Source organism: Nicotiana tomentosiformis, chromosome 2, assembly GCF_000390325.3.
Source record: "Nicotiana tomentosiformis chromosome 2, ASM39032v3, whole genome shotgun sequence".
Classification (NCBI taxonomy): domain Eukaryota; kingdom Viridiplantae; phylum Streptophyta; class Magnoliopsida; order Solanales; family Solanaceae; genus Nicotiana; species Nicotiana tomentosiformis.
Genome location: NC_090813.1, coordinates 60,028,317 through 60,100,405, shown reverse-complemented (window position 1 = coordinate 60,100,405; position 72,089 = coordinate 60,028,317). Strand labels below are relative to the sequence as shown.

The 72,089-nt window shown below is 40.6% G+C and overlaps 5 protein-coding genes across 5 annotated transcripts; 1 reads left to right on the top strand and 4 right to left on the bottom strand.

The window, feature by feature from the left end:
* Positions 1-8,922: 8,922 nt before the first annotated feature.
* LOC138904889 (uncharacterized) lies at positions 8,923-9,342 on the bottom strand. The gene has a single exon (XM_070193387.1). The coding sequence runs from the start codon at positions 9,340-9,342 to the stop codon at positions 8,923-8,925; it is 420 nt and encodes a 139-aa protein (XP_070049488.1).
* A 16,549-nt stretch (positions 9,343-25,891) lies between these two features.
* Positions 25,892-26,572, bottom strand: LOC104110180 (uncharacterized). Its single transcript, XM_009619625.4, has one exon. It carries the CDS (start codon positions 26,476-26,478, stop codon positions 26,035-26,037), a length of 444 nt encoding a protein of 147 aa, XP_009617920.1. The 5' UTR covers positions 26,479-26,572; the 3' UTR covers positions 25,892-26,034.
* Positions 26,573-49,956: 23,384 nt separating this feature from the next.
* LOC104110181 (uncharacterized) lies at positions 49,957-51,267 on the bottom strand. The gene has a single exon (XM_009619626.1). It carries the CDS (start codon positions 51,265-51,267, stop codon positions 49,957-49,959), a length of 1,311 nt encoding a protein of 436 aa, XP_009617921.1.
* A 3,454-nt stretch (positions 51,268-54,721) lies between these two features.
* On the top strand, positions 54,722-56,020 carry LOC104110179 (uncharacterized). The gene has a single exon (XM_018775614.3). It carries the CDS (start codon positions 54,722-54,724, stop codon positions 55,871-55,873), a length of 1,152 nt encoding a protein of 383 aa, XP_018631130.1. The 3' UTR covers positions 55,874-56,020.
* Positions 56,021-56,454: 434 nt separating this feature from the next.
* On the bottom strand, positions 56,455-59,310 carry LOC104110178 (wall-associated receptor kinase 2-like). The gene is made up of 3 exons (XM_009619621.4): positions 58,157-59,310; positions 57,910-58,038; positions 56,455-57,751 (listed from the first exon to the last, which is right to left on the bottom strand). The coding sequence occupies exons 1-3, from the start codon at positions 59,154-59,156 to the stop codon at positions 56,550-56,552; spliced, it is 2,331 nt and encodes a 776-aa protein (XP_009617916.1). The 5' UTR covers positions 59,157-59,310; the 3' UTR covers positions 56,455-56,549.
* Positions 59,311-72,089: the final 12,779 nt, after the last annotated feature.

The following is a 72,089-nucleotide window of genomic DNA, read 5'->3' as shown; positions in this document are numbered from 1 at the left end:
TATGGATAGGTTGTCTCTATGTAATCCTGTTCTGGATTGTCACGCTAAGACCGTGACGTTGGCGATGCTGGGGTTGCCAAGGATTGAGTGGAGAGGTTCTCTAGACTATGTTCCCAGCAGGGTGATTTCATATTTAAAGGCCTATCGGATGGTTGGGAATGGTTGTTTATCTTATTTGGCCATTGTGAGGGATGTTGGTGCTGATAGTCCTACTATTGATTCTGTTCCGGTGGCTCGAGATTTTCCGGATGTGTTTTCTGTATACCTATCGGGCATGCTGCCTGATAGGGATATTAACTTTGGTATTAACTTGGTGCCAGGCACTCCACCCATTTCTATTCCATCGTATTGTATGGCACCAACTGAGTTGAAGGAATTGAATGAGAAACTTCAGGAACTTCTTGATAAGAGGTTTATTAGACCCAGTGTGTCGCCTTGGGGTGTACCAGTCCTGTTTGTGAAGAAGAAGGATGGTACTATGCGGATGTTCATTGATTACAGGCAGTTAAACAAAGTTACAATCAAGAACAAGTATCCTTTGCCGCTCATTGATGATCTATTTGACCAGCTTCAGGGAGTGAGGGTGTTCTCTAAGATTAAATTGAGGTCTGGGTATCACCAGTTGAAGATTTGGGACTCGGATATTCTAAAGACAACATTTACGACCCGTTATGGTCATTATGAGTTCCTTGTGATGTCTTTTGGGCTGACCAATTCCCCAACGACATTCATGCATCTGATGAACTGTGTATTTCATCCTTATCTTGACTCGTTTGTCATAGTATTCATTAATGACATCCTGGTGTACTCTCGTAGACAGGAGGAGCATGCCCAGCAATTGAGGATTGTGTTGCAGCAGTTGAGAGAAGAGAAACTTTATGCCAAGTTCTCCAAATGTAAGTTTTGGCTTAGTTCAATAGCGTTCTTGGGGAATGTAGTGTCCAGTGAGGGGATTTAGGTGGATCTGAAGAAGATAGAGGCGGTTCAGAGTTGTCCCAGACCATCCTCAGCTACGGAGATTTAGATCTTTCTCGGCTTGGACGATTATTATCGTCGCTTCATGGAGGGTTTATCATCTATTGCATCGCCTTTGACCAAATTGACCCAAAAGAGTGCCATTTTCAGGTGGACGGATGAGTGTGAATACAGCTTTCAGAAGTTCAAGATTTTATTGACCACAACTCCAATTCTATTTTTTCCTTCAGCTTCAGGCTCTTACACTGTGTATTGTGATGCTTCTCGGATCGGTATTGGATATGTCTTGATTTAGGAGGGTAGAGTGATTGATTATGCTTCATGTCAGTTGAAGCCTCATGAGAAGAACTACCCTGTTCATGATCTGGAGATAACTGCCATCGTTCATGCATTGAAAATTTGGAGGCATTATCTCTACGGTGTGTCTTGTGAGGTGTTTACACATCATCGGAGTCTCCAGCACTTGTTCAAACGAAACGATCAAAATTTGAGGCAGCGGAGATGGTTGGAGCTGTTAAAGGACTATGATGTCACTATTATGTATCATCCCGGCAAGGCCAATGTGGTGGTCGTTGCCTTGTGTAGAAAGGCAGTGAGTATGGGTAGCCTTGCATTCATTCCTGTTGGTGAGAGACCTCTTGTAGTTGATGTTCAAGCCTTGGCCAACCAGTTCGTGAGATTAGATGTTGCGGAGCCCAGTCGGGTTCTAGCTTGTGTGGTTTCTCAATCTTCCTTATATAATGGCATCAGAGAGCGCCAGTATGATGATCCACATTTGCTTGTCCTTTTTGGACACGGATCGGCACGGTGATGCCAGAGATGTTACTATTGGGGATGATGGGGTATTGAGGATGCATGGTCAGATTTGTGTGCCTAATGTGGATGGGCTACGTGAGTTGATTCTTGAGGAGGCCCACAGTTTGCGGTATTCCATTCATCCAAGTGTCGCGAAGATGTACCAGGACTTAAGGCAACATTATTGGTGGAGAAGAATGAAGAAGGATATAGTGGGGTTTGTAGCTCGGTTCCTCAACTGTCATCATGTAAAATATGAGCATCAGAGGCTGGGCGGATTGCTTTAGAGGCTATAGATTCCGGAGTGGAAATGGGAGCAAATCACCATGGATTTTGTAGTTGGGCTCCAACGGACTTCGAGCAAGTTCGATGTTATTTGGGTGATTGTGGATCGACTGACCAAGTCCGCGCACTTCATTCCAGTTGGGAATACTTATTCTTCGGAGCGGTTGGCTGAGATTTACATCCGAGAGATTATTCTCTTTCCCGGTGTGCCAGTGTCCATCATTTCAGATCGAGGCACACAATTTACATTGTAGTTTTGGAGAGCCATGTAGCGAGAGTTGGGTACCCAAGTTGAGTTGAGTACAACATTTCACCCTCATATGGACAGACACCCAGAGCGCACTATTCAGATATTGGAGGACATGCTACGCGCTTGGGTCATTGATTTTGGGGGTTCTTATGATCAGTTTCTGCTGCTCGCGGAGTTTGCCTACAACAACAACTACCAATCGAGCATTCAGATGGCACCGTATGAGGCTCTGTATGGGAGATGGTGTAGATCTCTGGTGGGTTGGTTTGAGTCGGGTGAGGCTAGGCGATTGGGTACTTACTTGGTTCAGGATGCTTTGGACAAGGTTAAATTGATTCAGGAGCGGCTTCGCACGGCGTAGTCTAGACAAAAGAGTTATGCCGATAGGAAGGTCCGTGATGTTGCTTACTTTCATGACCCAAAATCTCACCCGTCGTTATGGCGCCTATCTCAATACTAGGCAAGTCGGCAATCTCAATAAACTACATATCTTTTAAATTTGAAAACACAATAATTAAATTCAACGGAATAAATCTCACAAGTACAAATATAAACACTCCCAAAACCCGGTGTCACCGAGTACATGACCACCTAATATGAATACAAGCCTGGAAAACACGGTCTATAATAGTTTGAGACCAAATACAGTAAACAAGGAGATAGGGAAAGAGAGACAAGGTCTGCGAAATATGGCAGCTACCTCTGAATCTCCGGAAAGTCAACTGTGCGAAAAAAACATCACCCACTATGTCCGGGAACACCTGGATCAGCAACTAACAATACAAAATAAAGAACTGAAAGTAGTGACAAGCTTCACGGCTAAGTCCAAATACAGTAATTTCCAACATAAAAGGGTAGGCATACTCTCAAGTTCAACATTCAAAATTCCACAGTTATTTCATATCAACTTCGACTGAAACAAAAGATAATGTCTTTTAGAAATTTCCAAAATAGTGATATATGACAACTAAAATGCAGAAATAATGAAATTGATGCATCCTCTCAGAGTAACAGTCACTCAGTCCTCCCATTCACTCCAACCTCACAGTCACTCATTCCTCACAATCACTCAGCACTCGGCACCCGCACTCGCACTTAGTAGGTACCTGCGCTCACTCGGGGTGTGTACAGACTCCGGAGGGATCCCTCACTACAACAAGCCAATCATGGCATAATCAAAGAAAAATGTTGCGGCGTGCAGCTCAATTCCATAAATATCCTCATAATTAGGCTCTCGGCCTCACTCAGTCATCAACCTCTCCAGTCTCTCGGGAACTCAAAAATATGATAAGCAAACCAACAGCAATAATATGATGCATCAATAGTGAATAAGAGAGACTGAGATGTAATATACAAGTAAAAATTGTGACTGAGTATGAAACAACGATTTAGCAGATAATTCAACATATACATGACCTTTGTGGGTCCCAACAGTTTAAACATATGATTTAAACTTGATTTATAGATGAATTTCTCTAATACGTGAAAAAATGTACGGATATCAACAGATTATTCAACTACACAGTTCCATGGAATTGACCAAGTCATAATTCCTACGGTGTATGCCAACACGCCCGTCACCTAGCATGTGCGTCACCTCAAAACCAATCATATAACACATAATCCGGGGTTTCATACCCTCAGGACAAAATTTAGAACTGTTACTTACCTCAAACTGTGAAACTTTTTATTCTGCTATGCCTTTGCCTCGTGAATTGGCCTCCAAACGCCTCTAATCTAGCCACAAATAATCTGATTTAGTCAATAAAATTTATTGGAATTGATTCCATATGAAAATATAATTTTTCCATAAAAGTCCGAAATGTAACTCAAAAATCGCCCGTGGGGCCCACATTTCGGAATTCGACAGAAGTTACAAAATCCGAAAGCCCATTCAACCACGGGTCCAACCATAGAAATTTTACCAAATTTCGACATCAACTCGGCCCTCAAATCTTCAAATTAAACCAAGAGGGTTTTCTAAATTTTCCAATTTAATTCACCGATTAAATGTTAAAAGTAACCATGGATTTGTGTGATTTGACCAATACTAAGTTAATAACACTTACCCCATTGTTTTTCTTAAAAATCTCCCGAATATTGCCTCTTCCCGTGCTCCAATTCGTCAAAAATGGAGTCCCATTTTCTAGATCTTAAACATTTTGTCTAAGCATTTCTTCTTCGCGAACGCGACAGCTCCCTCGCGTTCTTGAAGCACTTTTTTGTGCTGCCCGGATTTCCTCTTTCGCGAACACAAGTCTGGTCTCACGAACATGAAGACCGATTTCCCGCAGGCCAGCTTTCCCTTTCACGAACGCGAGGCCTCGGCCGTGAACGCATAGCCTTGCCCCTCGACCCTTCGCGAACGCGTGCCCCCGGTCGCGAACACGAAGCTTTGCCCCTCGATCCTTCACAAATGCGTGCCCCCCCGGTCGCGAACATGAAGAACAAAATGGGCCAGTCCAAATTTCCTCTTCGCGAATGCGAGACTCCCCTTGCGAACGCGATGAAGGAAACCAGATACAGGTATCAGAAAAATTCCAGCAGCTGTTTAAGTCCAAATTTTGATCTATTAACCATCCGAAACTCACCCGAGGCCCCCGGGACCTCAACCAAATACACCAACAAGTCCTAAAACATCATACAAACTTATTCGAAACCTCAAATCACAACAAATAATGCTAAAATCAAAAATCACACCCCAATTCAAGCTTAACGAAAACTAACGAATTCCAACTTCTACATTTGATGCCGAAACCTATCAATTCAATTCCGATTGACCTCAAATTTTTCACACAAGTCATAAACGACATAATAGAGCTATGAAAATTTTTAGAACTAGATTCCGACTCCGATATCAAATAGTCAACTCCCCGGTCAAACTTTCAAACTTAAATTTTTATTTTAGCCATTTCAAGCCTAATTTAACTACGGATTTCCAAATAATTTTCCGGACATGGTCCTAAGTCCAAAATTACCATACGGAGCTAATGGAATCATCAAAACTCTATTATGGGGTCATTTATACATAAGTCGACATCCGATCACTATTTTAACTTAAGCTTTAAACCTTGGAACTAAGTATTCTAAATCATTTAAAAACCTCACCGGACCCGAACCAATCACCCCGGCAAGTCACATACAAACTATAAAGCATAAATTGAGCAGTAAATGGGGGAACGAGGTTGTAATAATCAAAACGATCGGCCGGGTCATTACATTCTCCCCTTCTTAAACAAACGTTCGTCCTCAAACGGGTTTAGAATTATACCTGGAGTCTCAAATAGGTGTGGATATTTGATCCGTATCTCCCGCTCAGTCTCTCAAGTAGCTTCTCTGACTAGCTGTCCTCTCCACTGCACTTTCACTGAATCTATGTTCTTTGATCTCCACTTTCAAACATGCCGTTCTAAAATGGCCACCAGCTCCACATCAAAAGTCAAATTACCATCTAATTGCACTGTGCTGAAATCCAAAACATGAGACGGATCCCCGACATACTTCTGGAGCATCGATACCTGAAATACTGATGAACACCCGATAGACTAGGCGAAAATGCAAGTTCATAAGATACATCTTCAATCTTCTTAAGTATTTCAAAAGGCCCAATATACCAAGGGCTTAACTTTCCCTTCTTCCTGAACCTCAAAACACTTTTCGTGGGTGAAATCTTGAGCAGAACCTTCTCCCCAACCATGTAAGAAATATCATAGACCTTCCTGTCGGCATAACTCTTCGGTCTAGACTGCGCCGTGTGAAGCCTCTCCTAAATCAATTTAACCTTCTCCAAAGCATCCTCAACTAAGTGAGTACCCAATAGCCTAGTCTTACCCGACTCAAACCAAACCACCGGAGACCGAAACTGTCTCCCATATAAAGCCTCATATGGAGCCATCTGAATGCTCGATTGGTAGCTGTTATTGTGAGCTTCCTGGAGAATCAACTCATGCAAACCATCTACATTAGGCACACATAGCTTGCCATACATCTGTAATACACAGTCATCCCCAATAGTGACTCCCTTGGCACCACCGTGCTGAACCGTGTCCTTAAGGACAAGTAGATGGGGGTCATCATACTAACGTTCTCTGATACGATCATAAAGAGAAGAGTGAGAAACCACACAAGACAAAACTCGACTCGGCTAGGAAATATCCAATCTGACAAACTGGATGGCCAAGGCCTGAACATCCAAGGCTAAAGGCCTCTCTGCTTCCGGTAAGTATGCTAAGCTGCCCAAACTCTCCGCCTTATGACTCAAGGCATCGGCCACCATATTGGCCTTTCCGGGATGATAGAGAATTATGATGTCATAATACTTAAGCAACTCCAACCACCTATGCTGCCGCAAATTAAGATCCGTCTATTTTAAAAAATGTTGTAGACTCTGGTGATCGGTATAAACCTCACAATGGACACCATACAAATAATGCCGCCAAATCTTCAAGTCATGAACAATAGCTGCCAACTAAAGGTCGTGGACCGGATAATTCTTCTCATGTACCTTCAACTGTATAGATGCATAGGCAATCACCCTACTGTCTTGCATCAGCACTGCGCCGAGACCAATATGCGACGCGTCACAATACACAGTATAAGACCCTGAACCTATAGGCAACACCAATACTGGAGTTGTAGTCAAAGTTATCTTGAGCTTCTGAAAGCTCTCTTCATACTCATCCAACCACTTGAACGGAGCACCTTTATGGGTCAATTTAGTCAAAGACGATGTAATAGACGAGAAACCTTCCACAAAGCGACGATAATAACCGGCCAAGCTGAGAAAACTCTGAATCTCAGTAGATGAAGATGGTCTGGGCCAACTCTGAACTGCCTCTATTTTATTCGAATCTACCTTAATTCCTTCACTAGAAACTATATGTCCCAAGAATGAAACCGAACTAAGCCAGAACTCACACTTAGAGAATTTGGCATAAAGTCTCTCCTCTCTAAACCTCTGTAATATAATACCCAAGTATTGTGCATGCTCCTTCTGGCTACGTGAGTACACCAGGATATCATCAATAAATACTACGACAAATGAATCAAGGTATGGATGGAATGCACTATTCATCAAGTGCATAAATATTGTTGAGGCGTTGGTCAGCCCAAAAGACATCACAAGATATTCATAGTGGCTATAACGAGTTCTGAATGCCGTCTTTAGAATATCCGAATCCTGAATTTTCAACTGGTGATACCCAGATCTCAAATCAATTTTGGAGAATACCCTCGCTCCTTGAAGCTCGTCCAATTAATCATCAATACGCGGCAAAGGATACTTATTCTTGATTGTAACTTTGTTCAGTTTCCCGTAATCGATGCACATCCTCATTGTGCCATCTTTCTTTTTGACAAACAGGTCCGGTGCACCCCAAGGCGACACACTAGGCCTAATAAACCCCTTTTCAAGAAGTTCCTGAAGTTGCTCTTTTAATTCTTTCAATTTAGCCGGTGCCATACGATACGGAGAAATAGAAATAGGCTGAGTGCATGACACCAAGTCAATACTGAAATCGATATCCCTGTCGGGTGGCATACCTGGTAGGTCTGTAGGAAATACATCCAGAAAGTCTCACATTACATGTACTGAATCAATAGTAGGGGTATCTGCATGAACATTTCTCACAAAGGCCAAATATGACAAACACCCCTTCCCCACCATACGTTGGGCCTTCAAATAAGAAATTACCCTACTGGGAACATAATCTAGAGAACCTCTCCATTCGACCTTTGGCAACCCCGGCATTGCTAACATCACGGTTTTTGCGTGACAGTCCAGAATAGAATACATGGAGACAAGCATTCCATACCCAGAATTATATCGAAATCAACCATATTGAGCAATAAAAGATCAATTCTAGTCTCCAGCTCCCCAATAGTTACCACACACGGTCCATAGTAATAATATCGCCCACCGGAGTAAATACACAGACAGGTGAAACTAAGGACTCACAGGGCATATCCAGATAATGAGAAAAATACGATGATATAGATGAATAAGTGGAACCAGGGTCAAATAATATAGAAGCCTCCTTATGGCACACTAAAACAAAACTTATGATCACTACATCTGAAGCAACAACATCTGGCCTGGCAGGAAAAGCATAGAATCGGGTCTGACCTCCACCTGATCGGCCTCCTCCTCTTGGCCGACCCCTAGCTGACTGAGCCCCACCCCGAGCTAACTGGACGGCTGGCAAAGTAATTGGTGCTGAAGTCGTAATCTGACTCATCTGATGCACTGGACCTCCCTAGAGACGAGGACACTGTCTCCACATATGCCCAAATTCCCTACACTCAAAGCAGCTCCCCTGTACTGGTGGTGGTGTGGACTGAATCGGGCCCCGAGAACCAGAATAACTGCCAGAAGCACCCGGTGCAAATGAACCCTGAACTGAAGGGGGATGGGATGAACTCTGGGCTGGATGGGGGCATTGATAGATGACTAACCCTGATGAGAACTATGTAAACCATGGCCGGATGATGCACCACGGTGAACTGGACGACCCGTCTGAGCGTGTCTGTAAGGACGACCCTTCCCGCGGTAAACCTGACCCCCTGAAGGAACACCGATGAAATCACCTGATCCATGAGGCCTCCCTCTCTCCACGCTCCTAGCTACGTACTATCTCTATCTGCCGAGCAATGTCAACTACCTCATCAAAAGTAGCACAAGATACCCTCCCCCGAGTCATAAGTAACCGCAATTGATATGTGAGGCCATCACTGAATCTCCTAATCTTTTCCCTATCAGTGGGAACCAACCAAACTGCGTGATAAGCCAACTCAGAAAATCTCATCCCATACTGTTTCACAGACATGCCATCCTGATGTAACTGCTCAAACTGTCTGCGCAGCTCCTCTCTGCAAGACTGCGGCAAATATTTCTCTAAAACAAGAATGGATAATTCCCGCCATGTAAGTGGTGCTGCACCGATCGGCCTACGTCTCTCATAAGCCTCCCACCATCTGAAGGTAGCCCCAAAAAATTGAAAAGTGGTGAACGAGACACCACTGGTCTCCAGAATACCCATTGTTCGAAGTATCCGCTGGCACTTATCCAGAAAACCTTGAGCATCCTATGATTCATCACCGCTAAATGATGGAGGTCGAAGCCTCCCAAATCTCTCAAGTATCCTCTGCTCATCATTTGCCATAACGGGGACTACCAGGGCCTAAGAAGCTGCAACTGGTTGGGCTGGTAGTGCCCTCAGTATCTAAAGTCCATGCACTACTTGATCTGGAGTACGGGCAATAGGGGTATGAGGATCTCCCCCGGCCCGAGAAGTGGCAGGTGTGGCCTGAGCTGAAACCACCTGAACAAGGCCAGTGCAAATTGTCAATATCTGTGCTAGTGCCTCCTGAAGGCCTAGAATCACAATAGGTGAAGTTGGTGCCTGAGATGGTCCTGTCGGCTCAGCTATATCTGGAATCTGCTCCTCAGCTGGAGCAATTGGTGGCGTGACAGGTGCTGCTCTAACTGTTGTACTAGAAACACCTCGACCTCTACCTCGACCCCGCCTCTACCACGGCCCCGGCCTCTCGCGGCCCTAACTGGTGGCATTGGTGGTTGATCGTCCGATCCGGTAGTACGTCTTCTCGCCATCTCTGAGTGAATAGAATAATAGAATTTTAGTTTCCGGAATCAACAAATTCGCATGACAGAGAGCAAAAAGGATAAATTTTCCTAAGGGTTCGGCAGTCTCTCGACTATAAGTACAGACGTCTCCGTACTGATCCGCACGACTCTACTAAACCTGTTCATGACTCGTAAGACCTATGTAACCTAGGCTCTGATACCAACTTATCACGACCCAAAATCTCACCCATCGTGATGACTCTTATCTCAATACTAGGCAAGCCGACAATCTCAATAAACCACATATCTTTTAAATTTGAAAACACAATAATTAAATTCAGCGGAAGAAATCTCACAAGTACAAATATAAACACTCCCAAAACCCGGTGTCACTGAGTACATGATCATCTAATATGATTACAAGACTGGAAAACACGGTCTATAATAGTCTGAGACCAAATACAGTAAACAATGAGATAGGGAAAGAGAGACAAGGTCTGCGAAATACGGCAGCTACCTCTGAGTCTTCGGAAAATCAACTGTACGAAAATAAATCAACACCCACTATGCCCGGGAACACTTGGATCTGCACACGAAGTGCAGGGTATAGTATGAGTACAACCAACTCAACAAGTAACAATACTAAATAAAGAACTGAAAGTAGTGACGAGCTTCATAGGTAAGTCCAAATACAGTCATTTTCAACATAAAATGGTAGGCATACTCTCAAATTCAACATTTAAAATTCAACAGTAATTTTATATCAACTTTGACTGAAATAGAAGATAATGTCTTTTAGAAATTTTCCAAAACAGTGATATATGACAACTGAAATGCATAAATAATTAAATCAATGTATCCTCTCAGAGTAACAGTCACTCAGCCCTCCCATTCACTCCAACCTCAAACTCACTCATTCCTCACAGTCACTCATTCGTCACAATCACTCATTCCTCACAGTCACTCATACCCCACAGTCACCCATTCCTCACAATCACTCAGCACTCGGTACTCGCACTCGCACTTAGTAGGTACCTGCGCTCACTGGGGGTGTGTACTGATTCTGTAGGGTCTCCTTCAGCCCAAGTGCTATAACAAGCCAATCATGGCATAATCAATGAAACATGTTGCAGCGTGCAGCTCGATCCCATAAATATCCTCACAATTAGGCCCTCGGCCTCACTCAGACATCAACCTCTCCAGTTTCTCGGGCTCTCAGAAATCATGATAAGCATCCCAACAGCAATAATATGATGCATCAATATTGAACAAGAGAGACTGAGATGTAATATACAAGTAAAAATTGTGACTGAGTATGAAACAACAATTTAGCAGATAATTCAACATGTACACGACCTTTGTGGGTCCCAACAGTGTAAACATATGATTTAAACTTGATTTATAGATTAATTTCTCTAATACGTGAAAAAATGTACAGATACAAACAGATTATTCAACTGCACAGTTCCATGGAATTGACCACGTCACAATTCCTATGGTGTACGCCAACAGGCCCGTCACCCTAGCACGTGCGTCACCTCAAAACCAATCACATAACACATAATCCTAGGTTTCATACCCTCAGGACCAAATTTAGAAATGTTACTTACCTCAAACCGTGAAATTTTTTATTCTTCTATGCCTTTTCCTCGTGAATTGGCCTCCAAACACCTCGAATCTAGCCACAAATAATCTGATTCAGTCAATAAAATTTATTGGAATTGATTCCATATGAAAATACAAATTTTCCATAAAAATCCAAAATTTAACTCAAAAATCGCTCGTGGGGCCCATGTCTCATAACCCGACAAAAGTTATAAAATCTGAAAGCCCATTCAACCACGAGTCCAACCATACAAATATTACCAAATTCCGACATCAACTCGACCCTCAAATCTTCAAATTAAACCAGGAGGGATTTCTAAATTTTCCAACTTAATTCACCGATTAAATATTAAAAACAACCATGGATTTAGGTGATTTGACCATTACTGAGTTAAGAACACTTACCTCATTGTTTTCCTTGAAAATCTCCCGAAAATTGCCTCTTTCCGAGCTCCAATTCATCAAAAATGTCTTAAACATTCGGCCTTTCATCTTCGCGAACGCGACCGCTCCTTCGCGTTCGCGACGTGCATTTTTGTGCTACCCGAATTTCCTCCTTCGCGAACATGAGCCTAGTCTTGCGAATGCGAAGAACAATTTCCCCCAGGCAGTCTTTTCCTTTCGCGAATGCGAGGCCTTGACCGCGAACGCGTAGCCTTGCCCCTCGACCCTTAGCGAACGCGTGCCCCCGGTCGCGAACGCGAAGCTTTTCCCCTCGACCCTTCGCGAACGCATGCCCCCGATCGCGAACACGAAGAACAAAATAGGCCAGTCCTAATTTCCTCTTCGCAAACGCGAGACTCCCCTCGCAAACGCGATGAAGAAAACCAGATATAGGCATCAGAAAAATCCAGTAACTGTTTAAGTCCAAATTTTAATCCGTTAACCATCCGAAACTCACCCGAGACCCCCGGGACCTCAACCAAATACACCAAAAGTCCTAAAACATCATACAAGCTTAGTAGAAATCTGAAATCACATCAAACAATGCTAAAATCACACCCCAATTCAAGCTTAACGAAAACTAACGAATTCCAACTTCTACATTCAATACCGAAACCTATCAATTCAATTTCGATTGACCTCAAATTTTTCACACAAGTCATAAATGACATAACAGAGCTATGAAAATTTTCAGAACTTGATTTCCACTCCGATATCAAAAAGTCAACTCCCCGGTCAAACTTCCAAACTTAAATTTCTATTTTAGCCATTTCAAGTCTAATTTAACTACGGACTTCCAAATAATTGTCCGGACATGCTCCTAAGTCCAAAATCACCAAACGGAGCTATTGAAATCATGAAAAATCTATTATGAGGTCGTTTACATATAAGTCGACATCTGGTCACTATTTTAACTTAAGCTTTAAACCTTGGAACTAAGTGTTCCAATTCATTCCAAAACTTCACCGGACCCGAACCAATTTCCCCGGTAAGTTACATAACAACTATAAAGCATAAATTGAGCAGTAAATGGGGGAACGAGGTTGTAATACTCAAAATGATTGGACGGGTCATTACACTTACATGGTTAGGGAGAAGGTTCTGCTCAAGGTTTCACCTATAAAGGGTGTTATGAGGTTCGGGAAGAAAGGCAAGTTGAGCCCTCGGTATATTGGGCCATTTGAGGTGCTTCAGAGGATTGGGGAGGTGGCTTACAAGCTGTCCTTACCACCTAGTTTGTCGAGTGTGCATCTAGTGCTTTATGTTTCTATGCTCTGAAAGTATGTCAGCGATCCGTCTCATGTTTTGGATTTCAACACGGTCCAGTTGGATGGTGATTTGACTTATTATATGGAACTGATGGCCATTTTAGATTGGTAAGTTCGAAAGTTGAGGTCAAAGGACACAGCTTCAGTGAAGGTGCAGTGGAGATGTCAGCCAGTTCAGGAAGCTACATGGTAGACCTAGTGGGAGATGCGAAGCAAATATCCATACCTATTTGAGACTCCAGGTATGTTTCTAGACCCGTTCGAGGACGAACGTTTGTTTAAGACGAGGAGGATGTTATAATCCGGCCAGTCGTTTCGAGAGTTATATCCTCGTTCTCCTATTTAATGCTCATTTTGTACTTTATAGCTATTATGTGACTTGCCAGGGTAGTCGGTTCAGGTCCGGAGAGAATTTAGAATAAAATGAGATACTTAGTCCCAAGGTTGAAAGCTTAAGTTGAAATGGTTGACCGGATGTTAATTTGTTAGTAAACGGCTCTGAAATAAAGTTTTGATGGGGTTTTTAGCTCTATTGGGTGATTTTGGACTTAGGAGCATATCCGGATTGTGAATTGGAGGTCCGTAGTAGAATTAGGCTTAAAATGGCGAAAGTTGGATTTTTGAAAAGTTTGATCGGGAGTGAGCTTTTTTAAATTGGGGTCGGATTCTGATTCCAAAAGTTGGAGTAGGTCTGTAATGTCATTTGTGACTTGTGTGTAAAATTTAAAGTCAAACAGACGTGATTTGATAGGTTTCGGCGTTGTTTGTAGAAGTTGGAATTCCTTAGTTTCAATAGGCTTGAATTGGGGTGTGATTGGTGTTTTTGATGTTGTTTGATGTGATTTGAGGGCTCGACTAAGTTCGTATCGTGTTTTAAGACTTGTTGGTATGTTTAGTTGAGGTCCCGGGGGCCTCGGATTGATTCTCGATGGTTAACGGATCAAAAGTTGAACTTGAGAGATTGCTGAAGCTGGACTCTGCTGGTGTAACCGCACCTGCGGAGCTTTGATCGCAGGTGCGAGCTCACAAGTGAGAGCTCACAGGTGCAGACTGGGTTACGCATGTGCGAGTTTGGAGAGGTGTGTGTAGGTGGCCATAAGTGCAAAGGATTTGCCGCACCTGCATGACCGCAAATTAAGCAGGGGAGCTGGGTTCCGCAGAAGAGGCTTGGAGGGTCGCAAAAGCGAGTCCGCAGGAGCGGAGTGAGAGGCTGCAAGAGCGGACGAAGCCGCATATGCGGGTGAGTAGTTGCTTTTGATACGCCGTAGAAGTAATTAAGTTTCCGCATAAGCGGAAGTGCTGGAGAGAACACTTAAATACAAGGGTTCGCGATTTTGCTTCATTTTAAATATTTTGAGCTCGGGTTTTGGCGATTCTTGAGAGGATTTTTGAAGGGATACTTGAGGTATGTTGATACGCTCGAATTACACCTATATAAATGGTGTAAGGCGGTCGGTGTCAAATATAATAACCCAACTACGTTGGGGTTGAATGCAACAGGGAATAGGTGTGAAAAGATTACTTAAATAGTGTGAAACTTGACTTAAGCCGTGGTTCTACTCCATTAGTTTAAAAAGAGTTTTGTAATTGTGAATTGTCAAGAACAACTATTTTGTTAAGAGAATTTGATTAATTTAATTAAGAAACTAAGGTTGTGTCCCCATCAATTGAATATAATGCTATCGGTGTTAATATGATATATTTCTAATAGAAGGTCCTTTGATATGCAAATAGTTCCTAAATGACTGCCCAATATTTTTCAATAACTAGGTAGTATTTCCTCTTTTTGATTTTACCCAAATATAAAAGAGTTACAATTAAGAGCAACTAATTTATGCCAAGTAGAATCCTCTTATCCCTAAGCGATATTATTAAACAAGGTTTAAAGCCTTGAGTTCTTGCTATTCAATTCTACCAAACCCTAAACCACTTTTTCAAGTAAATATAGAGTTAAATGGCACTAGTCAATGTTTGCAACCATCAACCACAAATGAAGCATAAAAAATGAATAGAAATCAACCAACCATTATATATATATTCAATGGTAAACACCCATTAACATTAAACCCACTTAAGGTCCACAACCTTAGTATTTAAAGTTAGCTACTCATACAAGAATATAAGAACAAAGTAATAAATAAAGTCATAAAGCTTACAAAGAGAGTAAAGTCTTGGATTCTCTCTCAAAAGCTTCCAAAATAATTGTAGCGACCCGACCGGTCGTTTTGAGCTTTAGCGCGCCGTTCAGCTATTTGAGGCCTTGAGTAACTTCACTTTAGGTATTATGACTTGTACGTGTGGTCGGAATCGAATTTCGGGAGGTTTGGAGTTGATTTGGGAATAAAATTCTAAATTCAGAAGCTTTAAGTTGGAAGAATTGACTAAGGTTTGGAGTTTTAGTAAACGACCTCAGAATCGGGATTTGAAGGTTCCAATAGGTCCGTATGATGATTTCGGACTTGGGTGTATGTTCGGGTCGAGTATCGGTATCACACCCCAACCTCGGGGAGCGCGCCCGGTGCTCAACCGAATGAACCCGGTCGAGCAAGCATGTTAGATACTTTCTATCCAACTCACCCATGATCAAGAGAAGACATGATTTCATTAATTAGACAGTAGGAAGATCATATATATACAATACTAAGTCATCTCATTGGTTACATCATTTTTAAGTTTCAAGATACACACATTCTTATGATTCGAGTGGAACAAGAGACCAAAATACAACATAATCTGTTTGACTTTTCTAGCACCCATGTACAACCCATATAGTGTCTGCGGAGCCTCTAAAAGATACAAAGGAGTACAATGATAGTGCCGGCAATAAGGCCCCGGCTATACCTCAAACGTGATAGCAAAATGTACAAAAGATACATGACCCCGGAATGAGGTGAGGCTCACTAAGTCTGCTAGGAGGAAGGTGTACAGCTATCGCAGATCAACACTGCTTGTTATGGAACCACCTGCATCCATTTAAAAATGCAGCGCCCTCGGCAAATGGGACGTTAGTACTATCGAATAGTACTAGTATGTAAAACTAAACACCATCTCAATAGAATGAATAATAATACAAGGGGGAAACAGTTATGAGTTCAATAAGAGCTTCAAACAATACTAAAACATCAAATAAGGATCACATATCCATGTTATTAGGTTGGGTGATGTTTAGAGCCGATATACCATAATTCACAGTACCTCCATATTCTTACACGGAGTTCGATCTCAACCCGATCGACTAGGTCGTATCATTTGAGACATCAACCATAACCACGATTTCATTATAATTTCCAACACAGTTACCACCATGTGTGCGGTATGGCGTCCGATCACGGCCCGGTCGGCTAGACCGTCTCACCCGAGACATTACCTTTTCAATCAATCATCTCACTTAATACTTCTTTCATATTTTTTTAATTCATTGGCACGAGTGGCCTCAATTAGAAAGTCATTCTTGACACTTGGCCGTATTTCATAATTCCAGTTTCCCCTTTCCACATTCAAACATCATTATCATTATCAACAACAATAAGGTTTCCCATTCAAGACATTAAATTCACATATGAGAAATTTGGGAATCTTAGGCACATAGAGATTTTTCATACAATTTGGAATAACAACCTTTATTCGATCTTGACATGAAGTCTTAATATTTCTAACACATATTCCATATTTTGAACACATCCTCAAATGGCAAGATAACATGATGAAGCATTTAGAATAAATATTGAACATACATCCTTCAACACAAACACATTAGGAATAGACAATTCTATAATGATCAATTTGGGACTTACACCAATTACTTGAACACCGTGGGATTCGATTCAAAGAAGAAGGGGGTTTAGCCAACATACCTCAATTGAGCTTCCTTAAACTTTTAAAGCGTTCTATAATTCTTAGCAACTTTAATCTATTTTAGAAATATAACAAGTTGAACCAAAATTAGGAAGATGGTCATGATTCTAGCTCATTTGAGCATATTATCAAACACTATGTGTGCATCAATATTTTAAGGCCCTTTTGTGGAAGATTCCATCATTTCCCAACCCATTCTCTACCATTTTTAGCTCACCACCTTCCCACATACTTCAAGAATACATGCATGCATGCAAGACAACAACCCATACACCCAATAATTGTCTTTCTAATTATCCCATTCTTAGACAAAATTCAAAATTGAGGGTTAGGGTGTAGAATTTTACCTCTAGGATGAAGATCTAGTGAGTTTTTCTTGTTAATCTTCAATGATTGAGCAAGAATTGATGGATAATAGGCTGAAGGATACTCCCCCACTCTAAGAACTCTCTTTCACTCTAAAAATATCAGAAAAGTGTTCAAAATGGGCTATGGCATATGTTTTAACGAAGAAAGGTCGGGTTTAAAAACTCCAAAAATGAAGCCCCGGGACAGGATATGTGGTTCGCATATCGGCCGCACAAATTGGGTGCCAAAACTGGAAAGAAACTGACTGGGTCTGTGGTCACTATGCGGCCCGCAGACCTGTTCTGCGGTTGCATAATGCGCCGCAGAACCTCCCTTCGCAAAACTCCAAGGTTGATTGTGCGACAAGAGTGCGGCTCGCAAAATGGTTATGCGGTCGCATAATGGGCAGCAAAAATGACATCAAAACAACCCAGAAAAACTGCCTCACTCTGCGACCATTCTGCAGCCCGCAGAGTTATTATGCGGCCGCAGAATGGGCTGCAGAAACCCCTATTTCTGCCAGATATTTTCCTTCAACTCCCCAGCGTACTGTTCAATCCAAAAAGTCTGAACCACGGCGAGCTACTAATATAAACCTCTACGCCTACCCTGGCATCACGGAACCCCGGTTTTTAGGAAAATTTCACGGGGCCTTACATCTTCCCCTACTTAAGATCACTCATCCTCGAATGAGGGTCAAGATTCACTATTAGCATCTTATACAACTTAGTTTTCATACCACATACCCGCAGCCCCAAATTTGACTAACTCCCTAAATTTTCAAAAACTTTCGCCAGAGTTTCCCCTGTAACTGGGCATATCCACCTGTGAGAGAGCCATAGAAACACATCTTCAATATATATATATATATATATATATATATATATATATATATATATATATATATATATATATATATATATATATATAATCCAATGACGCAATATAACACAATAACAACACCTAATATGGCCTCATGAGCAATATATTACCAGAAACCAAACACCCTTAATATCAACTGTACAAAAAATACATAATTCGTAGAAGGTAACCCTTAGAATTTTCATAGAACACAACTTTATAAATACATGGCTATTCAAACAAATAAGGATACTTTTTTTCATTTCTTCCTCGGCTTCCCAAGTAGCCTTTTCAACCTGTTGGTTTCACCATAGCACTTTCACGAATGCAATTTCTTTATTTCTCAACTTCCGGACTTGCTGATCAATAATAGAAACTGGAATTTCTTCATATGACAGTTCCTCATTAACTTCAATGTCTCAACCGGCACAATAGCTGACGGATCTCCAACTACCTTCTTCAACATAGACACATGGAACATCGGGTGCACTAAGGACATATCAGGTGGTAGCTCAAGCTTGTACGCTACCTTACTGATCCTCTGAATGATTCTGTACGGTCTGACATACCTCAGACTCAATTTCCCTTTCTTTCTAAACTGTATTATACCTTCATGGGGGAAAATTTCAAGAATACCCAATCATCTTCTTTGAACTCTAAGTCTCTGCGACAAAGATTCGAATAGGATTTTTGACGACTCTGAGTAGTTTTCAACCACTCCTTAATGATCTTAATCTTTTTCATAGCCTAATACAGGAGGTCTGGCCCTATCAACTCCACTTTCCCAATTTCGAATCACCCAATGGGAGATCTACATATCCATCCATATAATGCCTTAAATGGTGCCATTTGAATACTAGCATGAAAGATGTTGTTATAAGCAAACTCTATGCGTGGCAAATGATCATCCCAGCTACCCTTGAAGTCAAGAACACAAGCACGCAACATATCCTCAAGCATCTGAATAGTCCGCTCTGACTGCCCATCGGTTTGTGGATGGAAGGATGTACTAAGATTCACCTGAGTACCCAAACCTTGCTGAAAATTCTTTCAAAAATTTGCCGTGAACTGAGCCCCTCGATCAAAAATGATAGAAACTAGAGTGCCATGCAGCCTGACTATGTAAGGCCCCGTAAAAGTTTTCCTAAAAACCTGGATTCTGTGATGCCGAAGTAGGCGTAGAGGTTAATAATAGTAGAGGTTCGGACTTTTTGGATTGAACAGTGTGCTGAGGAGTTGAAGGAAAATGTTGGGCAGAAGTAGGCATTTCTGCGGTCCGTTCAGCGACCGCGGAATGGCCGCAGAGTGGAGCAGTCTTTTGGGCCATTTTTAATGTCATTTTTGAGGCCCATTATGCGACCGCATAACCATTTCTTGGGCAGCACTCTTGTCGCTTATCCCGCCTTGGGATTTTTCGGAGAGAGGTTCTGCGGTGTGCTATGCAACCGCAGAACCATTCTGCAGTGCATTATGCGACCGCAGAACAGGTTTGCGGGCCGCATAGTGACCGTAAACCTGGTCAGTTATAAGTCCTCTATTTTGGACCTTTGAGCTATTATTTCATATTTTTAGTTGGGAACCTCGGAATTTAGCAATTTTGAAGAGGAATTTCATCACAAAACTTTGTTTAAGCATTCTTGACTCATTTGTGATTATATTTCATGGATTAATCTTCATTTTCGAAGTTAGATTATGGATTTTTCAAGAAGAAATCGGAAGAAATTTCTATAATTTCACAAAACGAATTTTTGAATTTTGAATATCGATTCGGAGTTGGATTTGAATGAAATTAGTATGGTTGAACTCGTAATTGAATGGGTTATCGGATTTTGTGAGTTTCGTCTGGTTCTGATACATGGGCCCCACTGCCAACTTTTCGAGTGAAGTTCAGAATTTTTATAAATTGTTAAATTTCAAGCATTGGAGTATACATTTTGATTGGTTTGTACATTGTTTGCATAGTTTTGGATCGAAAAGCATCGGTTTGAGGTGTTAGAGTGTTGTTGGAGCCAGCTATAGAATTTCAGAGCGAGGTAAGTCTCTTGTCTAACCTTGTAAGAGGGAATTTACTCCATAGGTGGTTTAAATTAATAATTGTTACTAATTGTGGAGGCTGCGCACGCACGAGGTGACGAGAGTCCGTGCGTAGCTACTAATTATGCTATGTCCGAGTAGTTTAGAACTCAAATCATGAATTATTTATAATAATTGCATCCTTTATTTAATTAAAGTAATGGAATTATATTGGAAATTCTTAGAGGAAATAATAAAAGACCGAAATTTCACATACTTGAATTTTGTGCAAATTACTTGACTGTTTATAGAAATTGTACATCCTTATATGTTAGCCTTATAATAACTTCTCATTCCGGAGGTTCATAAGAAAATGTTCTCCTTTCCTATGGAGCAGGCCGAATGCCTCTGTAGTATAGATGCATCTATGGATCATGTCGCACGTCCCTCGGCAGTGTACACGATACTCTGGATCGGGTCGTACGACATCGGCAGAAATCATGCTTAATAATAATAATTACATGATACCTTGACATCCTATTGCAGCTTGTGAAGATAAATGATTAATTGGAAATTATTGAATTTGAAAGCATTATTTATTTTCGCTAGTTAAGAAAATTATTGTTATTCACATAAATCATATCTATTTAAATATTTCTATTTTAATATTATTGACCCATAGTGAGTGTCAAAGTTAACCTCTCATCACTACTTCTTCGAGGGCCAAAGGTGGATTTCGAATGGTTGACGAAACTTAATTTGGATATTCTAGAATGTTTCGACATCGTTTTTTCAAGAATAAGTGGTATCTAATTAATAAAATGATCTCCAAATTCAGTTTTTATTGAAGCGTTATATCCATATTGAAATTTCGGAGCCATAGCAAAAAGAATCGTTGAATTTGGATATCGTATGAGAGAGTTATGCCCATTTCTATGTCGGAAAATATTTTCCGTCAGCGTCCAGGGTAGCGTGAGGCGCTATCCCTGGAGTTGGGACTTCTGAAGTTCTAGAAACGGCGCCACAGGCAGCGCCCCACGGACATAAAACCCCCATAACACGGGGAGTTTTGCCGTTTTTACTCATTTTTGAGTTTTGAGTCTTAGATTTGGGCGATTCCAAAAGGGGTTTTCACGAATTCGACTTGGGTAAGTGTTCTCTATCCACAAGTGATTGTATTTCATAAATCCATGTCAATATTCATCATTTATTTCGGATTTAGATGGAAGAAATTGAGATTTTTGTAAAAAATTTCAAAAACAAAATTTAGGATTTGACAGACAATCTGACGTCGGAATTCGATAATTTTTGTATGGTTGGACTCATATCGGAATGGGTGTTCGAATTTCATAATTTTTTTGAGATTCAAGACGTGGGTCCCACTGTCAATTTTTAAAATGAATTTTGGATCTTAATCCGAAAAATTAGTAAATTCATATGGAATTAATTCCTACGATTCGTGTTGAGTATATTGAATTTTTTGTGACTAGATTTGAAGCTTTCGGATATGAATTCGCGAGGCAAAAGTTTATTGGAATCTTGAAATTGGTTGTGAAGCGAGGTAAGTGTCATGGTTAACTTTGACTTGAGGGAATAGAACCCTTGAATTATTTGTTATATGAAATTCATGTGAACGACGTATAGGTGAGGTGACGAGTGCTTATACGTCGTCAAATTAATTATTTGCATAATTATTTAAAAATTATAAATTATTTTAAATCGTGAATTAATTATTATATTAGTTATTTCTCTCTTATTCCTTGCTCAATATTATGCCTTGAATCCATGCTATAATTGCTACATGCTTATTTGATTTATGTGACTTAATTGCTACTTGACATTTAGCATACTAAATAAATCATAATTATTGTATGCTTGTTGTCTTATAATTTTATATTAATTATTGCATTTATTGGAGTAATTTCTTTTATAAAAATTGGTAAATTATATTATTTGAGGAGCGGGTTGCACGTCGCGACAGAGATGAAAATGAATACATTGGAGGAGCGAGTTGCACACTGCAACAGAATTGTTTAAATGAATATATTGGAGGAGCGGGTTGCGCACCGCAACAGAATTGATTGAAATGAATATATTGGAGGAGCGGGTTGCACGCCGCAACAGAATTGATTAAAAAGATATATTGAGGATCGGGTTGTACGCCACAACAGAATTAAATAAAAATGAATATATTGTGAGACCGGGTTGCACGCCACAACGGAAATGAATATGAATATATTGTGGGATCGGGTTGCACGTCGCAACGGAAACTGATTGAAATAATAATTGGTTATGATTGTCGAGTTGGCTTCAACTGTTGAAATGAGTTACCTGTTTTATTTCTATTATTGTTATTATTATTATTATTGCGTACGGGTTAATGTAAGTGACCTGCCTTAGCCTCGTCACTACTTCTTCAAGATTAGGCACGACACTTACTGGGTATATGGGATCGGTTGTACTCATACTATACTCTACACTCCTTGTGCAGATACCGGAGTTGGTCCCAGTGGCGTACATTAGATTTGCTTGGATTCAGCTATTCGTAGGAGACTTGAGGTATAATTGTATGTTGTTCGTTGTTCTGAAATCCCTTTCCACTTTATCGTAGTTGTGTATTTCTTTCAGACAACTTCATTTTCATTCAAACCTTTATTTGTATTATTCTAGTAGCTTGTGCACTTGTGACACCAGTTCTAGGATGATATTTAGACATCGCTATTATTATGCATTATTCACTCTATTGCAGACTTTATTTCTGCATTTGTTTATTTGTTATTAATTAATTTAAAATTATTTTAAAATAACTAATATTATTCTAACGTTGGTTTGCCTAGCAAGTGAAATGTTAGGCGCCATCACGGTCATGAAGGTGGGAATTTCGGATCGTGACAACATTCCAGTATAACAATATTAAGTAATAAATAACGCAAAAACTATAAGCAAGGAACAAAAAAGAAAAAAAATCCATCTAAAAATGTAGAAGGATAAGACTTTTTTGAATTTGAGATGAAAAATAAAGTGGTAGTAAGAATTTTGTTAAAATGATATGATTTAATGTGCTCAAACAAAACAGATCACAACGTCACATTTTTAGTATTCTTTAATATTAATCGTACAACAAAATACAAGTACAAAATCAAGGGGTTGGTTAATACGGATATAGAAAAGGAACAAGTTATCCACTATGAGATTTGAAAAATGGTTTTATATCCTGATTCTTAATTAATATCTAATAATTATTTATAATTTCTATATATAAAGTTTAATTTTAAGGTTATTTGTATATAATTCAAATAACTCAAATCATAATTTGACGTTTTTTATGTCCGCGCATCGCGCGAGTATTAATACTAGTTATATTTAATGTTGATTTAAACTGATATTTGCCAAAACGCAGGAATGTTGTTCTTCAAGTCGGCTTGACTCAATTATAATTTTCAAATTTTTTTTCTTGAACACCCGTACCGTTAATAGTAACAAACTAATAATACAGGACTGCCCTAGGAATGACAAATAAAACTGGGACAACTTTCCTTTAAAGTTTCGACTTAGAAGTCCATCCTTCTTTCCATACCCCAGAGTCTGTTACCCAACGCTCACACGCGCTAGTTTAGGAGGCTATTTAGCGGTGCCTACATAGTCATGTGATTCAACGTGGTGCTTCTACTTTAAATTCTAGGTCACCTACCATCGTCTCTCTTTATTGCTAGCTATTGCAATTTTTATTTTTCTTTCTTTTTCAAGAATAAATATTTAGCTGTCTGATTTCTGAATTCATGGCTTCTCTTCCTCTTTTGTGCGGTTTGGAATGGGAACACCGAATGTCTTAAACGGTGATGGGGCCGGAGCTACCATAGGAGTGATCAATTGAATCGAAAAATTATACTCCCTCCATTTTTATTTATACGAGCTAGTTTAATTTATTAAATTTGTGGTCCTAAAAGTTTAATGGGTTAAAACCATGACATTTATGTGACTGTAAAAAGTTTTCATTAACGATAAAGTACGTAAAATAAAAAATTTAAAATTAAATTATTTTTAAATTTATAAATATATTATTTTCTTCGAAATGGATAACAAAAAAAAGTACATAAACTGACAGAAAGGGAGTATTGTATACAGTATATATATATATATATATATATATATATATATATATACACACACACACATAAATCAAATATTATTTCTTGTACATATATGTTAAATCTTAAATATTTTTGGCCAAATTTCTTGCTTGTCCATGAAATCTAAATCATTCTTTATTTTCTACTAATATAAAGGCAGAATACATCGATAGCCCCTTAAATTTGTCAATGCTTTTCACTTAGACACTTCATCTTAAGTCCGTTCCATTTAAACACTTTAATCACATCTCAAATGTGTCATTCAGACACAATGTGCTGACATGACATGGCAAGGAAAGTGTTTTTCACGTTTTTGAGGCGCGTGAAAATCATCCAACAGGCAAAGTTCACCTACTTCTTGCCAGAAAATGAATAGCTTCGCCAAAAAAATTTCCGATGAACTATTCTTTTTCATTTTTCAGATCTGTGGCCCCATTTCTTCACCTTCTTCCTCAAACTCCTTCAATATTTCCACCACACAAACGTCGACCAATTCAACCAAACTATCTATTGAAATTGTTGCCAACAAGTTTTGCCAAAACAAAATTAACAAATCTAGATTGGAAATTAACATCAAAATTTTTATTTGTAATTTTGAACAAAAGCAAAAGAACTGAGTTAGGATTATAGTGTGGAAATGTCATTCAACCTTTACAAAAGGTGATTTTGAGCAGCCGTTCAATAACTTTCCGATCTACGAGATTACCATTGATGGCAAGAACATTGACTTCTTTAGAATTCATAGGTGCACGTGGATTCAAATTCCTCCATCTTCTCTTCCCTCCACCTCCGTGAAAACGACATAAAAAAGTGTACTAACTTATGTCCGAAATCGATGATTCTCTCCGGGAATGACCATGATTAATTTCTTTCAAGTTTTTGCAACACAGAATAAAAGTCATAATAATTTCTTTATTGTTTCCAAAATAATGCCATCAGGACAAGTTCTAAAGAACTAATATAGCAAAAACGGGTGGGAAGAAGCAGCAGCGTGGAGAGAGGAGGGGAGGGTATGGATTTGTCAGCGGAGAAGAGGGGGAGAGGAAGAGAGAGGTTTTTCTGTTATTTTTGTTTCTTTTTTAATTACAATTGTCATTTTTTAAGAAAATTACACGTGTCAGTCATTGATTTATATCTTTGTATTTTGGCTGCCTATTAATTTTGTGTCTAAATGACATATTTAAGATGTGACTGGAGTGTTTAAATGAGATGGACTTATTGAATGTCGAAATAAATAGTATTTAACAAGTTTAAGGGGCTATCGATAGTATTATAAAAATGTTGCTTTAACCTATTGGTTTCGGTCAAACTTTATCACCATAGACAAGCCTTTTGATGTGATTCGGAGTATTGGAGGAGCATAATGGCTTCAAGCGCCACATCAAAACGGGGATCTTGTGAATGAGTAGTTCGTTGTTAAGCGCGTATATATAAATTCTCATTATAAGCAAAATAAATAAAATTACTAAAAAGGAGAAGATTATCCGCTATAACTATAGTTCCACTTTCACATTTTAACTTACGGTTACATAAGACAGTAATTTAAATAAATAAAAACAAGAAAGAAGAAACACATATTCGAAATTATTAATTCCCCAGAATACCCCTGAAACCTCCACCAATTCAATTCTTCACCTCCTCCTCCTCCTCGAAAGCAGACACAGGATAAGCCCTAGAAAGTCCAGCAGGGGTAGCAAAGGTAATTTTCTTAAACTCCGGGTCTTGAATTGAAATATCAGAAAGGGTAACCCAAATGAGAAGCTCCTTGCTTTTAACACCAGTGAGCTTCTTCATCCGACGATCCTCAACGATCGCCGTCACCTCAGTGTCGTACCAGACGAGCTTACCGATCTTCTTAAACTTGTGCTCTTTGGCCTTCTTCTGTTTCAGCCAAACGAACCCGGTTTCTTTGTTGCGGCCCACCTCTAAGATGTCATCTAGAGGGAGTAGACCATTTGGCATGTTGATTTCCTTTAGAAGTTCAAGCGATTTCTGCTTGCACATCACTGGATCGGTGTACACTTCCGCATTTTCCCTTTGGTTTTCGATAACTTGCCGAGTCGCCATGTTTTCACCAGAAAAATGAAAGAGAATTGAATTCTTAGCGCGTGACAGTGTAAGAGAGACTAATCGAGGGGGGCTTGAGAGGAATTGGGGATGGATGGTGTATATTTATAGCGAGGATATGATGTTAAGTTACTGAATTGCCCTTTGGACTATTTACTTATTTGTTTATTTTTTGGATCTTGTGACATGTACTATTTACGAAATTGAGTAATAAACTCTTAGAAAATTTATGAAATCAAGAAAGTCTTTAATTATAGTATGCACTTGGTTAACTACTTGCCTCGAAGAGTCTGTCCCCGTTCCCACCGATCAAACCTCTTTATAACAGTATCCTTATATAATAGTCATTTATTATAAAAATCATATTATTTTTAAAATCGATTTTTATATTATGTTATAAAATATTTTATCTATAACACATTTTAATATAACTATCAAAAAATATTGAACAAACGAGGTTATTATAGATAAATTTGATTTTACTTCATCTTCTTTTAAATTTAAGACATTAAAGGTAATGAAATTAACCTTTTCCGGTCTGTGTTGCCTTATATCTATAGATCGTGATGTGCTTTAAAATGGTCGTCTTATGTCCCCTTTCAATGAGAAATCCCATTATCCAATACGTAGCTCTTTTTGTTCCTATTTTAATCCTCCAGCAGGTGAATTTTCAATTTTCCACAAAATTATATTTCTTTATATCGACATTGATACATAAAAATTCGACACACTAGCCTAACTTTCTTTAGTTTAGCGTCCACGACTAGAAGTGCAACATCTTTTTTTGTTGTTGGTTTCGAAACTTGTGCAGTTTGTAGTATATTTTGATTACCTTGGAGTTTTTATATAATATGGAGTAGTTTTTTCTTTTAGCAATTTCATGTTTAATAAATCATAACTCAAAGTATTAGACTGTCCGAATCGAATGTGTCCCTAGACATAATGATATATTTAGTGTTCTTGACAACAACCGAAAGTGTTATAGTTAGGGGTGTATATAGGTCGGGTTAGTTCCAATTTTTTAATCACCAAACCAAATCAATTATATCGGGTTATTAAATTTAAAGACCAAACCAAACCAATCAAATTCGGATTTTTAAATCTCGATTTTTCTTGAGTTTTTCGAGTTTTTGGGTTGTTTCGGGTTTTTTTCTTCATAAAGTCTTTATAACACAAAACATAGAATTTGTGCTCCAAATATTTCTTTAATCCTAGTAAGACAGAACTATATAAGGTGTTTTTAATAAAATAACATAAATATGAGATGATTCATGGTATTGTACTAAAATATTCAACAATAAAGAGGAGAAAATCGCATAAAATAAATATTATTAATAAGCCATAATGAAAACAAACATAATTTAAAATTACTAATAAGTTGTTAAAATAAGTACGACTAATAAGTACTATTATTTACATGACTAAACACTAAAGAAAAATAAGTTATGCATTTTATATCTAAACCATGGAAAAACTAAAAAATAGATATCCAACACTATTTTCATTCATAGTACAATTGAATTGAATTTCTTTTATTATCATTAGTATTGATTTGATTTTAGTTTATGATTTATTTAAGTTACTAACATTTATGGACTATAAAACTTATTGGAGCATCCAAAAGTTATAAGTCCGACTTGAAATAATACGTTAAAAGATAAAATTATTAAAAAGCTTAAGTTTATAAACTACACTACAATAAATATTTTTATGTATTAAATATATTTAAAACTTCTATACATATAATGTCGGGTTGGTTTGGTTTCGGTTTGACTTTTTTTAGTTAAAACCAAACCAAACAAAATATCGTCGGGTTTTATTTTCCAACACCAAGCCAATCAAACCAAACCATAATCGAATTTTTCTGTCGGTTTAACTCGAATTATCGAATTGGTGTGGTTTGTCGGTTTCATTTGTACACCCCTAGTTATAGTGAAGGGCCATCTACACATATTTGCATTTAATGTTTGCGAAAAACTATTAAATTCAAGATATGTGTTTTTCTTATAAATTTTTATGACTTAATTATAATTAAATGACATGTATTTTCATTGTAATTTTTAATTTTATATTAAATTATTTTATTTGATGTAAATATTAAATATTGTAATAAGTATTTACCAATAATTGCATGCTTTACCCCACTCTCCCCTTCCAAAAAATAAAAGGAAAACTGAAAACCGTTGGATTTTTGAAGAGGGAGGAGTAGGAGGTTGGGAGCAGGCTGGTGGAGAAGATTGATATTTATGGAACTTGCCCAAATTTATTTATCAATATTCAATAGTGAGTTAATTATATTTTCGGTCTGCCAACCACTTACAAGTGAACATTTATTTAAGCATGTCACGTGGTCAACACGTGTTCCCCCAACATGATGCAATGAAGATGAAATTTGCTACTACGTACTATTATTGTACAAGTACATAGTTGTAATCTCGGTTGAGAATATGTCGCATATCATCGACTCATTCTGTCAAGCGCAACTGTGGAAGTAATTAAAAACAGTGGGTTGAAAAGTTAGAAAAGTAATTATGGTATAACTTTGAAACAACTGTGAAATAAGGCCAAATACATGAACAGCCCTTCTAACTCCATTTCTTATGTTTCATTTTAACACAACAAGCTGATCCGGTATAAAAAATAAGTATGTGTATAAACGCTTTTGAGGTGTAATAATTATCCAATTAAATGTAGCCACATGTTATTTAGTCCATGTCAAACGGATCTAACCCAAATATCCAAATATTCAGAACCCTAAATAAATAACTTTGAATGTGATTTAAATACATTGTAATGTTTTTGGCAGCTTTGTTACTTCTAAAAGTTGCAAATTTAAGTTGTTTATTTTGAAGACAATATATCTCTAATATCTGATTTCAATATAGCGACAAGTGACATTCTTAATTAGATGAGTTAAAGAATGCGAAAAAAGCACGGGAGGAACACCCTCGGGGTTACACTGAGAAAAGAGCCGGACCTGACAGCCGTAAAACGAGAAACATGAACGGAATGAATAAAGACTGTTAAGAAGGGAAGATGCACGAACCTGTCATAAATAAGGAAGGGAAATCGATACAGTTACATGAAATCCTTAGCCATAAATACTTCTGTTACAATTGTATATGGTAACGGATAATCAAGGCAATTAATGTCATTAGTGAGCCCGAATTAAGTAAGAAAACCGTTATAATTGTATGCTCCTACATAAGGACTGAAACCTCATTTGTAATATGATCCGATAATTATTGAAATTTATGCAATCATTCTTTACGTTATTCTCAAGGTTCTAAACCGTAATTTTGGGAGTGATTAACAATCTATTTTGTATTTTCTTTGTCAATTATTTACATTCCTTGTTCTTCAAATTATTGGAAAAGTAAAATAAATCTTGGTTATCAGTAACCCGATTTTTTCTTGATATTGACTTTGACCGAGAAATCTATTTTTGGGTTAACAATGATTTTTAATAAATAAAGAAGAGAAAAAAACTGACTGACTAAATAAAGAAATTAAAAAATGGCAAAACTTTGAAGCTTACCGGAGATGGAGATCGAAAGCAACCAAGAAATTATTTAAGAGTGTAGATGAATAACGGGGAAGGAGGTTGAGCATTTAAATAGGTGTCCAACGGAAATAAAATTACCATTATTACCATTAAAATAGAGCCTCACGTGCCTATCAGGCAAGGAAACTCACCCAATATGATTAGTTAACTTTTTTTGTTAAAATGAAACATAAAAAATGGGGTTGAAGTACCAAAATAAAACAAGGTTGAGATGAAGGCCAAAATAAAAATTGGTGCCAAATTAGAGTGGTTTTCTATGTATTTGGTCGTGAAGCAATATACCATATGAAATTTATGATATTATAGTGTGTGCTCAGTGCTCTGAAATTCTTAAGGTTATAAAAATAATTGTTAAATATATAATAATAAGTTCAACGTTATATTATTTTTAAATATAATAAAATAACAAGAAAACAGTGTAATATAAAATCGGAAAGGAAGAAGTATTAATATTGTAACATTTTAATCCTTTTTCTAACCCAACAACTACAGAAAGCCACAAAATTGTTGGACAGTTCACATGTTTGCTTCATGATATGGGTGCGAATGTAAATTTATTTTAGTTAAAAATATTAGCATTCTCAAGATTAATTCTTTTCATGGAAAAATGCTGTAGTTCCACTATCCAAATGTTTCTTCGCATCGAATTGACATTTTACTCCCACAATTCAATCTATATGAAAATTGTTATGCTTTGTGCATATATAACGTGATGAAAAACTTTTAGTAAATTACTCAAATTTCTTCATTTAGAGACAAACACGTTTTATATATCAACATTTCAGATGCTGAACCTTTAGAGAAATTCTGGAAAGAACAAAAATACATTTACTTTTGGTTTCGCATAAGTATTCTTTTATACCAAAAATATAAATTCGTTGCTTTATGGTATTGCTTCTCGAAGTAATAGTTATTCTCAAATCTAAAATTTTACTTTAGTGAAAGTATATTGCTGACAACTCTATTTTCTTTTTAAGAAAAAGCGGAGAGTGTATTCTGAAACACTTTTCCGTAGTAAAACGCATTATTTCTTTTTTACTTATTACTTGACTCATTCGAGTAAGTCGGCGAGCCAAGTATCTATTTCACACGTCTTCCTTCTTTTTTTCCTCCTTAATCAAATTGGAATATATAAAGAATTTGTTTTATCAGTTTCTAACTCCAAGAATTCAAAAGTATTCAAGAAGAAAGCTTCTCCCTATCATTGGAGTAGGTACGTTTTCCTTTTCGCCTAATCAGGCAAGAAACATGAAGCACCAATAAAACAACTTAGGAGAACGTTCTCAATTCAGTCGTTCTCTACCTATCACCAGTTTTTTTGTTTAAAAAAAAAGGGGAATGTTTGACAAAAAAATATTAATTTTGGCTCAACCAATTAGATTTATATAATAAAGAGTTAAACTTAGTTAAAAATAATATCCAAAAGATAAACCTACGTGTGTCAAAACCAAACAACTAGTATATTCTGCCCGGATGGTAGTAAATATGAGCAATGATGGTAATATTCAATGATTCAAAAAGATGGAATATGGCATTAAAAAGTAATAAATAACAATAAATGACATTTAGGTAAATAAAATGTGCGAGTCACCCAAAAAGAAATGAGATCAGTGATTATTTTTTTCTGACAATGATGAATGATTGATAAGCCTTTGAATACTTGGGTCGTTCTTGGATCCGGTGGAAATGCGAGACAAGAATCTTGGTAAAAAAGTTATTTTTGTATCTGTGCGATAAGATCAAATTCTCTCTTATAAAGTCAATGTGTTCTTTACAAATGAATATCCCATATCAGCTATCATTGTGTCTCTTTCTATTTATAGGAACATGTTCCTAGAAAACCTAATAGTACAAGTGCAGAAAATATCCACTAGAATATTCTCTTTAATGTCCTATCTCGAAACTAGCCGTTATAACTCTGTCAAGGGTGTTCGAGCTCGACCTCGACCTCGATCTTTGATGACTCCTCGATCTTAATCCTTGCAAACTCTTCGACCGCAACCTTCATTGTCCTGTGAATGTCTCGCTAATGCTATCATGACTTAAGCACTTTAGAGATAAATTTTGACCCATACAGTTAGTCCCTCCGCTTATTGAGGTCGACTTCGCGGGCGAGTTCGATGAGCCGATTATGTTGTTGGTGGTCGAGCTAATCAAGCGGACTATACGGGTCGTGGTTATTGCAGCGAGCAGGCGACGTGGCCCTGTGTGAGCAGCACATTTCAAATGCTTCGAATTTCCCGGGTGATTTGCTGGAGTCACCCTATCCAAGGGTTAGGATGACATCATGATATCATGCATCATTATGATGCATATTCCCGATGCATAGCTTCGTTTCGTGTGTGACCTTTTATTAGACATGTCGCTTCGATTCCAGTGCCAATCATGATGAACCATTTTTGGTTTCGGTGCCATGACTTCTATAAATAGGGACCCTTGGACTTGGTTTTGGAATTTAAATCTTCTAACGTTTTGAAGCACCAAACTTCTCTCTTGCCATTTTCTTCTCCGAATCTCCTTTCTCTATTTCATTGACCTATATTGTTCTTCATTCCATCTTATTACTTTCTCCTTCATTACGTTGAATCATGTCAAACGTATCATCTGATGCCGGTGAAGGGAGTCGTGTTACTCCCCTGGAAGTGGTACTTCCCTCCCATGAGGAGAGCGTTTCCGCCATTGTTAAGGATGAAGCCTTCTCGTCGGTGGAGGAAATAATCCCCCGTAATCCTGAATCCAGGTCCGACCTTACCAAAGTACCTGACGCCGCACCTGAAGTCTTTAAATCAATGATAATGCCGAAGGAATTAGCGAAACTCAAGGCCAAATTCGTCCTTCCAAACCATGTTGAGCTGATCCCGGCCGAAGGGGACGTGGTACAGGTCCATCGCCCCGGGTACTATGCTCTTTATACCTACCCCTTCCTCATCGGCTATTCATTCCCCCTATTTCCGTTGGTGGAAGAGTTTTGTCGTCACTACGGCGCCTGCCCTGCTCAGCTTGCACCGTACGTCTACAAGGTAATCAAAATGCTGACTAAGTCGCCGAGCTGACTCTGCAACACTTAATACATCTATTCGCCCATGGCTTCTATAGGGGAAATATGTTGAACCTTCACCACCAAGGAGGCAAATGTTTGGTAGTGAAGATGGATGACAAAGCCCATCGTTAGTTCTGTCTTAACTTCTTCTTTGTCAGGACCAAGGACGTTATGGCCAATGTCAACGGCTTTCCTGAAGCTTGGAACTACACTCGTGAGTGCCTTATTTCTTTCTGCGTTTGTTTGGTTCTGAATTCTGATTTCTCACTTTCATTTTTTTGCAGCCAATAGCCAGCCTCCTCCTTTGGTCACTTACATCTCTCACTGGGTCGAGCGATTCCTCCCCCATATCATAGGGATCCGTGATTGGCCGAGTTTTTTCAAGAGATTCAAACCTGCTCTTCCTTTGACATATAATTTCTTTTCTTTGATTGTGGCCGTTCCACTTCCCATTGTGTATGGATTCGTTTTGCTAACTTGATGTTTCCATTTTCTCATGCAGGGGGTCTTTTCGGAAGAGCCGGGCACCGGTACCCTCTTTCCGTAGAATGACTGCTGCATCTTCAGCTTCTACTCATGTTGCGACTACTACATCTTCCGTACCAGTCTCAACTTCAGCTGCCGCAGTCTGAGAGCCCGTCTCTATTCTATCTACAACTTTTACTCCTCAACTTCTTTCACTGGTTGATGAGGACAATGTCTCTCCTGATGGTGGTGGTCTAATGTATTGTAAGAGGAGAGTCGTGGATGCGGGGGGAAAGAGACCGACAACCGTCGACTTGGGAGATTGTGTCTTTGTTCTTCGGGAAACGGCCACAGTGCACATTGGAGAGAGCCCTGAGGCAAGTCCAGAGGCCCTACACTTGGAAGAGAAGAGCATGCGTCCTGTGGGGGACACGATCGAGGGCGAGGGTTTTAATAATAATGGCCTTGCACTTTTGTGGCAGGAAGAGGCCTCATCTTCTGGGGTCGCAGTGGACGTCCCTTCTCCGGCTGATGACAAAAGGAAGGCCGTCACTGAGGAGGATGTTGGATCTGACTCCGACAGGGATATGGATGAGTTGAGGATGATCGATGAGGGACTCACTCAACTCGAAGTGAGGTTGGAAGGGGGTTCTAGGACTATTGCCATCCCAATGGATCGTAATCTACTTATAAACATCGAGGAAATAGTCCCTGCCCTGGGTCCTCTTTGTTCTGAAATTGAGGGTACGACCCTCGAGGTGATAGACGACAACACCTTGTCGAATAACATTACTGGCATGGCTCTCCGAGTAAGTACAACTGTTGTCCGTTCTTTTCTTTATGTTTTGCTCTCTTTCCTAAGCTCTAATTTCTTTTCATCGTTTTGCAGACGATTATTCTAGAGATCGAGAGTACTCATCGGGAGCAGAGATGTAAATATATTTACGTGAAGTTGAAAGATAAGTATTTTAAATGTCTTGCAAAGTATAGGAAGCTCCGGTGTCGGCTCCGCGAGGGCGGTGATGTGCGCCAGCTGCGGGAAGACTTGAAGGAGAGAGACGAGGAGTTGATGCGAGTTGTGGAGAAATGCAGCGTCTCGGAAGGGACGCTGAGGGGAAAAGAGGAGGAGCTTGAGCTTAGCAAGGGCGTAGAAGCCCAGTGCAGTGATCTCAAAGCTCAAGTGGTCCTGCTGCAAGTCCAACTCGAAGAGTGTCAATTCAGGGTAGAGGCTCTTAGTGACGAGGTCGCTGAGAAGCTGGAGGAGCTAGAAAAGGCGGAGTCCCCTCAGTCGGAAGCTTAGAGGAGGGCAGAGTCCCTTGAAGTGGCGAACCGAACTCTTTGTTCTGAGTGAGAAAATGACTTATCGACGGCAAGGCTTAAAGTAGAGAGGCTTGATAAAAGGATTTGGGAGTTAGATAAAGAAACCTCTAATATTTATGATCAGGTCGCTGCTCTGGAGGCCGAGAAGGCCAAACTACTTGAACGGCCTTCTTCATCTGCGGCTTCTGGCTTCCCCAACATTCCTTGCGAGTTGTATGAAGAGTGGATTCATGCCGAGGCCCTATAGGATGTGATTCATCAGTTGTTTGTGGCTGGCTCCATTCCTGCTGCGGACTTTGAAGAAGCTCGCGTCAAGGCTCGGGAGGCTTAGATTGCTTGTGGCCTTGACTCGATGATGCCTCATCCCGGTGAAGAAGATGAGGACTGGTATGATTCCATATAGATCGCCTTGAGGATGAAGCCTGGTATGATTCCATATAACCTCCGAGCAAGGATGGAGAGAGGCGTTGAGGGTTAGGCCGATGAGGGTGTCGTGGGTCGTGATGGTAGTGGTTAGCTATAATATTTTTGCTTTTTCTAAAGGTTTTTGTGTATTTTTGCTGGCGTCTTCAAGAGCCTTTGCAAGAGACATTTGTCTATAAATATCAGAGTTGGTTTTTGCTTTTATTTGCACCTTTCTTATTTGTTGTGGTTTGTTTTTGTACTTTGCATGTTTTTCTCCTTCATGCTTTTGTTGTTGTCCTTGTATATATCAAAGTTTATTCAAACGTGGTCAAGGGCCGATAGGTGTTATTCGAACTTGTTCGAATTCTTACTTCTTTAAAGTGCGGCTGAGGGTCGGTAGGTGTTGTTTGCACTTGGTCGGACTTATCCTTTTGTTAATATCGACTGAGGACCGGTAGGTGTTGTTCTAACTTGATCGAGCATAACCTTATGTTAATCGCGGCCGAGGGCCGATAGGTGTTATTCGAGCCGGTTAGAACATGACATTATCTTTGTCGTTGTCGAGGGCCGATAGGTGTTATTCGAACTTGGTCGAGCATAACCTTATGTTAATCGTGGCCGAGGGTCGATAGGTGTTATTCGAGCGGAGTCGAACATTACCTTTTGTTAATCACGGCCGAGGGCCGATAGGTGTTGTTCGAGCGTGGTCGAACATAACTTTTTATAAGTTATGGATGAGGGCCGATAGGTGTTATTCGAGCGGGGTTGAACATAACCTTTTGTAAGTCGTGGCCGAGGGTCGATAGGTGTTATTCGGGCGGGGTCAAGCATAACCTTTTGTTAGTCGTGGTCGAGGGTCGATAAGCGTTTATGATGAACATAATTTTCTTATTACTTTGATGTTGTTCCTATGATTACATAATTTGAGAGAGTTACAAAGTTTTTGGGCATTGGATGGAATTCCGGTCCCAGTCCCAGTCTATCTAGTCCTTTCATCGCTTGACTTGGAGAGTATTGAGGACTCGGGCAATGAAAGAGAAAAACACAGTCCCTCCTTCGCATACTTCGACCTGAAGTGTTCTCATTGTCGCCTCGTTAAAAACCTCCTTGAAAAAATCCTAATGGGATAAAACTCAAGTAAGGGAAGAAGAGTGCGACTCTGGGACACTTCTTCCCTTACAAGTTGAAGTATTTGAGGTGGTTGATGTTTCAATTTTTCAGTAGTTGCTTTCCTTCCATTATCTCAAATTGGAATGCACCCTTGTTTGCTTTGGTTGTAATTTTGTACGGGCCGTCCCAGTTTGTCCCCAGCTTGCCTTCCCGTGGGTCTTTTTTTGCTTGACTTTTGGCTATGAGTACGTAGTCCCCTACTTGAAGCGGCCGGACTTTTGCTTTCTGGTTGTAATAACGTTCTGCTTGCTGCTTTTGGGCGACCATCCTTAAGTACGCCAAATCTCTTCATTCATCGATTTCATTGAGTTCCTACCTTCTACTCTCATCATTACTAGTACCGATTTTGTGGGAGTATCTTAGGATGGGCTCTCCGACTTTTACTGGTATAACTGCTTCGGTACCATAGACCAAAGAGTAGGGAGTCTCTCCTATGCTCGTCTTCAGGGTAGTTCTATATGCCCATAATACTTCTGGCATTATCTCTAGCCACAGCCCCTTGGCGTCTTCGAGCTTTTTCTTCATGATGTTAAATATGGACTTGTTGGAGGATTCTGCCTGCCCGTTACCCGCCGGGTGATATGGGGTCAAGAGTATTCTATTTATATGCCATTTCTCGAAGAATTTGGCGGTTTTCTTTCCCGTGAACTGGGGTTTGTTGTCGTAACTAATCTCCTTGGGTAGGCCGAATCGGTAGATGGTGTTTCTCCATATGAATGTGATTACCTCTTATTCTCGTATTTAGGGGAACGCACCTGCTTATACCCATTTATAGAAATAGTTAGTTAAAACTAAAAGGAATCGTACATTACCTCGCTTTGCTGGGAGGGGGGCCACATTGTCCATTCCCCATTTGATGAACGGCCACATAGAGGTGACTGAGTGGAGGTGTTCGCCTTCTTGGTGAATCATTGGGGTGTACTTCTAGCATTATTCGCAATTATTTACAAATTCTGAGGCGTCTTTTTTCATGGTGGGCCAATAGTATCATGCTCGTATGAGGCATCGGACGAGTGCTCGATTGCCGGAGTGAGCACCGTAATGGCCTTCATGGACTTCTTCGAGGACGCGCTGGGTCTGGTTTGGGCCTAATCATTTCACCAGAGGGCCGCCGTAAGTCCTCTTGTACAGGTCGCTATGGAGGAGATTGTATCTGGCTGCTTGAATTCTTAGATTCTTGGCTTCTTTTTTGTTGTTTGGCAGTGTGCCGTCCTGCAAATAGGCAATAATATGATTACGCCAATCCCAAGTTAAGCTTATAGATCTTACCTTGATTTGGTCTAGTGATGAGTTGAAGAGGTGGACTATACTTTTATCTTCAGTCATGATACTTTTGGTAGTTGCGACCAATTTGGCGAGGCCGTCTGCTTTAGCATTCTGCGCCCGCAGGATCTGGTCGATCTGGCATTCGTCGAGCTCGGGCAGCAGCTTACAAATCTCAGTATGATATTTTTGCAATCTTTGTTCTTTGATTTGGAAAGTCCCTGTAACTTGGTTGACCAAGAGTTAGAATCACAGCAGAGTTTCAACCGCTTCGCCCTTAACTTGAGTGCTAGTCTCAATCCTGCAATTACGACCTCATACTCGGCCTCGTTGTTAGTCATATCTGGACACCTTATGGAATGGAAGATTATTTCTCTTGTAGGGACCTCGAGCACGAGTCCCAATCCGAATCTGGAAGCGTTGGATGGGCCATCGGTATATAAGACCCAGAGATTTTGTTTTTGGAGAGAAACTTGTACGACTTCCTTCTCAACTTCGGGCATTATCTTTGCACTGAAGGCTGCGACAAAGTCGGCGAGCACTTGCGACTTTATTTCTGTTTGCGGGTGATATGTGATATCGTGCTCGCTTAGCTCGATGGCCCACTTGGCCAGTCTCCCTAATAGCTTGGGTTTATGTAAAATGACTCTCAGGGGGAAGGTGGTAACGACCAAGATAGGGTGGCACTGGAAATAGGGTCTAAGCTTTCGTGAAGCTATGAATTGTACCAATGCCAGTTTATCGGGGTGCGGGTACATCGCCTCAGTGTCGACGAGTGTTTTGCTAATGTAATAGATGGGAGATTTCATACCTTTGTTTTCTCAGATCAGGACAGGCGGTCAATGCTACTTCGGAGATGGCCAGGTAGACGGGGAGATGTTTCCCGGGTTTAGGCTTTGAAAGTAGCGGTGGTGGTGACAGATATGCCTTCAGTTCTCGCAAAGCTTGTACGCACTCGAGTGTCCATTTGAGGTCGTTGTCCTTTTTGAGTACATTGAAAAATTTGTGACATCTGTCGGACGATCGCGAGATAAACCTCGATAAAGCAGCGATTCGACCAGTCAACCTTTGGACTTGATTGTTGGAAGTCAGGAGCCCCGATATCCCTTCGATAGCTTTGATTTGGTCCGAGTTGACCTCGATCCCCCGTTGTGATACTAAGAAGCCCAACAATTTCCTAGAGGATATGCCAAACGCGCATTTCTGCGGATTTAGTTTCATTTCCTTCAAATGGTCGATATGGTCCTCTGCTCTTTTAGACTTGATCAACATGTTATCGATATATACTTCCATGGTCTTGCCGAGCTAATCTTTGAACATCTTCGTGACCAACCTTTGATATGTAGCCCCCGCGTTCTTCAGACCAAATGGCATGACCCTATAACAATACGTTCCTTGGTGGGTGATGAATGTGGTTTTCTCCTAGTCCTATTCTTCCATAAGTATCTGGTTATAGCCTGAGTACGCGTCCAAGAAATGCAATAACTTGTGCCCTGCCGTTGCGTCGATAAGTTGGCTGATATGTGGTAACGGAAACGAATCCTTCGGGCATGCTTTGTTCAAGTACATGAAATCCACGTACATTCGCAATTTTCCATTTTTGTTTTTGACCATCACTATGTTGGCAATCTATTTAGGGTACTTCGACTCCCTGATGGAGCCATTTTCTAATACTTTCTCCACCTCCTCGCGAATGGCATCGTTGATGGCGGGGTTGAATTTATGCCTGACCTACCTTACTGGGGGTAGAATGGTCAACGTTTAATTTGCGTGTGGCGATCTACCTGGAGATGGTCGGCATGTCTGCATGGATGAAGGCAAACAAATCTGCATTAGTTATCAAGAATTGACTAAATTTACCTGCTTCTCAGAATTTGCAGCCGATGTAAGCCTTTTTTCTACAGTTATTGGGATCTAATTGAACGGGGTTGAGGTCTTCTACGGTTGTGTCTGCATCCTCTACCATTTCGGGATTCATGATGATGTCCCTAGTCTCTTCTTATGTCGACCTCGACCCTGCTGATTGCTATGCCTCTTTTTCCTTGCATTAGTTATCAAGAGATGTACGTTGTTCTCCGCGTATGCTAAATATCCCCCAAGGTGTTGGGACTGTGATTACTAGGCATAGGCTGGCGGGGATGGCTCTAATGGGATGTATCCATGGTCGTCCTACTATGGCATTGTACGCGGTGGCCTGGTCCATGATGTGGAATGTCGTCTCCAGCGTCACACCGCTAGCCAATACGGGGAGTGTAATTTCTCCCGATGTCCGCTCAACTGCATTATTAAAATCAGTTAGCGTGATGCAGCGCGACACTATCTTGTCCTTGAGTATCATTTGCGTGAGGACTCGGGGATGGATAATGCACGTTCCACTTCCGTCTCCACCATGATGTGTTTGACATCAGTATCTAAAATGTGCAAAGTAATGAAAAGGGCATCATTATGAGGGAAAGTCAAACCGTCGGCATCTAACTCGTCGAAGATGATACTTTCTTCGAGTCCGTCGTACTGTTCGCGAGTGATAGATCACTTGAGCTTGTGAGTGATGGTGAATTTAACGTCGTTGATAGAAGTGTCGTCGATGCTGCTGATTATTATGTTGATAGTATGAGCTGGTGATGGCGGCTTCGGCGGACCTTGGTGTTCATGTCCTCTAGCGAAGTTGTTTCTCCTCTTGTCGTTTAACAACTCTTTGAGGTATCCCTGCCACAACATGTTCACAACTTCTTGCCTGAGGGCGATGCAATATTCTGTTTTGTGCCCATGTTCCTGGTGGAACTCGCAGAAGACGTTGGATGTTTTGGTGCTCGGATTGGACCTCATCTTTGGCGGTGACTTTACCTTCGTTCCGAGTTTCTCCTGAGCATAGACTATTTCTGTAGGTGATATGCAAAAATTATGAGCAGATAATAAGGGGGGCATACCTCTCTCATTCCAGTGAAACCCTATCCTCGTCCTAGATGGGCCTTCTTCGTAGTGAGGGGAAGGTGGGGTATGGCCCTTGACATATGGCTGGTTTCGTTCCCTGTTGGGTGGTGAGACCGGGTGATCCCTCCTGATGTTGTATATCCGTTCTTTTCTGGACTCGTCTTGTACTGAGATGAGCTGATGGGTTGGTTGTTAGGTTTGTCCTCATCTGCTTGGACTTCAGCACAATAAGTATTGTGGATCTCGTCCCAAGTGGTTGGGGGATATTTCATCAATCGGCTCAATAATTTTCTAGTTTCTCTAGAACTATCTCTACTCAACCCATTCTGAAAGGCTAGGACCGCCATCCCCTCGGACACGTTTGGCAGATTCATCCTTACCTTATTGAATCGGGCGAGGAAATCCCTCATTCCTTCTCCCATGGACTGCTTGATGGCGAATATGTCATTTACTATTGTTTTGGCCTTCTTGGCTCCGGCATGTGCCGTTACGAACTTATCAGTCATTTTCTCGAAAGTTTCTAAAAAGCGAGCTGGTAGCTGTGAATATCATGTTAATGACCCTCCCGTAAGGGTTTCGCCAAACTTCTTCAGCAAAATAAAGGACACTTGTTCCTTGTTGAGGTCATTGAATTTCACGGTAGTGACGTAATGAGTCATATGATCTTCGAGATTGGTCGTTCTGTCATATATCCTGAGGTATGGCGGCATTTTGAAGGTCTTTGGTATGGCATGCGAGGCTGTTTATTCATTGTACGGTTATTCTACGAATTTATGGCATCTATCTTTGGCAATAGCTTAGGAGCGCCTGATATCTTGTCGACTCGTTCTTGATGTTTTTTTCATTTAGTCCATGAGTGCTTTATTTTTATTCTCCATTTTCTCCATCCTCTTTAGAACAACGGCGAAGGCACTATCATCTGCACTGTTAGTAATATTGTGAGTTATACGTGGTGTTAGAGGGTCTAGTCAGTTGCTCTATTCGTGTGCTCGTTGTACTGTGTAGGCTCTTGCGGTCTTTGTAGTTGCACCTGGAGTGGGCTTGTTGAGCATGCTTACTAGCGTATCGGTCAACCATGCTTCAGGGAGTCTTTTTCATGGACGATGGCATTCCTACAACGGGGAAGAGGCGACCTTTCCCGCCTAAGGGAAGCAGTGGGCGTCATGTCCTCGCCTAGTTTTTCACAGCTCTCATAGATAGCATTCATGAGATTGCTACGAAAATCACCCGTTACTTTAGTCGTTTTTCCTTGGTTACCCACAATGTAGGTATTTGAACGTGCAAAGAAAGCTGCAGATCTAAGGGAGACTAAAAAATGAACTGAGGTTAGTGATTCACGTTAGCTATATATCTAAAGGGAACTAAAATATTAATTAAGAAATTCCCATATACGACGCCAAACTGCTTGACCCAAAATTATTGATTTTGGATCAACCAATTAGATTTATATAATGAAGAGTTAATCTTACTTAAATATAATATCCAAAAGATAAAGTTACTGTGTCAAGACCAGATAACTAGTATATTCTGCCTGGATGGTAGTAAATATGAGCAATGATGGTAATATTCAATGATCCAAAAAGATGGAATATGGCATTAAATAGTAATAAATAGCAATAAATGGTATTTAGGTAAATAAAATGTGTGAGTCACCCGAAAAGGGATTAGATCAGTGGTTATTCTTTCTGACAATGATGAATGATTGATAAGCCGTTGAATACTTGGGTCGTTCTTGGATCTAGTGGAACCCCACTATTGGGATTCTAATGGGTTGTTGTTGTTGTTGTTGTTATTGTTCTTGGATCTGGTGGAATTGAGAGACAAGAATCTTGGTAAAAAGGTTTTTTTAGTATCTGTGCAATAAGATCAGATTCTCTATTATAAAGTCAATGTGTTCTTTACAAATGAATATCGCATGTCCCCTATCATTGTGTCTGTTTTTATTTATAGGGAACATTTTCCTAGAAACCCTAATAGTACAAGCGTGGAGAATATCCACTAGAATATTCTCTTTAATGTCCTATCTTGAAACTAGCCGTTATAACAATGCCAAGGGTGTTCAACCTCGACCTCGATCTTTAATGACTCCTCGATCTTAATCCTTTCAGACTCTTCGACCGCAACCTTCATTGTTCCTTGAAGCACTTCAACACATGTCGACATGTGAATGTCTCACTAATGCTATCATGACTTCAATACTTTTTAGATAATTTTTGACCCATACAGTTAGTCCCTCCGTTTATTGAGGTCGACTTCACGGGCGAGTTCGATGAGCAGATTATGTAGTTGGTGGTCGAGCTAATCAAGCGTACTATACGAGTCGTGGTTGTTGCGGCGAGGGGGCGACGTGGCCCTCTGTGAGCTGCACATTTCAAATGCTTTGAATTTCCCGGGTGATTTGCTGGAGTTACCCTATCCAAGGGTTAGGATGACGTCATGATATCATGCGTCATTATGACACATATTCCAGATGTGTAGCTTCATTTCGTGTGTGACCTTTGATTAGACCTGTCACTTCGGTTCTGGTGCCAATCATGATGATCCGTTTTTGGTTTCGGTGCCTTGACTTCCATAAATAGGGACCCTTGGACTTGGTTTTGGAGTTTTAATATTCTATCGTTTTGAAGCACCAAACTTCTCTCTTGCCATCTTCTTCTTCTCTGAATCTCCTTTCTCTGTTTCATTGACCTATATTGTTCTTCATTCTCTCTCGTTAGTTACTCTCCTTCATTATGTTGAATCATGTCAAACGTATCTTCTGATGCCGGTGAATGGAATCATGTTGCTCCCCTAGAAGTGGTGCTTCCCTCCTATGGGCAGAGCGTTTCCACCATTGTTGAGGATGAAGCCTTCTCGTCGATGGAGAAAATAATCCCCCGTAATCCTGAATCCAGGTTCGACTTTACCAAAGTATCTGATGTCGCGCCTGGAGTATTTAAATCAACGATGAAGTTGAAGGAATTGGCGGAACTCAATGCCAAATTCGGCCTTCCAAACCATGTCAAGCTGATCCCGACTGAAGGGAATGTGGTACAAGTCCATCGCCCCGGGTACTGTGCTCTTTATACCTACCCCTTCCTCATCAGCTATTTATTCCTCCTCTTTCCTTTGGTGGAGGAATTGTGTCATCACTACAGCTTCTGCCCTGCTCAGCTTGCACCGTACGTCTACAAAGTGATTAAAATGCTGATTAAGTTCGCCGATGTCAACGGCTTTCCTGGAACTTGGAACTACACTCGTGAGTGCCTTGTTTCTTTTTGGGTTTGTTTGGTTCTGAATTCTGATTTCTCACTTTCCTTTTCTTGCTTCCAATAGCCAACCTCCTCCTTTGGTCGTTCACATCTCTAACTGGGTCGAGCGACTCTTCCCCCATATCGTAGGGATCCGCGATTGGCCGAGTTTTTTCAAGAGATTCAAACCTGCTCTTCCTTTGATAGGTAATTATTTTCTTTGATTGTGGCCGTTCCACTTCCCATTGTGGATGGATTCATTTTGCTAACTTGATGTTTCCTTTTTCTCAGGCAAGGGATCTTCTCGGAGGAGCCGGGCACCGGTAACCTCTTTCCGTAAGACGGTTGCTGCGTCTTCAGCTTCTACTCCTGTTTCGACTACTACGTCTTTCGTACCTATCTTAACCTCAGCTGCCACAGTATGAGATCTCGTCTCTGTTCCATCTACAGCTTTTTCTCCTCAACGTTTTTCACTGGTTTATGAGGACAACGTCTCTCCTGATGGCGGTAGTCTAATGTCTCGTAAGAGAAGAGCCGTGGATGCGGGGGGAAATAGACTAACAACCGTCGACTTGGGAGATTATGGCTTTGTTCTTCGGGAAACGGCCATAATGCACATTGGAGAGAGCCTCGAGGCAAGTCCCGAAGACCCACACTTAGAAGAGACGAGTATGTGTCCTGTGGGGGACACAGTCGAGGGCGAGGGTTTTAATAATGGTGGCCTTGCACTTTCGAGGTAGGAAGAGGCCTCGTCTTCTAGGGTCGCGGTGGATGTCCCTTCTGTGGCTGATGATAGAGGGAAGGCCGCCGCTCAGGAGGACGTTGTATCTAACTCCGATATGGATATAGACAAGTTGAGGATGATCGATTAGGGATTCACTCAACTCAAAGTGAGGTTGGACCCTCAGTCCTCTTTGTTTTGAAATTGAGGGTACGACCCTCAAGACGATAGACGACAACACCTTGTCGAATAACATTGCTGCCCTGGCTCTCCGAGTAAGTACAACTATTGTCTGTTCTTTTCTTTATGTTTTGCTTTCTTTTGTAAGCTCTAATTTCTTTTCTTTGTTTTGCAAACGGTTATTCTGGAGATCGAGAGTACTCATTGGGAGCAGAGACGTAAAGATATTTACGTGAAGTTGAAAGACAGGTATTTTAAATGTCTTGTAAAGTATCATAAGCTCCGGTGTGGCTCCGCGAGGGCGGTGATATGCGCCAGCTGAGGGAAGACTTGAACGAGAGAGACGAGGAGTTGATGCGGGTTGTGGAGAAATATAGCATCTTGGAAGAGACGCTGAGGGGCAAAGAGGAGGAGCTTGAGTTTAGCAGGGGCGTAGAAGCCCAATGCAGTGATCTCCAAGCCCAAGTGGTCTTGCTACAAGGCCAACTCGAAGAGTGTCAATTCAGGGTGGTGGCTCTTAGTGACGATGTCGCCGAGAACAGGAGTATCTAGAGAAGGCGGAGTCTGCTCGATTAGAAGCTTAGAGGAGGGCGGAGTCCCTTGAAGTGGCGAACCGAACTCGTCATTCTGAGTAAGAAAATGACTTGTCGACGGCAAGGTTTAAAGTAGAGTAGCTTGATGAAAGGATTGGGTAGTTGGATAAAGAAACCCCTGATCTTTATGACTGGGTCGCTACTCTGGAGGCTGATAAGGCCAAACTACTTGAACGACCTTCTTCATCTGCAGCTTCTGGCTTCCCTAACATTCCTTGTGAGTGTACGAAGAGTGGATTCATGCCGAGGCTCGAAAGGATGTGCTTCGTAAGTTGTTTGTGACTGGCTCCATTCCTACCGCGGACTTTGAGGATGCTCGTGTCAAGGCTCGGGAGGATCGGATTGCTTGTGGTCATGACCCGACTACGCCTCATCCCGGTAAAGAAGATGAGGATAGAAAGGATGCTATAGATAGCCTTGAGGACGAGGCCTGGTATGATTCTATATAACCTCCGAGAAAGGATGGAGAGGGGTGTTGTGGGTCAGGCCGATGAGGGTGTCGCTGGTCATGTTGGTAGTGGTCAACAGTAATTGTTTTGCTTTTTTTGAGGTTTTTATGTATTTTTGTTGGCGTCTTCAAGAGACTTTGTAAGAGACATTTGTCTATAAATATTAGAGTTTGGTTTTGCTTTTATTTGCACCTTTCTTATTTTTTGTGGTTTGTTTTTGTACTTTGCGTGTTTTGCTCCTTCATGCTTTTGTCGTTATCCTTGTATATATCAAAGTTTATTCAAACGTGGTCGAAGGCCGATACGTGTTATTCAAACTTGTTCGAATTCTTACTTCTTTAAATCGCGGCTAAGGACCGGTAGGTGTTGTTCGTACTTGGTCGAACTTATCCTTTTATTAATCTTGACTGAGGGCCGGTCGGTGTTGTCCTAACTTGGTCGAGCATAACCTTATGTTAATCGTGGCCGAGGGCCGATATGAGTTATTCGATCCGGTTCGAACATGACCTTATCTTTGTCGTGGCAGAGGGCCGATAGGTGTTGTTCGAACTTGGTCGAGAATAACCTTATGTAATTGTGGCCGAGGTCCGATAGGTGTTATTCGAGCGGGGTCGAGCATTACCTTTTGTTAATCGCGGTCGAGGGCCGATAGGTATTGTTCAAGCGTGGTCGAACATAACCTTTTGTATGTCATGGCCGAGGGCCAATAGGTGTTATTCGAGTGAGGTCGAACATAAACTTAGGTAAGTCGTGGACGAGGGTCGATAGGTATTATTCAAGCGGGATCAAACATAACCTTTTGTTAGTCATGGATGAGGGCCTATAAGCGCTTATGATGAATGTAATTTTCTTATTACTTTGATGTTGTTCCTTTGATTACATGATTTGAGAGAGTTACAAATTTTTTGGGTATTGGCTGGCGTTCCGGTCCCAGTCCCAGTCTATCTAGTCCCTTCATCGCTTGACTTGGAGAGTATTGAGGAGTCGGGCAATGAAAGAGAAAAAATAGCCCCTCCCTCGCATACTTCGACCTGAAGTGTTCTCATTGTCGCCTCATTAAAAATCTCCTTGAGAAAACCCTAATGGGACAAAACTCAAGTAAGGGTAAAAGAGTGCGACTTTCAGACCCTTCTTCCCTTACAAGTTAAAGTATTTGAGGTGGTTGATGTTCCAATTGTTCGGTAGTTGCTTTCTCGTCTTCGGGGTAGTTCTATACGCCCATAATACTTCTGGCGGTATCTCCAGCCACAGTCCCTTGGCGTCTTCCAGCTTTTTCTTCATAATGTTTAATATGGACTTGTTGGAGGATTCTGCCTGCCCGTTACCCGTCGGGTGATACGGGGTCGAGACTATTCTATTAATATGCCATTTCTTGAAGAATTCGGCGGTTTTCTTTCCAGTGAACTGGGGTTCGTTGTCGCAACCGATCTCCTTGGGTAAGCCGAATCGACAGATGGTGTTTCTCCATATGAAGGTGATTACCTTCTTCTACCCATTTAGAGAAATAGTCAGTTAAAACCAAAAGAAATCGTACATTACCTCGCCTTGCTAGAAGGGGGCCCACGATGTCCATTCCTCATTTGATGAGAAGACACAGAGATGTGACTGAGTGGAGGTGTTTGCCTGCTTGGTAAATCATTGAGGTCGTACTTCTGGCATTGTTCACATTTCTTTACAAATTCTGAGGCGTCCTTTTACACGATGGGCCAATAGTATCCCGCCCGTATGAGACATCTAACGATTGCTCGATTTCCAAAGTGAGCACTGCCATGGCCTTCATGGACTTCTTCGAGGACGCGTTGGGTCTGGTTTGGGCCTAAGAATTTCACCAGAGGGCCTCCATAAGTGCTCTTGTACAGGTCACTATGGAGGAGACTGTATCTGGCTGCTTGCATTCTTAGTTTCTTGGCTTCTTTGTTGTCGTTTGGGAGTGTGTCGTCCTGCAAATAGGCGATAATATGATTGCGCCAATCCCAAGTTAAGCTTACAAATCTTACCTCCATTTGGTCTAGTGATGAGTTGAGGATGTGGGCTACACTTTTATCTCCGGTTGTGATGCTTTTGGTAGCTGCGACCTATTTGGTGAGCCGTCTATTTCAGCATTCTATGCCCGCGGGATTTGGTCGATCTGCATTCGTCGAACTCGGGCAGTAGCTTACAGATCTCAATCTGATATTTTTGCAATCTTTGTTCTTTAATTTGGAAAGTCCTTGTAACTTGGTTGACCACGAGTTGGAAATCACAGCGGAGTTTCAACCGCTTTGCCCCGTACTTGAGTGCTAGCTTCAATCCTGCAATTACGGCCTCATACTTGGCCTCGTTGTTAGTCATATCTGGGCACCTTATGGAATGGCAAATTATTTCGCATGTAGGGACCTAGAGCACAAGTCCCAGTCCGTATCGAGAAGCGTTGGATGCACTGTCAGTATATAGGACCCAGAGGTCTTGTGTTTGGAGATAAACTTAGATGACTTCCTTCACAACTTCGGTCATTATCTTTACACTGAAGTCTGCGATGAAGTCAGCGAGCACTAGCGACTTTATTCCCATTTGCGACTGATATGTGATATCGTGCTCGCTTAGCTCGATGTCCCACTTGGCCAGTCTCCTTGATAGCTCGAGTTTTTGTAAAATGCCTATCAGGGGGAATGTGGTAACGACCGAGATAGGGTGGCACTGGAAATAGGGTCTAAGCTTTCGTGAAGCTATGAATAGTGCCAATGTCAGTTTCTCGAGGTGCGGATACATCATCTTGGCGTCGATGAGTGTTTTGCTAATGTAATAGATGGGATATTGCGTACCTTTATTTTCTTGTATTAGGACCACGCTTACTACTACTTCGGAGATGACCGGGTAGACGAGGAGATGTTCTCCGGGTTCGGGCTATGAAAGTAGGGGTGGTGATGACAGATATGCCTTCAGTTATCACAAACTTGTATGCACTCGGGTGTCCATTCGAGGATGTTGTCCTTTTTGAGCACACCGAAAATTTTATGACATATGTCGGACGATTGCGATATGAATCTCGATAAAGCGGCGATTCGACCAGTCAACCTTTGGACTTGATTTTTCGTAGTCAGGAGCTCTGGTATCCCTTCAATAGCTTTGATTTGGTCCGAGTTAACCTCGATCCCCCGTTGTGACACTAAGAAGCCCAACAACTTCCTAGAGGATACGCCAAATGCGTATTTCTCCGGATTTAGTTTCATTTCCTTCAAATGGTCGATATGGTCCTCTGCTCTTATGGACTTGATCAGTATGTCGTTGATATACTTCCATGGTCTTGCCAAGCTGATCTTTGAACATCTTCGTGACCAACTTTTGATATGTAGCCCCCGCGTTCTTCAGCCCAAATGGCATGACCCTATAACAATACGTTTCTTGGTGGGTGATGAACGTGGTTTTCTCCAGGTCCTATTCTTCCATAAGTATCTGGTTATAGCTTGAGTACGCGTCCAAGAAACTCAATAACTCGTGCCCTATCATTGCGTCAATAAGTTGGTCGATATGTGGTAACTAGAACGAATCCTTTGGGCTTGCTTTGTTCAAGTCCTTGAAATCCACGTATATTCACCATTTTCCATTTTTCTCTTTGACCATCACTATGTTGGCGATCCATTTAGGGTACTTTGACTCCTTGATAGAGCCATTTTCTAATAATTTCTCCACCTCTTTGCGAACGACATTATTGATAGCGGAGTTTAATTTATGCCTGACCTACCTTACTGGGGGGTAGAATGGGTCATCATTTAATTTGTGTGTGGCGATATCCATGGGGATGCCCAGTATGTCTGCATGGCTGAAGGCAAACAAATCTGCATTAACTATCAAGAACTGACTGAATTTACCTAGTTCTCGGAGTTTGCAACCGATGTGGGCCTTTTTCCTACAGTCATTGGGGTCTAATTTAATGGGGTCGAGGTCTTCTATGGTTGTATCCGCATCTTCTATCATTTCGGGATCCATGATGACGTCCGTAGTCTTTTTTTGTGTTGTCCTTAGCCCTACTGATTGTTATGCCTCTTTTTCCTTGTCTTCTTTCTATTGGGTTGTTGTGTTGTCCAAGTCAATACGGTAGCACTACCGGGATGTATGTTGTTCTCCACGTATTCTGAATATCCCCCAAGGTGTAAGGAATTTGAGTACTTAGTATAGGCTGGAGGGGATAGCTCTTATGGGATGTATCCATGGTCGTCCTACTATGGCGTTGTACGCGGTGGCCTGGTCCATGATGTGTAATGTCGTCTCCAGCGTCATGCCGCCAGCCAATACGGGGAGTGTAATTTCTCCCGATGTCCGCTCAACTGCATTATTAAAATCGATAAGCGTGATGTAGCGCGGCACTATCTTGTCCTTGAGTCTAATTTGGGTGAGGAATCGGGGATGGATAATATATGCTCCACTTCCATCGTCCACCATGATGTGTTTGACATCAGTATCTAAAGTGCGCAAAGTAATGACAAGGGCATCATTATGAGGGTAAGTCAAACCGTCAGCATCTGACTCGTCGAAGATGATACTTTCTTCAAGTTTGTCGTACCGTTCACGGGTGATAGATCGCTTGTGAGTGGTGGTGAATTTAATACCGTTGATAGAGGCGTCATCGCTGCCGCCGATGATCATGTTGATAGTACGAGCTGGTGATGGCGGCATCGCCGGACCTTGGTTTTCATGTCCTCTAGCGAAGTTTTTTCTCCCCTTGTCGCTTAACAGCTCTTTGAGGTGTCCCTTCCACAACATGTTCACAACTTCTTGCCTGAGGGTGATGTAATCTTCTATTTTGTGCCCACGTTCCTGGTGGAACTCGCAGAAGACGTCGGATTTTCTGGTGCTTGGATCGGACCTCATCTTTGGCGGCCACTTTACCTTCGTTCCGAGTTTCTCCAGAGCATAGACTATTTCTATAGGTGATACGCAAAAATTATGAGCAAACAATAAAGGGGGCATCCTCTCTCGTTCCAGTGAATCCATGTCCTCGACATGGATAGGCCTTCTTCGTAGCGTAGGGAAGGGGGGCGTGGCCCCTGACATATTGTTGGTTTCGTTCCCTGTTGGGTGGTGAGACCGGGTGATCCCTACTGATATTGTCTCTTCATTCTTTTCTGTACCCGGCTTATACTGAGATGAGACGATAGGTTGGTCGTTGGGGCCGTCCTCATCTTCTTGGACTTCAGCACAGTAAGCATTGTGGATCCTGTCCCAAGTGGTTGGGGGATATTTTATCAATCGACTCAACAATTTTCTTGTTGCTCTCGAACTATCTCTACTTAACCCGTTCTGAAAGGCCACGACCGCTATCCCCTCGGACACTTTCGGCAGATTCATCCTTACCCTGTTTAATTGGGTAAGGAAATCCCTCAGTCCTTCTCCCATGGACTGCTTGATGGCGAATATGTCATTTACCATTGTTTTGGCCTTCTTGGCTCCGGCATGTGTCGTTACGAACTTATCGGCCATTTCCTCGAAAGTTTCTATGAAGCGAGCTGGTAGGTGTGAGTACCATGTTAATGCCCCTCCCATAAAGGTTTCACCAAACTTCTTCAGCAATATAAAGGACACTTGTTCCTTGGTGAGGTCATTGCATTTCACGGCAGTGACGTAATGAATCACATGATCTTCGAGATCGGTCGTTCTGTCGTATATCCTGAGGTATGGAGGCGTTTTGAAGGTCTTTGGTATGGCATGCGAGGCTGCTTCTTTGCTGTACTGCTATTCTATGAACCTACGACGTCCCTCTTTGGCAAAAGCTTAGGAGCGCCTGGTATCTTGTCGAATCGTTCTTGATGTTCTTTCATTTGGTCCGTGAGTGCTTTATTTTCATTCTCCATTTCCTCCATCCTCTTTAGAACAATGTCGAGGGCACTATCACATGTACTGTTAGTAATATTGTGAGTTATACCTAGTGTTGGAGGGTCTAGTCAGTTGCTTTGTTCGTCTGCTCGTTGTAATGTGCATGCTCTTGCGGTCTCTGTAGTTGTGCCTGGAGTGGGCTTGTTGAGCACGCTTACTAGCGTATCGGTCAGCCATGCTTCGAGGAGTTTTTTCATGGCCGGTGGCGTCCCTTCTTCTGTGGACGTGGAGGCCCTTTTCCATTGGGTTTTGTCATACTACAATGGGGAGGAGGCGACCTCTCGCGCCTAAGGGAGGCAGTGGGCGTCATGTCCTCGCCTGGTGTTTCACAGCTCTCGTTGATAGCATTCATGAGGTTGCTAGGAAAATCACCTGTTACTTATAGTCATTTTTCCTTGGTTACCTGCCATGTAGGTATTTGTACGTGCAAAGAAAGCTGCTGATCTAAAGGAGACTAAAAAATTAACTATAGACCGGGGGAATCTTGGGGTTTGTAAGGTTAGTGACTCATGTTAGTTGTAGATCTAAAGGAAACTAAAAAATTTAACTATGAAATTCCCACAGACGGCGCCAAACTGTTTGACAAAACATTATTATTTTTAGCTCAACCAATTAGATTTATATAATGAAGAGTTAATCTTACTTAAATATAATATCCAAAAGATAAAGCTACGTGTGTCAAGACCAGACAACTAGTATATTCTCCCCGGATGGTAGTAAATATGAGCAATGATAGTAATATTCAATGATTCAAAAAAATAGAATATGACATTAAATAGTAATAAATAGCAATAAATAGTATTTAGGTAAATAAAATGTGTGAGTCATCCGAAAATGGATGAGATCAGTGGTTATTCTTTTTGACAATGATGAATGATTGATAAGCCTTTGAATACTTGGGTCATTCTTGGATCTGGGAAAATGCGAGACAAGAATCTTGAAAAATGGTTATTTTTGTGTCTGTGCGATAAGATCGGATTCTCTCTTATAAAGTCAATATGTTCTTTACAAATGAATATCCCATGGCCCCTATCATTGTGTCTCTTTCTATTTATAGGGAACATATTCCTAGAAACCCTAATAGTACAAACGCAGAGAATATCCATTAGAATATTTTCTTTAATGTCCTATCTTGAAACTAGCCGTTATAACCCTGTCAAGGGTATTTGACCTCGACCTCGTTCTTTGATGACTCCTCGATCTTAATCCTTGCAGACTCTTTGACCGCAGCCTTCATTGTTCCTTGAACCACTTCAAATACCATTTGTGTTATGGTATTTGACTGGACATAAAATTTAAAATAAAAAAAAATACTTTTGAAATATATGATCTAGAATAAACTAGACCATAAGTACATACACTTTGCCAATACATATATTAGAAAGTCAGAATACAACACTTCGCCAGGCTAAAAATGTAGCTGTCAGATCGATGATATGTTTATAATCAAAGAAGAAATATATATGCGGTATCAAACTGAAAAGAAAAAAGTGAAATAATAGAAACTCTGGAGGGCGAAGTAAGAATGCAAACAACATATGGGGTTAAAATAAAAAAGAAAGAAAGAACAGAAAAAAAGAAAGAAAGAAAAGAACTAGTGTCAAATTAAAGACAACCTCAAACTTTCACCCACAAGACCCTTTTTATTCTGTCTTGTTGTGTAATAGAACTGTTGCTGCCTACACGAAGAGCTATGCAGATATTTTGCTTTTCGATAGCTTCCTTTTCTTCCTTACTTCAATTCTAATTTCTAAGTGTTCCAAGTGAGTGTTGTTAGTTCATCGCAGGTACTTGCCAAAATCACATCTCTCTCCCTCTGGTTTTCTCCTCTTACGGTTTGGTTCTAGCATTTCATCTACCCTTTTTTTAAAGTTGAAAGATTTAGATTTTTACGGCGTAAATATGATTTTGGTTCTTTTCTGCGGAGAATTTGGTATTTGGGGTTCATTATAATTGAGTTCTACACTTTTCATTCGCTGATGATTTTTATTTTAATTTGCCCCTCATGATTGCTTTAAGTTCTTAAAGCAATAGATTTGGCCAATTTTGGACTGGAATGCCTTTGGAAATCTTTGAAGAGGATCAAGCTTCACTAATGACTTTTTATGCTCGATATTAGCAGTTATTTTAAAGTGTTTCAAAAGACTTTATCTTGGGAAGTGAAAGATGTCTGAATGTGAGTACTATAAGAATGCAGACATATATATTAATGATTTCAGCAACCAAAAAGACAAGAAAAATAGGAGTTTAACTATGCATGAGTTCTGGTTTAAATATTTTGTCTATCCAATCAAACATAAAATGAATCACATCCCTAAGATAGTTTGCTCATTTATGCACTGAGTTTGACAAATACATTATTATAGAAGATAATTCTGGGATACCATTTTTTGCCCTGTAAGCTTGATTTCCGTTGTCTCAAGCTACTTGAACTCTCCTTTTAACTGACTTGACTTTTTCATGTTAGATGCTCTTATTGCACTGTATGCTTTACTTCAGCATCTGCTGGTTTTTTCCTTGTGTTTATACACTATTCTCATAATGCAGCCCAGATGAGAATTAAAAGCTCATATTTGAATATGAGTGGGTTGATACTTCCGGCATCTAAGGACTTTTTGTTCTAATTGCTGGATGTAGATGACATTTTTTTGTTGCTGATGACATATTTTGAAACTTGTAGCTGATGCAGCCTTTGCTGCATGGCTGTCGAGCAAACCATCTCACAATTTTGTGTTCATATTTTAATAAGATTTCACCGTGCACGCATTTCCTTAATTCTTTTGTGCTTTTTCTCTAATTCGTTAATGCGTTAAATGTTCTTGATCTCATTAAGAAGGGAAGGTTCTCTTATTGCCATACTTCCTTGTTCTAGTCTGGATGTTCCTTGAATATGGTATTCTTATCGAAATGCATCTGTAACTGATGAGGAATCTGTCTCTTTTGTGTCCTTTATAGTTATTATAGCGTATCTTGTGCCTGTTGATCAAGAGTTTCACCTCATATCTTGCTTATCTTCCTTTAATAGTTTAGTTGCAGACGCTTTAGCAGCCCAGGGAAAACGATGGTTGTAGCTGTTGGTGCTCCTCCCTTTGTTTTTCTACCTTCATCACCGTTTGCTGCATCGAGGAACTTAAAGAAGCAACATAACACCATCTTCAATTTGAACATTGGTCTTCAAAGTAGTCATACCGAGCACAGGTGTATCACTATTAGCTGCATCAAATGCTCTGCCTCCTTCACCTCCGCCATTGTTTCAAAAGAGGAAGAACCATTACCGCTTGAGGTGAACGAGATTAAGACAGTATGCAAAACATGGGTATGGAGAGATTACAACATAAACTACTTGGTTTATCAAGCACGCAACGAAAACACTTCTCATCCTTCTCTACTCCTAGTTCATGGTTTTGGTGCCTCAGTCGCCCACTGGCGCCGGAACATTGCGACGCTCGCTCAAAACTACACAGTGTATGCTATTGACCTCCTTGGCTTTGGTGCTTCTGACAAACCAGTAGGATATGAATATAACATGGAATCTTGGGCTCAGTTAATATTGGATTTTGCGAATGAAATTATTCAAAGACCAACTGTATTGGTAGGGAACTCTGTTGGAAGCCTTGCTTGCGTAATAGCTGCTGCAGATCCTTCCCAAACATCCATTCAAGGGCTTGTTTTGTTGAACTGTGCTGGAGGCATGAATAACAAGGCAATTGTTGATGATTGGAGGATTAAGTTACTATTGCCCTTACTCTGGCTTGTTGATTTCTTATTGAACCAAAGATCAGTTGCTTCTGCAATCTTTAATCGGGTCAAACAAAGAGAAAATCTAAAGAATATCTTGTTGTCTGTTTATGGGAATAAGGAGTCTGTGGATGAAGATTTGGTGGAGATTATTAAGGGACCAGCAGATGATGAAGGCGCGCTCGATGCTTTTGTGTCCATTGTGACAGGTCCGCCGGGGCCAAATCCAGTGCAGTTGATCCCAAAAATTACACTCCCTATCCTTGTCTTATGGGGTGATCAAGATCCATTTACCCCAATTGATGGCCCTGTTGGTAAATACTTCTCATCCTTACCTTCTCAAAAACCAAATGTGAGTCTATTTCTTTTGGAAGGAGTCGGACATTGCCCTCACGATGACAGGCCTGATCTTGTCCATGAAAAGTTGCTTCCTTGGCTAAGCCAATTGGCAATGGTAGAAAACGTTGTAATATGATTATCCTAATCCCTCTGTTTGAATGAGATCAGAAGTGGATGTTATACTTAATTTTGTTTGATCTTCATGTACAGAGGATATTGATTTGTAAATCATGTTACAAAAGAATATGTGTTGTAGCAAATGTAAATACTGAAGTTTGTGGAATCTTGTTGTAGTTCACATTGGTAGCTGTCCATTATGTTTCTAAAAGGTTTTTCAATGTATAACCAATTCGGCATCCCATTTCGACATTGGTTATTATATATGAACTATGAAGCTATATATTCAGCACCACTTACCAATAGCCATGTGTGGAAGTTTGGACTCCGAAATCCTTTTACGAACTGTATATGTTATATGTTGTTTTTTTCCGTCATTTTTGAGCTGAAGGTCTATCATAAACATCCTCTCTACTTTTTCAGGATAGGGGTAAGTTCTGCGTACACACTACCCTCCCCATACTCCACTTTTGGGATTCCAATGGGGGGTTGTTGTTGTATGTTATCAGAAGGCTTTTAGCAAGCAACAACACAACTTTTTATTATCTTATTGCAATCATCATTAAATTCAACAATGCATTACCGCACACTTTCAAAGAGTTTTCGTTAATTACGTACCAAGGCAATTGAATAAATCACAAGAAATTAAACCACTACAAACATTTTTTCTCTAGTAATAGGGAATTTGCTATCAATTATGAGACTTTAGGTGATGAGTTTTCTTCTATTTGACTGTCTGATATATAGCTACTTGAGCTTTCACTTCTTAGAGACATGTTATCTTGAAAACTATTACCGCAAGTCACATCACTCCTTGTGCTTCTTAGTTGGTCAAGTACCGTTGCCACCTCTTTCATATATGGTCTTTCCCTTGAGTTAAACTTTAAGCATCTCTTGGCAAGCTTGGCTACAGCAATAATAATCTCCTCATTCACAAGTTCAACAATTTCAGGATCTACAATGTCAAGTATACGACCTTGTTTTAACGATGACTTGAAACGCATTACTAGACCTTGATCATAGTTATTTGTATCTAAAGAGACAGCTTTTTGGCTTGTTAAAAGCTCCGCCAAAACGACACCAAATGCATAGACATCACTTTTATCACTAAGCTGGCCTGATCGAAAGTATTCCGGGTCCAAATAACCAAATGTACCTCCAACTAGTGTCGTTAAGTGAGTCTTGTCGATGGGTACTAACCTTGAAATACCAAAATCAGATATTACAGCTCTAAAATTCTCGTCCAATAGTATGTTGCTTGATTTGATGTCTCTGTGGAAAATAGCACTAGAAGCACATGAGTGCAAGTAAGAAAGCGCCCCTGCAGCTTCTGCAGCAACTCGCAACCGATGCTCCCAAGATAGTCCTATTGCTGTTGATGTGGTTGAACAACTTGGACTAAAATTTCTATGAATATGAGATGCCAATGTGCCATTTGAGATATATTCATAAACTAAGAGAGGAACTTGAGTCTCTAAACAGCAGCCTAGAATTTTGACTATGTGTCTGTGACTTAATTGGGAGAGGATGAAAATTTCATTAATGAACTGATCAACCTGAGTTTCATCCACTATGTTGGATTTCTTCACAGCCACAATACTTCCATCTGCTAACATTCCTTTATAGACAGTTCCAAGCCCTCCCCTACCTAGAATTCGACGTTCGTTAAAGTTGTCTGTTGCTTTTTCCAACTCCTCTTTTAGGAAAAGTTTCAACCCTGGCAAAGTATTACCATTACTACTTTGTCCACTTAAAGAGATCCGTTGTTCCAATAACAATCCGCCATTCCTCTTGAAAAACCTTTGTTTAGTTTTCCTCTCTTTTCTTTTTTGAAGTCGTCGATATAGCCCAAGACAAACAGCCAGTAGGATTATAGAACTACTAGCTGCTACAATACCTGTTTGTTTGCAGAACAAATTTTTTTTAATGAAAAGAACATGATTCATTCTGGAAATACTAGAATATGGTAGGAAACAGAATGAGGAATTACAACAATGAAAAAAAATGTGAACACTGAACTGTTTATATAGGAAATTTGAGGTGTAAGCTGAGTACCTATGTAGAGCTGTTTCCTGAGCATGCGTTTCTCGCTATTTGTCTCACAAAAGAAGCTTCCAGATGTATTAATGCACTGAGTATTATTTGGACAACGTTTTCCAATTGGACTTGCACACTCATTGATATCTGTAGAACAACAAAACAAAGAAAGCACTTGAGAAAAAATAACAAATACACGTTGGGTTTATTTCGCCATCTTTTTCTTCTCAGATAAATGAAACAAGGGATTTAGTTATTTTCAAACCTTTGCATCCATTTGGGAGGTAAGGATTGCCTTGATAACCAGGAGAACAACCGCATCTGTATCCGCCGGCTTCTCTGGCAAATTCATTGATACACTGACTATGCTTTCCACATGCATATTTTGGGCTTTTTATAGCATGGACACAACTGACATTCCCAATTACCCAATCCAGCGTCCATTCAGCTGCAAAATAGTAATCTTCTTTGCAGTTGGAGGTTGAATACTTACCTAGCAATTCAGTGAAGTTAGTAAAACCTTTGTCCACAAATAAGATATAGCTGCAATTGCTAGATGCCCATGATGTTTGCTGTGTATTCATTGTTTGTATTGTGGCTGTGAAACTTTTTGGTGCTTTTGAGAAAGCAGTTTCACAACAGCCATTTCTTCCCGTGCAATGCGTCGACGATGATGAAGTAGCTGCTGTTCTGTAACTACCATTAGTACCATCATCTCTAATGCTGCAGAAAGACGCACATCCACTTACAATGTCTCTAGTATCTTCATCTTTGGCATAAGCAAACATATCACATCCAATTCCTACCAACTTATTCTTAGTTGGTGAAATACTATAATACGGATCGTCATTAGATCCATATCCACTTTTGTCCCCATATACATTTTGACCAGAGGATCTGTTGTAAGGAACAGGTACGGAATTCACTAGAGTCTTGATATAGTTCATTGAAATATGGGATACAGATTCATTAAGCCAAGGCAGGTAAGCAATCTTGTTGTCGTTGCACATAATTTCAAATGGCTTGTCAAAGTAACACTTTCTCCCTATTCCAAATGGATAAGGAATGGTCAAGTTGCCACATCTTTCTACGCAGTGAGGCTTCGCTAACACTGATGTTAAAGCAGATGAAACTTGATTTTCTTGAAAAAACAGCACAAAAAGATAGAATGGCCAAATTGGAATGTACTGCATCTGCTTCTTTACCAATTGCATATTAATTCCCACGTCTTTGTTTGTACAAATATTGCCTTTTGGTCGAAACATCTCTTAGAATGGTACAAATTAAGCTAAGCACCAGCTTCTATTGATTCCTGGTTTATAGACCTGAGGTTATTACTTATTGAGCAATTACTAATACCAGTATATAGTTTTTTTTGGGTTAGGAAGTAAAGCTACTAAAAGCTTCAGCACAAAGCAGCAGCCCACATCCACAAACTAAAAGAGAAAAAGGAGAATAAAAAAGGAGATATATACGAGACTTTACGGGCTAGAAACCATGATGTTTCAGCCACCATTAATTTTGCTTTGCTGTTGTTTATTCTATAGGAAAGCCGAATATATAGAGAATGACTAAATCCCAACTATTATATCTAAAGGTAGCTAATAATGAGACAATAATAAAAAAAAACACCAGAAATTTACGAGGTTCGAAAAAATTTGATTCTTGCCTAGCTCTCGTACACAATCAACTCAAACTTTATTTCACTCCAAAAATACAAGTGAAATACTACAAGAGAAAGAAGATTTAAATGTCTTAGCAGATAAAAAAGCAAGTGAGAGATGTTTTACAAATGAACAAAACTCTTGTTATTTATAGAAGGGAAATGACCTTAATAATGTCATGCATGGCATTACATTAAGTGTGATCATGCAATGTAAATGCATGAAAAATGCATCTACCAATTTCTTCCTAAAAGGAGATTTCAAATGTTTACACTAGTTCACGTTAATCTTCTCAAATTCAACAAATTTTCATCTTGGCAAGATTTTACTTTTTCAATTTTCTCTCACTGATAAATTTTGCTTGTGTCTTCAACTTCAATCTTCAAAGTTCAATAATGTTGATCAAGTTCAAACAATGTCGAAACTTGATCGCAGTCACTACTTTTATTATCATATCAGCACGGTTGTCTGTAGTCCGAATTTTCTGTACCGTAACTCCACCTTCTTCTATAATATCTCGTACAAAGTGATATCGAACTTCCAACTAACTGGTGCATTTGCAAAAGTGAAAACATAACCAGTACTTGATCTACGCTTGTCCAAATCACCCGCATAATCCGAGTCACAATATCCAATCAGATGCTGACTATCTTCCTGCTCAAAAATCAATCCAACATCTACAGTATTATGAATATACCGTATAATCCATTTCACAGCTTGCCAATGCTCCTTTCCTAGATATGCATATACATGCTTACAACTCTAATAGCATTTGAAATATCAGGTCTTGTGCAAACCATTGCATACATCAAGCTACCAACGGCATTCGCATATGGCACTCTTGACATATACTCTCGTTCAGCTTCATTTTTTGGCGACATAGCAGCACTAAGCTTAAAGTGAAGAGCAAGAGGAGTGCTAACCGACTTCGTGTTCTCATTCATGCCAAATCGATCTATTACTCCCTTCAAGTATTCTTTCTGAGATAGATAGAGTTTCTTTGAATGTCTATCTCTTTTTATCTCTATGCCAAGAATTTTCTTCGCCTCACCCAAATCCTTCATCTCAAACTCCTTTCTTAGTTGAATCTTCAACTTCTCATTTCCTCTTGACTTTTGGAAGCTATCAACATATCATCAACATATAGGAGAAGATTTATGAAGAATCCGTCTTCAAGCTTGTGCAAATACACACAATGATTGTATTTGCTTCTTTTGTACTTCTGCCGCAACATAAACTTGTCAAATCGTTTTTACCATTGTCTAGAAGATTATTTCAATCCGTACAACAATTTTTAAGTTTGCACACCATATTTTCCTTTTCAGCAACTTTGAATCTTTCTAGCTGAGTCATATTAATTTCTTCTTCTAAGTCTCCATGTAAAAATGCAGTTTTTACATCTAACTGAAGTAGTTCCAAATTCAATTGTGCTACCAAATCCAACAAAACTCTAATGGAGAAGTGTTTTACGACTGGAGAAAACACATCATTGTAATCAATTACCTCCTTTTTAGCGTACCCTTTGGCCACTAATCTTGCTCTGTAACAAACATCTTCTTGGTTAGGAAATCCTTCTTTCTTTGCAAAAATATCCATTTGCACCTAATTGCTTTCTTGCCCTTCGGGAGATTGACCAATTTTCATGTGCAATTCTGATGAAGGGACTGTATTTCTTCATTCATGGCAATCCTTTACTTATCTTCTTTGGAACTTTGGACTGCGTCTTTATAAGTGGTAGGAACACCATCATCTATAATTGAGGTTGCACAAGCCACCGTCTCTATGAGACGAACATGTTCTTTATTGTTCTTTTTGGCTTGCTAGTTGCTATTGATTCAAGTTGTGGTTGGGGTTCCTGATTGGAATCTCCCCTTCCACTGACTCTTCTTCGAGGGAAAAATCTTCTATTGTTTCTTCGTTGTCTCCCTGTTTTGGGAGAATTAATTTTCCCTCAAATTCTACCTGCTTTGAAGCACCATCGGTTTGTTTGACACCTTCAACTATCACTTTATCTGTTATGGAAGATCTATCAAAGGTAACAACTCTGCTGAATATAATTTTTCTTGTCTTGGACACCATAATCGGTATCTTTTGACTCCAAAAGTAATCCCCATAAATATAGCTTTCTTTGCTCTCGGATCCAATTTTGACTCTTTCACATGATAGAATGCAATTGAGCCAATACATGCAAAAAATTAAAATCTTTAGTAGGTTTTCCATACCATTTTTTAAATAGTGTCTTGTCTCAAATAGCGGGAGATGGTGGACAATTAATGAGGTGTCATGCATATGTTATTGCCTCAGCCCAAAACTCTTTGCCCAAGCCAGCATTGGACAACATACACCGAACCTTCTCCAGCAAAGTCCGGTTCATGCATTCTGCCACTCCATTCTGCTGTGGTTTATTTATGAGGTTGAAATGTTTCAAAATGCCATCATCTTCACAAATTTTATTTTAAAGATCATTTTTGTATTCTCCATCGTTATATGTGCGGAGACACTTTATCTTTCTGCTTGTTTGAGTCTCCATCATCGCCTTCCATTTGAGAAAAATTTCCAGTACCTCATCTTTGGTTTTCATAGTATACACCAACACTCTCCGGAAAAATTTATCAATAAATGTTACAAAATAGTGTTTCCCACCTAAAGAAGGTTTTTTGGAAGCACCCCAAACATCAGAGTGAACATAATCCAAAATACCTTTAGTATTATGGATAGTTGTTCCAAATTTAACCCTTCTCTGTTTCCCCTTGACACAATGCTCACAAAACTCCAAATTGCATGTCTTTACTTCTTTTAACAATCCTTGATCTGATAAATATTTCAAGGATTTTTATCCAGCATGTCCCAAGCGCATGTGCCATAGCTTGGTTGCTTCTGCCTCCTTGTCATCACTAGATGTCACTGTTGCTGTCCAAATAACTGTACTAACGTGATAGTGGTACATGTTATCATTTCTTCGAATTTCCTTCATTACCACTAGTGCACCAGAGCATATTCTCATTACCCCATTTTCTGTAATGACTTAGAGCCCCTTTGACTCTAGGGCTCCTACAGAAATTAGATTATTTTTCAATTCCGGTACGTATCGAACATCTGTTAATGTTCTCATCAATTCATCATGGTTCGTTAATTGGATTGAACCAATACCGTATGCGGTAAGAGGATTGTTATTTACGGTGTGAATAACTCCATATTCTCCTTCTTGAAAATCAACGAACCAGTCCTTGTTGGGAGATATATGATAGCTACAAGCTGAATCTATCAGACATATGTCAGATGGTTTGAATGGCTCAGCTGTAACTAGTAAGAAATTAGAGTCGTCACAATCAGCTACATTTGAATCCATGACATCCTTCCCATTGTTAGGTTTGACCTTATTTTTCAACTTTGGACAGTCTTTCTTTGTAACGACTCGACTTGTCGTTTTAAGAATTAGCATCCCGTTCAGTGGCTTAAGACCTCGAACAGCTTCGTAATGTGTATTATGATTTGCGCGCGCTGTCGAGTTTGTTTTTCGGATGATTCGAGATTTAATTGAAAGAACAATATATTCTTATTTTGGAAACTTAAATAAAAAGAGTTGACCGGAGTTTGACTTTTGTGCAAACGACCCCGGAATAGAACTTCGATGGTTCCAATAACTTTGTATGGTGATTTCGGACTTAGGCGTATGCTCACATCCAAAAAAAACTAAAAGAGAAAAAGGAGAATAAAAGGAGATAGACAAGACTTTACAAGCTAGAAACCATGATGTTAAGCCACCACATTTAGACTAATTGGTATGTAGGATTTGGATTATAAAATAAAATGATTTGATTTCGTTCTTTTTAGTTATCTAGTTTTGCTTTTGTTGTTGTTTGTCCAGGTTTAATATTGGAAAGTAATTAAGGGCATGTTCTCTGTCTAATCATTCTCATTTCCAATATTAAAAGCTAGACCTGTTAATTAAATCGTGGTGTCTACTTTATGTATTCAATTCTTATATCATGGCATTTCTCTTTCCATGAGCATCTTTCATTTATTTTTCTTTGTGGGTGGGTACCTGTCTTGTTGCTGTTCCTGCTTTGAGCTCAAAAGTGGCTAAGTAGTATTTTATCTCCAGAAGCAACGCTGCTTTAGTTCTAAGGTAACAAAATCGTGTTTTTAGCCTTTTTCCTCTTCTTTTGAGTATGAGTTGATCCAACTTCCTACGAGGCTTAGTTTTCCCCGACAGATAGAAAATCAACATAAGCGCACACAAAATTAGACTTGTTGATATACACATTTATCAAGAACAAACAGCTGACATAAGCCAAAATTAAAGGAGCATTGTTAGTGAATGATCTAAACAGACAATTAATCAAAACTCAATCATGGACTAACGCACTCCATCATTGGATAATCAGGAGATGCATTTTCAGTTAGAACACCACCTTTATCAAAAGATACAGCACTAGAATTGATAATGAACCTCGGGTTCAAATGCAGCGAAATATGTAATTCCAGTTCTTTCTAACAGAAAAATACCTTCGGTGGTGTGTCCTCTATATACACATAAATGAACACAGCGAAAAAGAATAGGAAAGAAAAGAACTCAACACCACTGGTTAACATTCTGCTGAAAACAACCACTACTAAAATGCAGACAAATCGTTCTCATTGAGCAACAAAACTGCTCTTAACCAAAGATAGATAGGAGTATAAACTTGAAGTCATTAAACAGAGGCGGATCCATTAACTTTAACTAAAGTTGATACTTGTCATAGTGTTTTACAACTAATCAATTTTGCTTATTGTTTACCCGAAAAATCAGATAACGTTAAATTTGTGAATGGTTCTAAGGATATGTGATACAATTTGATACAAATCGTATATACAAATAGGAATATGTATGTTCTTTCTTGGCTATGAGAATGAGAATAATGAGCAAAAAAATGAATAAGGTAAATATAACAAGCATGAGGAGATATCTTTCAATATGAGAAGTGATCTTTTGTTACAATGCATTCTGCTTCCCGTCTGCTTACAAGGATTCCCCTCTTTATAATAGAGGGATCCTACTTCATTTATAATAAAATAAAGCATATAATGGAGGACCTATGATGATTTGTCTCTTCCTCAATTCCCGCCAAGATTCTCTCTCTTAGTGCGGTTGTAACGGCTCCTGTTTGTGAGCTCGACACTAGCTCTAACTCGTTATTGGGTCGAGCCCTTAGTTTTGGCTTGAGTTCGACCTTCGGGGTAGGCGTAGTGCATTCCTGACCTCGAAGCAATGCCTTGCGGATCGATTTGGTCACGGGCTCGATAAAAGTATCGAGCCGACTCCTCAATCAGCCTTCGGACTCGAGGCTCATTTGTACTGCCTTCGGGACTCATCCCAAAATTACATTCTGGTTGCTTACCATTCGAACTCGATCGAACGTAGGAAAGCCGAAACCTATTTCGACCGTATACAGATAGTGCCCTCGATTCTTAAGAAGGATGTGGTGAGAATCGATATGATCTTCGACGGTTCGATCGGGTTATAAGCAGACGTTTGCATAGGGCTCGATCATGACACATGTGATAGCTGTCCCATCGATTTAGTCTTTTCAAGGTATTTAATGCATGTCAGACGGTGGTCGGCCACCTCTGATATTGAACCGTCACGATGCAAGCCTATAAATAACCCCTTCATCTAACATTTACCATTTTTACGTCCTTCACTCTTCCAAATTTTCTTACCCTTTCTCTGTATTTCGCCGCTTGCAGAGCCATCTACATCAACTTTTTATCTTCCTTTGCCTTTCTTTCTCTCATATCAATGGCCAAAACTTCGAAAACCGTACCACAGAAGGAGAAAGCTTCTTCTTCACGGCCGTCCGGCAACAAGGCGCCGGCGGAGCCGCCTACCTATGAGTATGTTCCCGGCCCGTGTACTCTGAAGATCAATTTTAAGGTTGAGAATCCTTCATCTATTCCGGGTCGATGTGAGCATGTGTCGATGTACATGTGCTCAATAACGGAGAGTCATCTCGTGGCTATGAGGAAAGACTGCAACTGGGGTTCTGAGGTCGTGTTGCAAATTCCCTCCCCCGAAGAGAGCGTCATCACCCACGTGGAGGTGTTTTTAAGTGTTTATACTTACCCCTTCACGTTGGGTCCTATCGACCCGGTGATCATCGATTTTTGCAAAAGATATGAGGTCACCCTTGGTCAAATTCATCCCTCTCTATGGGGTATAGTAACCTTACTTCGCTTCTTCTCCAACAAGGCCGGGGCTGGAATTTTCCCTGAATCACCTCATACGATTGTATCAGCCTCAAATCTTTTGAGGACTAATCAAGCTTCATCGTCGGCCATCGAAGGCTTTGATGTCGAGTATCAACGAAGACAAGGATCAGGGTTAGATGGGTTGTTATATCCGGGTGAGGACCCGTGATCTCATTCCAGAAGAGAAGATGTCGTTCCCGAGGAATGGAATTTTGACTGTAAGTGGTTTTCATAAGACATTTTTCATATTTTTTCTCGATTTTATCTGATGTCTTTCCCCGATACACAGCTGCCCCATGGATGCCACAAGCGGTACCCGACCTCGAGGATTGGGTTCGGAAGTTAGCCTCGACTTCCTCTTATGCCGAACGCGCTTGGCGTGATTTGGCAAAAGGTAGATGGGAGGCCAAGAATCATGGTAAGGGTTACTTCTCATGTTCTTCAAAATATATTTTATGCTCCATTCGTCACGGATTTCCTTTCATGCAGGTGTAACCAAGGATGTCGTTTTGAGGCCTTCGAGTGGTGAAGAAGGAACCAAGTCCCCGGTCCCGGGACCGGGAAAAGATAAGAAGCGAAAAGATGTCTCTCGGTCAGAGGACCCCAAGCCCAAAACTCGAAGGGTAAGGAGGAAGGCAATCGCTCTTTCGATGGACTCGGTCCAATGACTGAGGGAAGAAGAAGAAGAAGAAAAAGATGATGCCTCGGCTTTGGTGATCTGATCTGCGAAAGCTATCGAGGTCGCCAGAGCTTCTGAGCCGATGGCAGCTATACCGGTCGGGATCGGTTCCGGTACCTTGAGTCTCGATCAGAGCATCCCGAGCGATTCGCTTGGGACCATGATAGTGGGTCATTTGCCTTCTCTTCCCACATATTCTGAGGAGGCGTTAAAGGAGGCTCGAGAATTGAAGACCCCCGATATGGGCGGAAGCTCTAGTGTAGGGGACCCTTTTCGGGATTGCTTTACTGGAGTCGATGATGCCTCCGACATTGGTGATGCTTCTCTTTTCCTAGAAGATGCCCATCATTTTATTTCTCGGGTAGTGATTTTACTGTACTTGGTTTCTTCGTTCTTTTCCAAACTTACTTGTGTTCTTTCCCTACTGTGCAGGCCATTAGTAGGTTTTGAGTCGACCTCAGCCAGTGCGAGGTCGAGCTTCAGAAGGTATCGGGGGAGAGAGATGCCCTGCGGCTTCTTTGTAGCCAAAAGGACGAGGCTATAAAGGACCTCCAAGCAGATTTGGCTAAGGCTCGTGAAGAAGAGGCCGAACTAGATAAGCAGGTGAGCCACGTTCTGTTAGAGTATGGGTTTGAATCAACTATGGAAGTTAACCCTCCGTTATCTCAGCTGCAGCAAAAGGTTAAAAAGATCGGGTTACTCGGGAAGAAGTCGATCAAATCAAGGCTGAATGTAATCGGTGGAAGGATACTTTCGACCACCTGGTTGCGAAAAAAGAAACCATCTTGGCCAAATTATTATCGGCCGATGTTCAGCTTCAAAGAGTCAATCAAAAGGGTTCGGCTCAGGCTAAGAGGATCGAGGAGCTTGAAACACGGCTTGCTGAGGCCAAGGCGGAGGTTGAGTCATCAAAAGTCATGGCGGACAAGTCCATTGCCGTGTATCGGGTTGATGCCGAGGCTGCTCAGATAGAGGCACGAGAGGCAGTGGATACTGCCGATACTCGAGCACATTGGGTTGCCGAACTTGCTAAGTGTCGGTCTCGGAGGGAGACCCTCGAGGAGATACACGCTCGAGGTTTTGACCTTGCCGAAGAGATAAAAAAGGCTAAAAAGCTCGAAGCTGAAGCTGAAGCCTTGGCTTCTGATGGTGATGATGATGATGATGATGGTAGAAAGAGCGGATCCGAGAACGGGGGGAGCTCGATAGAGAAGAAACCGCTCTTGAGGATGACCAGGAAGCTTAGTCCTTAGTTTTTATGTTTGTAATCAATCATGTAGATGATTGTGTATATAGACAACTTTGCCGACTTGCTTATGTTTTCTGAAGACTTTGTACATGCCTTATAAATGTTTTCACAAAGATTTAATCAACTTAATCAAATTTTGGATTTCGTAGCCTCTATAATCGAGCGAGTGCTTATTCAAATTTGAAGTGATGTAGTTCCTAGGCTTATAAGTTGAGTCAATGATTCGAACTCGAAGTAATGTAGCCCGTAGGCGTAATGGTCGAGTGAGTGCTTACTCAGACTCGAAATAAAGTAGCCCGTGGGCTTAGTACTCGAGTGAATAATTCAAACTCGAAATAATGTAACCCGTAGGATTAATAGTCGAGTCAATGATTCGAACTCGAAGTAAAAGTAGCCCGTAGGCTTAATAGTTGAGTGAATGATTCGAACTCGGAGTAAAAGTAGCCCGTGGGCTTAGTAGTCGAGTGAATGATTCGAACTTGAAATAATGTAGCCCGTAGGCTTAATAGTCGAGTGAATGATTCGAACTCGAAGTAAAAGTAGCCCGTAGGCTTAAGAGTCGAGTGAATGATTCGAACTCGAAATAAAGTAGCCTGTGGGCTTAGTAGTCGAGTGAATGATTCGAACTCGAAGTAATGTAGCCCGTAGTCTTAATAGTCAAGTGAATGATTCGAACTCAAAGTAAAAGTATCCCGTAGGTTTAATAGTCGAGTGAATGATTCGAACTCAAAGTAAAAGTAGCCCGTAGGCTTAATAGTCGAGTGAGTGCTTGCTCGGACTCGAAATAAAGTAGCCCGTGGGCTTAGTAGTCGAGTGAATGATTCGAACTAGAAGTAATGTAGTCTGTGGGCGTAATGGTCGAGTGAGTGCTTGCTCGGACTCGAAATAAAAGTAGCCTGTAGGCTTAGTAGTCTAGTGAATGATTCAAACTAGAAATAAAAGTAGCCCGTAGGCTTAATAGTCGAGTGAATGAATTGAACTCGAAGTAATATAGCCCGTAGGCATAAAGGTCGAGTGAATGATTCGAACTCGAAGTAATGTTGCCAGTAGGCGTAATGGTCGAGTGACTGCTTGCTCGGACTCGAAATATAGTAGCCCGTGGGCTTAGTGGTCGAATTTATCTTAACTCTGTTTGTGTAATAAATCTCCAAATAGAGGAATTTTTCTTAGATATAAGATGTCGGTAAAGTGAACTTTCCTTGCAAGTCACTATACATGTGTTCGTGTTTCGCGCCTGGGTTCGGGCCAACTACATGAGCATGGTTCATTTTGACCATTTGGCTCTTACAACTTTTCCTATTGGAACCCCGTTGTTTGCAAAATAACTTTCTTGCTTCAGGACTTGATATATATATATTTGAAGGCTAATGCCCCCCCAGTATTCGAGGTCGATTGTAAAGAGGCCTTGGATACTGTTGTAAGTGCAGCACGATCTTTGGTTGCCTCGTTAAAAACCTTGCCGAAAAAACCATTTGGGATAAAATCAGTCTAAGGGAAAAAGAGTGCATCGCGTGCTTTCAGATCTATGGTAAAGGATCCATCTTAGCTCCTGCTCGGACTTCTGCAAGGGTCAGTTTTGAAATGTAAATGAATATGAAAGGGTCGTACCTTAGCAGTAGTATCGTTTTAGATGTGACACATTCCAATTGCTTGACAACTGTTTGCTGTTTATAATGCCGAGCCTGTATGATCCCTTTCCGACTTTCTGGAGAACCTGATATGGTCCTTCCCAATTTAGTCCTAGTTTTCCTTCATTCAGACTTCAGGTATTGATGGTGACTTTCCTTAGTACTAAGTCCCCGGGCTTGAAATGGAGGAGCTTGGTTCTTCGATTATAATATCTTTCGATTCGCTGCTTTTGGGCGGCCAATTGGACGAGAGCAGCTTCTCGTCTTTCGTCTGATAATTCGAGGCTAGTGTTCATAGACTCGTTATTTGATTCTTCCGTAGTGTATCGAAATCTGGTACTGGGTTCGCCAAATTCGACTGGTATCAATGCTTCAGACCCATATACTAAGGAGAATGGGGTCACCCCCATACTGGATTTCGACATCGTTCGAAATGCCCAAAGGACTTCGGGTAGGATTTCTCTCCACTTTCCTTTAGCGTCGTTCAACCTCTTCTTTAGGTTCTGAATGATGGGTGTTTTTGTTGATTCGGCCTATCCGTTCCCACTGGGGTGATACAGTGTTGATAATATCCTTCTTATTCTGTGGTCTTCGAAGAATTTTGTCACTTTGCTGCCCACAAATTGTTTCCCATTGTCACATACTATTTCAGCGGGTATCCCGAATCGACATATGATATGATCCCAGATAAAGTCTATAACTTCTTTCTCTCTTACTTTCTCGAACGCCTGTGCTTCAACCCATTTAGAGAAATAGTCAGTCATAAATAAGATTAATTTGGCTTTACCTGGGGTCGATGGCAGAGGGTCGACGATATCCATTCCCCATTTCATGAATGGCCATGGGGATAAGATCGAGTGAAGTTGCTCTCCGGGTTGATGTATCATTGATGCAAACCTTTGACATTTGTCACATTTTTGAACAAATTCCTTCGCATCTTTGCCCATATCGATCCAAAAATACCCTGCCCTGATTATTTTTTGGACTAATAGATCGGCACCGGAGTGATTCCCACAAGTACCCTCGTGCACCTCGCGTAAGATATAATCGGTATCTCCTGGTCCCAAGCATACTGCCAATGGTCCATCGAATGTCCTTCGGTATAATGTTCCATATGAAGCCATTGTGAATTGAGCAGCTTTAGTCCGTAGGGCTCTTGAATCTTTAGGTTCTAATGGGAGCTTTCTGTCCTTTAAGTATTCAATATACTTATTTCTCCAATCCCAGGTTAAGCTTGTAGAATTTATCTCGGCGTGACCTTCTTCGATCGCGGATCTCGAGAGTTGAACGACGGTCCCTGAGCTTAAGTCACCTTCCTCGACCGATGATCCCAAATTCGCAAGTGCATCAGCCTCACTATTTTGCTCTCGTGGAATGTGCTGTAAAGTCCATTATTTGAAACGATGCAAAGTTACATGTAGTTTGTCCAAATACCTTTGCATTCTATCCTCTCTAACTTCGAAGGTTTTGTTTACTTGACTTACCACCAATAGAGAGTCACATTTAGCTTCGATGACTTCAGCTCCTAAGTTTTTAGCTAGCTCGAGACCTGTAATCATGGCCTCAAACTCGGCCTCGTTGTTAGTCAACCTGGTAGTTTTAATAGATTGCCTAATGGTGTTACCTGTGGGTGGCTTTAAAACTATGCCCAACCCGGACCCTTTTACGTTCGAGGCCCCGTCCGTAAAAAGGGTCCATACCCTCGTACCCGATTTCAGCAGGAATTCTTTTTCGATTTCGGGTATAAGGGTTGGCGTGAAATCGGCCACGAAATCTACTAAAATTTGAGACTTGATGGTCGTACGGGGTTGATATTCGATATCATACCCACTGAGTTCGACGACCCATTTTGCCAATCGGCCCGATAGTTCGGGTTTTTGCAAAATATTACGAAGTGGGTAAGTTGTTAATACGCATATGGGGTGACATTGAAAGTATGGTCGTAACTTTCTAGAGGCACTTATCAGTGCAAGTGCCAATTTTTCTAGGTGTAGATATCTAGCTTCTGCTTCTCCTAAGGTTCGACTTATATAATAAATAGGAAATTGCGTACCTTGCTCTTCCCGAACTAGGACACCGCTTACTGCAATTTCTGATACTGCCAAGTATAAGCAAAGTTTTTCGTCTGCTTTCAGAGTGTGAAGTAGTGGTGGGCTCGATAGATATTGTTTCAGTTCCTTCAATGCCTGTTGGCATTCCGGGGTCCAAGCGAAATTGTTCTTCTTTTTGAGTAGGGAGAAAAAATTGTGGCTTTGATCTGATGATCTCGAAATGAATAGGCCTAGGGCCGCAATTCGTCCCATTAGCCTTTGTACAGCTTTTACGCTGTCCACGATGGCGATGTCTTCGATGGCCTTTATTTTATCGGGGTTAATCTCGATTCCCCGATTTGACACCATGAAGCCAAGGAACTTGCCCGAACCAACCCCGAAAGCACGTTTTTCGGGGTTGAGCTTCATGTTGTATTTCCTCGAAATCTCGAACGTTTCCTGCAAATGGGTCAGATGGTCTTCTGTGCGTAGGGACTTAACTAGCATGTCATCAATATAAACTTCCATTGATTTACCTATTTATTCTTTGAACATTTTATTTACTAGGCGTTGGTAGGTACCCCCCGCATTTTTTAGCCCGAAGGGCATCACATTATAGCAATATATTCCATATTTTGTGACAAATGAAGTCTTTCCTGGTCCTCCGGGTTCATCCGAATTTGATTATATCCGGAATAGGCATCGAGAAAAGTG

What these genes read in the sequence shown, in the direction of transcription:
- LOC104110180 (XM_009619625.4), bottom strand. Translation starts at nt 26,478, where the DNA reads ATGGCGACTCGGCAAGTTATCGAAAACCAAAGGGAAAATGCGGAAGTG.
- LOC104110178 (XM_009619621.4), bottom strand. Translation starts at nt 59,156, where the DNA reads ATGTTTCGACCAAAAGGCAATATTTGTACAAACAAAGACGTGGGAATT. An exon ending in CCTCCCAAATGGATGCAAAG is followed by an intron (nt 58,039 to 58,156) that starts GTTTGAAAATAA and finishes GTTGTTCTACAG; the next exon opens with ATATCAATGAGTGTGCAAGT. An exon ending in CAGGAAACAGCTCTACATAG is followed by an intron (nt 57,752 to 57,909) that starts GTACTCAGCTTA and finishes GCAAACAAACAG; the next exon opens with GTATTGTAGCAGCTAGTAGT.
- LOC138904889 (XM_070193387.1), bottom strand. Translation starts at nt 9,342, where the DNA reads ATGGGTATTCTGGAGACCAGTGGTGTCTCGTTCACCACTTTTCAATTT.
- LOC104110179 (XM_018775614.3), top strand. Translation starts at nt 54,722, where the DNA reads ATGGTTGTAGCTGTTGGTGCTCCTCCCTTTGTTTTTCTACCTTCATCA.
- LOC104110181 (XM_009619626.1), bottom strand. Translation starts at nt 51,267, where the DNA reads ATGGCCGATAAGTTCGTAACGACACATGCCGGAGCCAAGAAGGCCAAA.